The sequence below is a fragment of the Nicotiana tabacum genome, chromosome 8 (genome assembly GCF_000715075.1).
Source record: "Nicotiana tabacum cultivar K326 chromosome 8, ASM71507v2, whole genome shotgun sequence".
In the NCBI taxonomy this organism is placed as follows: Eukaryota; Viridiplantae; Streptophyta; class Magnoliopsida; order Solanales; family Solanaceae; genus Nicotiana; species Nicotiana tabacum.
In genome coordinates, this window is record NC_134087.1 from 141,962,839 (window position 1) to 142,034,927 (window position 72,089).

General features: G+C 38.5%; 1 protein-coding gene across 2 annotated transcripts; it reads right to left on the reverse strand.

The window, feature by feature from the left end:
• Positions 1-18,778: 18,778 nt before the first annotated feature.
• On the reverse strand, positions 18,779-47,298 carry LOC107803736 (uncharacterized). Of its 2 annotated transcripts, none has more exons than XM_016627503.2 (9): positions 46,895-47,298; positions 44,536-44,604; positions 44,358-44,453; positions 35,617-35,664; positions 35,108-35,179; positions 32,163-32,221; positions 31,536-31,623; positions 31,281-31,439; positions 18,779-19,161 (listed from the first exon to the last, which is right to left on the reverse strand). In XM_016627503.2, exons 1-8 carry the CDS (start codon positions 47,222-47,224, stop codon positions 31,284-31,286), a joined length of 918 nt encoding a protein of 305 aa, XP_016482989.2. In that variant the 5' UTR covers positions 47,225-47,298; the 3' UTR covers positions 18,779-19,161; positions 31,281-31,283. The 2 variants fall into 2 exon arrangements, with proteins under 2 accessions (XP_016482989.2, XP_016482995.2); XM_016627509.2 differs by lacking the exon at positions 18,779-19,161 and adding an exon at positions 22,858-23,194.
• Between the last annotated feature and the right edge of the window lie 24,791 nt (positions 47,299-72,089).

The window sequence follows — 72,089 nt, forward strand, 5'->3', positions numbered from 1 at the left end:
GTAATGCAGGAAATGCAGATGGAGACAGTGCTTAGTCTCGGAAGGCAAAATGGTAGCCTTATGCAATGCAGGAAATGCAGATGGAGACAGTGCTTGGTCTCGGAAGGCATAATGGTAGCCTTATGCAATGCAAGAAATGCAGATGGAGATAGTGCTTGGTCTCGGAAGGCAGAATGGTAGCCTTATGCAATGCAGGAAATGCAGATGGAGACAGTGCTTAGTCTCGGAAGGCAGAATGGTAGCTTTATGCAATGCAGAAATAAAAATAAAAGGGCAAATGGTAATAGAGTTTCTTAGCTGATAGCAGGTTGCGACATTGTGATTGTTGGGGACGTTGCGACATAGGGAATATTGCCGACGTGCGTGGATAGCAAATGCTGGTAAACGTGAACAATTCTGAGAGTTGTATTCCTGAACACCGTTTATCTCATGAATGTATAGCATGTCGGATTCTTTCGCAATCCAAATGTCTGCATCCAACGAAAAAATCGTGAGTTTTGTAGAGGGGAGGTTAGTTCATATCCCTGTTGCCTTTGCTTGACCTCCTCAACTTTGATCTGGTGATATTGTACATATCATTGGGGTAGCATTGATAAACAGAGCAATTTTGGTAACAAACAGGCATGATTTAGTAAAAAATATAACATAAATACATAATAAAGAATAGTTTTCTTTAGATGAACCGACGATTGCGACATGGTTCAAGATATTGCGACCTTTCTTGTTACGGAATTTTGAGGGTCCTCCTCAAAATTTTGCCCCAGTTTACTAGGTTGATGCTTCTGACGGTTGCTTGCGATGAGTAGCTGAAATTGCTTCGGAATTTTGAGGGTCCTCCTCAAAATTCTGCCCCAGTTTCCAATTACGGGGGGAAATAAAATTTTTATTGAATTGTGACCAAACCCATAGGGCTGCCTACGTATCTCCTCTTAAACGGGAATCAGGTCAGGCGTAGTTCAAATTACATCATATGAGGAAAGCATAAAGATTACACATAGTAACGCTTGACTGCATCTGAATTGATCGGCTTCGGCCAGACTTCTTCGTCCATTTCTGCGAGTATGAGGGCTCCTCCTGTCAGAACCCGGTGAACCATGTACGTACCCTGCCAGTTGCCTTTGCTTCATCTTGATGCGGAAAAATTTTCTTTAACACTAGCTGCCTCGGTGTGAACTGTCTCGGCTTGACTCTTTTGTTGAAGGCTCTGGACATTCTGTTCTGATAAAGTTGACCATGGAAAAACTGCATTCATTCTCTTTCCATCGATAAGAGCCAGCTGCTCGTAACGACTCTTCACCCACTCTGCATTGTCGAACCCAACTTCTTGTATGATCCTTAGGGAGGGAATTTCTACCTCAGCGGGAATGACGACCTTTGTACCGTAAACTAGCATATAGGGGGTTGCCCCAATTGATGTGCAAACTGTGGTGTGATATCCCAATAAAGCAAATGATAGCTTCTCATGCCACTGCTTATGCTTCTCTATCATTTTCCTTAGTATCTTCTTGATATTCTTAATAGCGGCTTCTACGACTCCGTTCATCTGAGGTCTGTAGGCTGTAGAATTCTTGTGTTTGATCTTGAAGGTTCCACACATGGCTTTCATCAGGTAACTGTTGAGATTGGAACCATTATCAGTGATGATTGGCTCCGGAATCCCGAACCAACAAAACGATACGGTCGCGGACGAAGTCTGCCATGACTTTCTTAGTCACTGCTCTGTAAGATGCTGCCTCGACCTATTTGGTGAAATAGTCGATTGCTACTAGGATAAACTTGTGCCCGTTGGAGGCGGCAGGCTCGATTGGTCCAATAACATCCATTCCCTAGGCAGCGAACGACCACGATGAGCTTGTTGCAGTAAGCTCATTTGGGGGTACCTTGATCATGTTTGCATGTATCTGGTAGCGGTGGCATTTTCGGACATACTGGATGCAGTCTGTCTCCATAGTCATCCAAAAGTAACCAGCCCGGAGTATCTTCTTGGCTAAGACAAAATCGTTCATATGTGGACCGTAGGTCCCAGAATGGATTTCTTCTAGTAGTTTAGATTCTTCCTTCACGCTGACACACCTTAGTAATCCCAATTCGGAGTCCTCCTATACAAGATTCCTCTGCTGTGAAAGAAATTGTTAGACAACCTTCAAAGTATGCACTTCTGAGTAGTGTTCGCAAGTTCTGGGTATTCTCCTTTTGCCAAATACTCCTTGATATCATGAAACCAAGGCTTTCCATCTGCTTCTTCTTCGACATGAGCACAGTAAGCTGGCTGATCATAGATCTTTACCGGAATGGGATCAATGAAGTTCTTGTCTCGATGTTGTATCATGGATGATAGGGTAACCAATGCATCGGCAACCTCATTCTGGACTCTGGGAACATGCTGGAACTTTGTCTTTGTGAACCTCTTTCTCAACTCCTGTACATGATGTAGATAAGGAAGTATCTTGGAGTTCTTGGTCACCCATTCTTCTCGGACCTAATGTATAAGCAAGTCTGAATCCCCAATTACTAGCAGCTCTTGAATGTTCATGTCAATGGACATCTTGAGCCCTAAGATGTAGGCTTCGTACTTGGCCATGTTGTTGGTGCAAGGAAACCTGAGTTTGGCAGACACCGGATAATGCTGGCCGGTTTCTGATACTAGGACTACTCCTATGCCGACTCCTTTGAAATTTGCTGCTCTATTGAAAAACATTCTCCAACCTTCATAGGATTCTGTAATATCTTCTCCTATGAATGATACCTTTTCGTCAGGAAAATACATTTTTAGGGGTTCGTATTCTCTGTCCACGGGATTCTCGGCAAGGTGATCTGCTAGTGCTTATCCTTTGATCGCTTTCTGAGTTACGTAGACAATGTCAAATTCACTCAACAGGATTTTCCACTTGGCTAGCTTGTCGGTAGGCATGGGCTTCTGAAAGATGTACTTTAAAGGATCCATCCTTGATATGAGATATATAGTGTAGGCACAGAAGTAGTGCCTCAACTTCTAAGCTACCCAAGTTAAAGCATAACAGGTGCGCTCTAACAGAGAATACTAGGCCTCGTATGGGGTGAACTTCTTACTGAGGTAATAGATGGCCTGCTCCTTCCTCCCCGTTTCATCATGTTTCCCCAAAACACAACCGAACGCTCCATCCAATACTGCGAGGTAGAGTAATAGAGGTCTACCTGGCTCGGGCGGGACCAAAACTAGTGGTGTTGACAGGTACTCTTTGATTCTGTCGAAGGCCTTTTGGCAGTCATCAGTCTATTTGGTAGCGGCATCCTTCTTCAACATCTTAAAGATTGGCTCACAGATAATTGTAGATTGTGCTATGAACCGGTTGATATAGTTAAGTCTCCCTAAGAAACTCATTACGTCCTTCTTGTTCTTTGGTGGTGGCAACTCTTGAATAGCTTTGACCTTTGATGGATCTAGTTCTATTCCTCGGCGACTTACAATGAACCCAAGTAGTTTTCCAGCAGGAACCCCAAATGCGCACTTCGCTGGATTCAGTTTTAGGTTGTACCTTCTCAGTCTATTGAAAAACTTCCTCAAATCTTCCATGTGATCAGTGGCTTTCTTGGACTTGATGATAATATCGTCTACATATACTTCGATCTCCTTGTGTATCATATCGTGGAAAATGGTGGTCATGGCCCTCATGTAGGTGACCCCAACATTCTTTAATCGAACGACATCATCTTGTAACAGTACATTCCCTACGGCATAATGAAAGCCATTTTCTAAGCATCTTCTTCATCCATCCAGATCTGATGATACCCCGCAAAACAATCTACAAATGACTGCAACTCATGCTTGGCGCAATTGTCGATCAGGATGTGTATGTTCGGCAAGGGGAAGTCATCTTTTGGACTGGCCCGATTGAGATCCCGGTAGTCGACAGAGACTCTAACCTTCCCGTCCTTCTTTGGTACCGACACAATGTTGGCTAACCACGTCGGATATTCTACTACCCTGAGAACCTTGGCTTTGACCTGCTTAGTGACTTCTTCTTTGATTTTCAAACTCATATCAGGCTTGAACTTTCTGAGTTTTTGCTTTACCGGCAGACATGTCGGATCAGTTGGCAGTTTGTGTGCCACAATAGATGTACTCAGACCAGTCATGTCATCATACGACCAGGCAAATATGTCCTCATATTCCCTTAGAAATTCTATGTACTCTTCCTTTTCTGATGGTGACAAATGAACACTGATTCATGTTTTTTTGACGTTCTCTGCATCTCCCAGGTTAACAATCTCAGTCTCGACCAGGTTGGACTTAGGTCTGTTCTCAAAATTCTCGACTTCTTTAACAATATCTTCCGGTATGTCATCTTCCTCTGAATCTATGTCCGTTTGTTGCATTGTCTCGTTGCATGTCACATTCATTGGTTCATCAAGATAAGTAATAGTAATGCTGTATCAGTAAAGTAATGAGAGAAAATAATAAGAGTAAGATTTATAGGGAAAATCGAAATGCTTTGATAAATTCCATAACTATTTTGAACATTGAAGATCTTATTGCGGGAACTAAAATGCGGAATGAAAATCATTTAGCAAATAAAAATAGTGCTTGTTTAGCCTTGCTACCCCGAGGCTCGTCGGGCTCTGATTGTCCTGATGGTCCAGTTATTGAGGCGTGCCCCTTTGCTTATAGCCTATATGGAAGGGCCTTTGGATCTTGTGAAATAAGATGATGATGCCAGAGTACACGAACTAACCTTTGGGGAGGGGAATAATAAAAGAAAACAAAATAAAAACAAAAGGTAATCAAGTCAGTGAGGATTATAAGAAAATGTTGCGATATTTAAACACATAGTGCAAGAATGTAAATCGTGTCCTATTTGGGAACCTCTTTGTGCCCGAGGTAGGCCTAGCGACAAGTTGATTTGGAGAACTTAGAATGCTAAATGCCTCATTTTATTGATAAAAAGTAGACAAATCCCAAATCAACACTAAATAACAGGAAATAAAGTCACTAATGGCCATTGGCCTTATTACATTCATAAAGCGAAAAAGTAAATTCCTATCTATTTGATCCCAAAAGGACCTTCCTCAGGTTGAATGCTCTCGTTGATCAGATCCTCCAGTTCACGTAGGTTCTCCAGTAAAAATGCCTTTGCCAGGTGTTCTTCTTCGTTTCCCTCAGCGTTCTGGCAGTCGGTGACTCTTTTCCTCACTTTTCCTTCCAATTCTAGTAGACTGTATTCCAGATATTCCAACTTTTCGCTAGCTTTGGCGGCCCTTTCTTTCCACTCATTGATTTGGTCATTTGATGGAAGACTCCTCCACCAGTCTAGAAAGACTGAGGGTATGCTAACCATACCGAAGTTAGGGACCTCATTCTTCATTTTCTACAAAACAAAGGGTTAAGACCCTACCCCCACCAGACTCGACTTTTTAACATCAACAATTAGCATGAAGCATTTAGTTCTCCAAATAAATTCACAGAACGTGGTAGTGTCTATTTGGGTTTTGGGGAAACCTAGTAACTTTGGACAAGGCTATCTTAAAGAGTCATTATGCGGCAACATAACTGACTCGGCTAGGTTTGACCATGATGCATGCACAATTAAACAGAGTAAGGTTTCTATGGGGTTTTAGAATGGTACCCTTGAGCGGACAACTCAAGAGGGAAAGGCGCGGAACCGTCGACTACACCGTTGATCGACTGGTTTTACCACAAATATGTCTTTGCTGAATTTAGGGGGTGATAATATCGGAAGAGCGCAACCACTCATTATAAGCGTTGCTATGGTATTTTGTTAGGCACGAGTGGAATATGATGCTGAAAACATGTTTTATGCAATAACTAAAGCAGGTTGTCACATATTTGCACGTTGAGAAAGCAGTAAATACAACAGTTCATCATAATTTAAAGCAGTAAAAGAAATAAAGGAAAGAAACAAAAAGACAAGTCAGTTTTGTAGTTGAAAAGGGGAATTGAATGCTTAAAGGTATTAAACAAATAAATGCATATAAAGAAAATGTCAAGCCACAATAATAGTCTGAAATGGTAAAAGCCTAAAAGCTCCCCAGCAGAGTCGCCATGCTGTTGCACCCCTTTTTTCTCGTGAAATCGGGTTTATGACATTTGGGAGGACAACTCATTCCCTTTTTGGAAATTTGGGTTTGAATTGAAGAGTCGACACCTAATGATTAAGGTGCATTAGCACACCAAGAAGGTTTGATTTGAGTAACTAGATATTGGGTAAGGGCTAGAAATTATCCCAAGGGGAAGGTGTTAGGCACCCCTCAGGACACTAGTGCGGTTCCCGGCCAGACTATTATTGTGAATTTAGGTGCAAATAACATGTAGGCAAATAAAACTTCAAATAAGAGGGGATTTTCACATAATGGTTACAAACAAAATTGGAAAGAATTAAAAGGAAGCTGATTTTCTTAAAAGAAATAGTTTGAAATCTTTAGAAGAAACAAAGAAACAAAGGGAAAAGGGGGGTCCTAGGTTTATTAATAATATGGATCACCCCACACAACATCCGGTAATCACTCCTCAGTGAGGGGCTACACGCGACGTTATCACGTGGTCATCATATACATATCTACCCTTTCCCACCCCGTTAAGGTATTAAAGCGTGGAACGGTCTCGTTTACTTATTACATACTATTACCCGTCCCAATCCTATCAGTCCCAGAGGCATTTAGGACTACTAATCCTAAGGGGGAGGGATATTAGGCTTATTTGTAGTTTCAAAGGGAAAATTCTAAGGCGGCATATAAAAACATGTATAGCAAGTTGGGGGAAAGAACATAACAAGTAAAAGGCTCAGATATACCTCCTTGAACAAAGAAAGCACATAATTAGCATGACTTTCACATACTGTTTATGGTCTATTTAAGAACTTAAAGGTTGAGGCAGACTGATTTATTACATAATTCAGATAAGAAGCCCGAATCAGGTCTGCTTGCTGGTTGTAGTTAATAGCACAGATTTAGTTTATAACTTCGCCCGAAGGCTTGCCTAAGTGTTGGACAAGGATCCTATAGGCATGGTATCTACTGAATTCAGAAAGCAATAATAATAAACTGAGTACGTATTGATTAAAAAGGTTGTCCGATTATTAAAGAAAGCAAGTTTTTACGAAGGTCATGAGTTCTGCAAATGATGATCCTTATTATTACTGGTTTAGCTCTAGACGAGAATGAAGCGATTCAGATTCGATTAATAATTCCTATAGACATGCTTTCTACGCGTAGTTGGTCAGAAACCTTATAAACATGGTAAAAGTGCAGAAACCTTATAGGCATGATATCTAGGTGCTGAAGACGGGTTTTAACCTCTAAACATGGTATCTAACTGGCAGAATTTATTTTAAGACATGCACATGATATCTATATGCAGTTGATTGTTTAAGACCTATGAACATGATTTCTAGATGAAAATGGATATACAAGATTCAGAAGGACCTATAGGCATATTTTCTATATGCATATGTAGAATTTAGATTTCCATACTTATGGACATGATTCCTATAAGCATGATTTCTATATGTATGCAGATTTCAGAATGACTTATAGGCATGATTTCGATATGAGAGTTGCAGAATTTAGAATGACTTATAGGCATGGTATCTACCCTTTGCATACATAATTACCCGCCCTTTTCACTAGCCATCCCCAAGAGTTTATTACAAATTATTACAGCCCAGAATAAAGTAAAATACATAAAAAAATGTAAATAAAAGTAGAACCAAAGGAGAGCCTGATTCAGACTTCATGTCTGAAATATGAGGTAAACCAACTCTATAAGATTAAGATCCAAAGCCTTTCTCCCATTCGAGTGTGTCAAAGTTCCCTAAGAGCCTCAAAAAGGACTCCGGGCAATGCTCACACCCAAAATGTATTATCAGATTAGGACAAGTACAGTGTGGAAGGGTCAGCCCTCAAGTGTCCAAGTTCAGAGGGAGCTCAAAGAGTCCCAAGGCAAGGCTCACAAGAGAGGGGCAGAACTTAAAGACTAAGAGAGTGTGCAAGTGCAGAAATAGAATTCTAAAAGGGGGAAAGGAGATGAAAAGAGCTACAAATAAGTACACATAAGGGGTTAGGGGGGAATAGGGAAATTGAAAGAGGCAATGGCAGGCTGTGGGTATGCCCAGCAATGGAGAATGCCAGCATACCCATAAGCCTGTTAGAACACACTATTTAGAGGCTAGGATCCCAAGGGATCAAATTTAATTCATGGACAATAATTTGCATATTGCCATGCCTTAAACCATAGCTCAACACATAGGGGGCAGGGGTTTGGGGATTCAAAATAGAACAAGCAGAAAGAAATCAACATGCTAAAGTAAGTGTTGAACTATACAGAAACAGTGAGTAGACATAGATACGAAAGCAGTAAATAAACACTTTGTTGTGGTGCTAAAGCTTAAATCAAGACATACCAGTTTCAAAGAAACAAATAGAGAAAGCAGTAGGTCTTGTAAACATGCCACAGTGCAGACAATAAGAGAGAATACTATTGTATGTAAGTGTAAGTTCAGAAAGACTATGAGTGATGGGTGTACTAATGAAAGAGTCGTGTATTTATAGTGTGAAAAACAGGCAGAAATAAGGTAAGAAAACAATTAAGGAACTGGATGTCAATTAAGAATCAATCAACACAAGACTTCCTTTAATTAAGGTTTCAGACTCAAAAGGTAAAACTTTTTAAGAAAAAAATCAAATAAATATCTTGTACAAAGTAGGCAATTCAGGGTAAATACATAGAAGTTTATTTTAGGGGCAGAGCTTTGAAATACACGGTTGCATAAATAAGGTAAGAGAAATCAACTAGTAGCCAGTAAATCAAGGATCAGAGATTTTGTAATCACTGGTCCATGAATGAACCAAGTCAGAAAAGAAGAGAAAAGTTTTTAACTTAAGTTGAGTAACAGGGCAGTCAGCAAACAAGGAAAGAAATTAATATAACTTATACAAAAGGAAGTCTGAAATTAATCAAAAATTGAAAGCCCTTTTAGAGGGAAGTTCGACACATATAAAGAGCACACAAGTATCAGGCATGCGAAAATGGGTCAAGTAAAAGGTCTTATAGAGTTTAGCAAAAGTCAGAATCATATGAAGAAACAAAATTGAAACAATGATTTTGAAACTTAATGAAGCAGTAGTGAAACAACTCCAAGAACTCAAATAGGTCTCAAAGATAAGGGTTTTTGAAATCAGGCAAGTTCAGCGATGAAGCATAAGCAAATCACATAGCCAATGGTCTCAAAACTCAGATGAACCCCCAAATTCTAGGGTTTTTACCATCAATCGAGTGCAGAGGTGAGAGGACAAGCAATCAAGGAAAAGATACTAATCGAAACAAGTTCAGAGGTCTCAGAAAGGAACTGAGACCCTTAGCATGCTCTTCAGTAGTAGAAACTCATGAGAAGCATAGTAAAAGAACAACATGTGAGACACAGTAAAAGAAACATAGTAGAAGAAGCTAATGAGAAACATAGTAGAAGAAACTGATTAAGAACTCGGTAGCAGAAACTTAATGATAACACAGTAAAAGAAACGTAGTAGAAGAAACACAAAGAACACAGTAGAAGAAACATAGTAGAAGAAGCACACAAAAGAAAAAGAAAAATCAGAGAAACATCTAAAACCCCTAGATCGGAAAATAAAGGCTTTGAAAGCATAACTTTTGAAAGAAATATCAGAAAATCGTTTAAAAGCTTAGGAAAAATATGGATCTGGAACAAATCTATAGAGATCATAAAAACCTCAAAAGCTAGGGTTTTAGAGAAACCCAAACAGTGAGAAAGGCTTGGATCTAAGCAGGAGGAGTCGAGGCCAGGCTCGAAACAGACATGGCTTGCCGGAGCAAGGCCGGAGATGGCCGTGAAACTTGAATCAACAAGGGTCTAGACCCAGCTCTTTGTGGTCAAGTCATGAAACTTCAGTAACCAAGCTTGAGGAGCCATAGAAGGCTGGTGGGTGGTGAAACCACCATGGATTCAGGCCAGGAGGTGACCGTGAAAGATGGATGGAACTCATCGGAGAGAAGGGGAAGGGGAAAGTTCTAGAGAGAACCAGAGATAGAAAGATAGAGAGAGTCGGTTGAGTGAAGAATGAGAGGGGTCTTGGGGGTTCGTTTGGTTTAATTTGGTAAGGGTGGATCTGGACCGTTGATCAAAAATGATCAACGGCCAGGATTTAGTCCGGGTTGGGTCGGGTAGATTTAGGATTGGTCTTGGGTCTTGGGTTGGTTTAATTTGGGTTGGGTATTAGGGTTAATCAGGCCAAATTAAAAGGCCAAATGTGGCTATAAGTTAAATAGCCCTTTTTTCCCCATTTAATTTATAAAAAAAAATAATAAACAAATTTCTGAAAATAAATTAAAAGCACTAAAATGACTTATAACGTATAATTATTAATTTAAAAATACAGAATCTCATTTTATAAATGTGAGACAGATTTAAACATAAAAATGGCTAATATTGCAATTATGCAATTTTATCCTTAAAAAACAAATAAATTTGTAAAAAAAATGTGTGAAAAATTGTCTTAGCTATATTTTAATATAAACATGAGCATCCAATAAATAAATCACCAAAATAATAATTTGGGGATAATTATTGGGTTTTTCTTGATAAAATAAGGCAATAAATTGATTTAAAAAACTTTTAAAAATTAAAAAATAAATAATGTAACCTTGAGATATACTTATATATGCATATACATGCTATTTTAAAAGGTGTTTTGCATATATAAAATACAGGAAAAAATTGGGTATCAACACCTATTACGGCAGAGCAGTTACACATACTAAGCCTTATAGGGTCGAACAACTATTTTACTTACTATATTAAGAGAGATGAGTCAGTATCAGCAGGTAAGCATATTTTCAAATTATATTTGACTCCCAAGTACTTTCAGTTATTATATTATCAGTTCAGTTTCAGCTTTCAGTTATTCTGTTGCCTTACATACTCGGTATATTATTTTGTGTTGACGTCCCTTTTGCTGGGGACGTTGCATTTCATGCCTGCAGGTCCTGATTGATAGTTGGACAGACCTTCCCAGCAGACACAGTCAGACATCAACCTGATTGGTAAGCTCCACTTCCTCGGAGTTACCAGGTCTAGACCTTGGAGTCCATTTTATATATACAGGTTTGATGGGTATGTCGAGGCCATATTCCGACTATGGTACAGTTCAGCTATCTTTAAAGGCTTCTAGACGAGTCCTATATATTTTGTATATTAGTAGATGTTCATGGCGACCCTCATCAGCCTGCATATATATATATATATATATATATATATATATATATATATATATCAGTTTTTGGGTATGTTTACCCCCAGATGAGAGAGTGACGTTATTTTCAGACGATTCAGAATATGGCCTTATCGGCTTAAGTTGAGGGTTACCCTCCAGAGCTCACAGCTACAGAGTGGTAAGCTCGGGCTGAGTATGGCACCAGGTGCCAGCCCCGCCTCTTCAGGTTTGGGGCGTGACATACAGGTTCGAGGTCTGGATTTGGAGGGGAATCTTGTGGATGCGAGCTTTATGCCGTATAAGCAAGCTCGGAGATGCGAGCCTTTTAGTCGCAAATGCAAAATCCCCGGAAGCATGCTATATTTCAAGATTTAGCTCTGGAGCATGGGAAGAGGAGATTTTAAAGGGGATTTCCATTACTAATTTGAGGGTAAGTGATTTCTACTTGATTTTGATTATATATATTGTTTCCCCATGGATTTACACTTAAATTATGGAATTTGGAAGAGAAATTAGGGTTTTTTCAACAACTTAAGAGAATGTAATTTGGGTATTTGAGGGTCGATTTGAACTCAGTTTTGAAAACTAATCAGATATTTGGACTCGTGAGATCATGAGTAGTCGGTATCTACCCCTTTACTCATCTTTTGACCATGTGGGCCAAGTTGATTTTTGTTGATTTTTGGGGATTTGATTAAAGATTGAAGCTTTATTGTTTGAAATTAATTTCTATAACATTGTATGATATGTGTGAGTTGTATTTGACTACATTTGAGTTGTTTGAAGGTTTATTTTAGAGGAAAAGCTATTTTTGAAGGTTGAAGTTGCTACCAGATGGAGGTAAGTCTCTTGTCTATCTTTGTAAGAGGTTCCACATAAGCGATTTATTTGCTACTTAATTTGGGTGCTTCATATATGCAAGGTGACGAGCGCATATGCGTGGCTAGGTTATGACTATAATCAGTTAGAATTAGGCTTATATCATGCCTTGTTGAAACTTTATGAATTATTATCCATGTTTCATTGATTTTATGACTACGTAATGAATTTGATCATGATTAGAGACCATGCTAAAATTATGACTTGTTGATTTGAACATGATGGACTTCTTTTGTCGTACTGGGCTTCCTCCTTTAGACATATTCATGCAATTGCCTTACTTGACTTGTAATTTAGTGATTATTGGCTCTTACTGCTCATGTTTGATATCATGATCGGACTTACAAATATTAAAAAATCATATTGAACTATTATAGAAAGTTGAATTACATGATTTGCCATAACCATCTCTTATTCATGTTCATTTTCATCTGTATTTTATTATCATATCTTGGCATCTTTATTACATCATCTCATATGCATATACATGAGCTGGAGAGTTGGATATTGAGGAAAGTAGAGGATTTTGGCCCTAAGGACATTATGAGCAGATATTGATTATAAATTTTAGTATTATTAGTAGATCGAGTTGCACGCTGCAACAATGCTTGAACATGGATCCGTCCCTCCGAAGTCAGGTGATTACCTATGTTACTTTAGGCCATGTGTGTGCAGTCACCCAAATTGGTACTAGTCTGGATACCTGGCCAGTGTCGAGCATATGGATTGGTATTGTGAGGCATTGAGGTTGGACCATGAGCATGTATATGCATTCTAGATTCATACAGTAGCTCTCATATGTACATATTGATTGGTTTATATTTTGGAAGTACTTGAGATATTTGACTTTGTATTGTGTTTCCTTTGTCTGAAAAGCATGTCTAAATATCATATCTTACTGTGCCTTTTCCTTTGTACCTATTTGATGATATCATGCCTTAGCTACTATTCTATTTTATTCTTTTACTTGCTTATTAAACTGTTAGTAAGTGTTAGTGTCGACTCCTCATCATTACTTATTCAAGACTAAACTTGATACTTACTGAGTATCGTGGTTTAGCACTCATACTATACTTCTGCATATTTTGTGCAAATTCTGAGGCAGGTACGAGTCGTACCCATCCAACTTCTTTGGAGCTTGCATTGGAGACTTCGTGATGAGCTGTCCTATTTGTTTGATCCACGGCACATGAAGTCCTCTTCCCTTATTTATTTATTTTTTGTCTATTTACCTATTTCCAGACAGATGTTATTAGCGAGACTATTTACTCATGTTAGATACTCGTGATATTGTGACATTGTTTTGCATGTATTGTAAGACAGTTGCGATCGCATTTAGATCATGTCTTGGTTTATGTATTTATGATGCTATTTTGAGATTTATTCCGCTTCATATTTTATGTCAAAACCATAGGATTGACTTAATAATTGGGTTTTTGTTATTATTATTGAGTGTTGGCTTGCCTAGCAAGCATGTTATACGTCATCACAAACTTTAGTGGGATTTTGGGTCATGATAGTTTCTCTCATGAAAGGAGTAATATGGTTTGGGAGGATAGGGAAATTTAGTCCAAGGTACATTAGGCCTTATAGAATCTTGAAAATAATAAGCCAAGTAGCCTATGAGCTTGAATTAACTCTAGAGTTGTCCTTCGTGCATCTCGTATTTCATGTGTATATGTTGAAGCAAGTAACAGGGGACCCGTCACTCATCAACACACGAAGAGTATTGAGATTAATGAAGGCTTCACTTCTGAAGAAGTTCATGTTGCCATACTTAATAGGCAAGTCCGAAAATAGAGAACAAGAGAGGTCGCCACCGTTAAAGTGCTATGGCGAAACCAACATCTTGAAGAAGCAGCTTGGGAGGCGGAAAAAGATACAAAGAGAAGATATTTCTCACTTATTTGTTAGAAGAAGATGATAATATATAAAAGACTATTAGAAGCCCTTTTTCTTTCATGTACTATGTTTTATGTTATGTAAATGATCATTTATGGTATTATTTCAAGAATCTACATGGATTGCTAATATCTAAAACATGGAATTTTAAGAAGAAATTTGGGGGTTTTGCCTACAACTTAAGAGAGTAAAAATTAATATTTTGAGCTATAATTTGGATTTGGATTTGGAAACTAAACGCATATTTGAACTCATGGGGTTATGGGTTAGGATCTACCCCTAAACTCGAATTTTGGCCATGTCATCCCGCAATTGATTTTGTTGACTTTTTGGGAATTGATTAAAGATTGAACCTTAATTGTTTGGAATTGATTCATACGATATTGTTTAACATTATTAAGTATTATTTGGCTATCTTCGAGCCGGTTGGAGGTAATTTCTAAAGAAAAGGCGATTTTGGAAAGTTGGTTTGGCTTGTTAAGGTAAGTATCTTGCCTAATTTTATTGTGAGGGAATAACCCTTAGAATTTTACCTTATTTGTCTTGAATATGTGGAAAGCGACATGTATGCAAGATAACGAGCGTATATACAGGTGCAATGTAGGATTTATGATCGGTTAGGTTTCTATTATGCCTTGTTTGGATTGTGTGCATTTTATGATTTATGTTTTAATTAATTATATGACTACATAAGCTATTCCTTTCATGCTAGTATCCATGTTTAGGATTACTATTTTGTAATTGGCCAAGATGGGCTATTTGTGTATTGTTGCTATATTTGATTTAATCGTAGTCATGCTTTACATCTTGAGCATACATCCGCACCTTATATATTATATCCTTGTGCACGTTATTGATTACTTGTGAGCATGTCTCTTTGATGATGAAATTTTATTTCTGAGTGTTATATTTATGGCACAATTGGACATATTGAGCAGATTTATTTAGAAGTGGGACGAGGTTTTTGTCGTGCGGTTATTATTAATATTGTGACGTGAAGTCTTTGTCTTGCAATTATGATGATATTGTAATTGTTTTTGCACGAGTATTATATTGTACAACGTGTGGATTTGAATCCATCCCCTAGGGTCGTCATCTTATGTTTCTCTCTTGATGACATACACACGAATTGTGTAAATTGATAGATGTTGGTTGATTCTGATATAAAATTTGATGGTGTTTGAGCATAAAGGTGGAAGCTTTGACCATGCAAGTGAATCCTTTATGCATTCTATATGTTTCTGGGTTGAATTCTAACATGTTATGTGATGCCTCTATTATATGTTGATGACTTATTCATCAAGATTTAATTATCCATATTGAGTTTATATCTCTTGATATGATATTTGATGATGCTGCATCTTTTATTAAATTCTCGTTGCGAATTAATATAAACTGCACAGGTTTTATTTGATTAATGAGTATCACATGACTTGAACCTCGTCACTGCTTCACCAAGGTTAGTCTTGATATTTATTGAGTATATGTTGTCCCGTGCTCATACTAAATTTCTGCATATTTTGTACAAATTTGGGTGTTGGCAGTAGCAAACTTCAGGAGTGAGTCGTGTAGGTGATGGAGAGAATTCAAGGTAGTGCTACATGATCGCCGCAGACCCTTGGAGTCCGCTTCCCCTACCTTTCATATTGTTTTCTATACTTTAGACAGTATTATATTATGGAGTGATTTCTTCGTACTCTATTTTAGAGCTCATATTTCGTATTACCAGATCTTGAGGGATTTGATGATGTAGTATCAACATATTATCGGTTGTTGGAGATTTATTCCACTATTTATATTATTTCAATTATGTTATATCTCGTTTTGATTATTTTTTATTTTTGTTATATGTTGGTTTACCTAGTCTTAGAGTTTAGGTGTCATCACGGCCGTTGGTGGGATTTTGGATCGTGACAGGCTCCTTCATTTTCGGTGCTGTCTTTGATATTTCAGACTATGGTATTCTCTTTTTTGGGTATAGACGGAGCCTCGTCACTACTCTTTCATTTATTTTCTTTGCACGCTTGTCATAGATCTCCATAGATATTTGTGAGTTGGATTATATATTTATTAATTTCTACTTAAGTCTCATGTCATGTATAACAATTACTTTATTATTTAATATTCTCAAACTAATAGGAGGCAGATATTTTCAAAGAATGGATGTGCATATTAAATTATGCATGGGTTATGGATGGGAAGTTGAGGGAATGTTGGCTTGCTCAACCATGTCTCGGTGTTGAGCGCTTTGTCTCGCTCCCCAAGGTTGGAATGCGACACGGTTTAGCCAATGTGATATCCAAAATCATCTCCAAGCTTATGAACAACAGCTTAGCTGAACCCCTACCAAGATTGGTATCCCCTAATGAATCCGAATTCATTAAAGGGATGGCAATCACAGTCAATATAATGATGACACAAGAGCTTGCACGCAATATGAATAGAGACAACAAGGGAGACAACGTGAATATCAAATTGTATATGCCTAAGCTTACAATAGGGTTTCATGGGCTTTCCTGTGTCAAATGCTGAGGAGAATGGGATTCAATAAAATTTGGATAAATATAATATTCAGGGTTATTTCTAACATATGGTACTCCATTGCTATCAATGGGATAAGGAAAGGGTTTTTCAAATCCAAGGAGATCACATCTCTCATCTTTATTTGTCCTAGCTTCTAAAATACTTATAAGATGTTGAATGGGACTGCTCAATGCCATGATTTCATACCATATAAAATAAAATAAAATAAAAAGGGTCCCTGTATCACTCATCTTACATATGGAGATGACACAATTCCCTTTTGTTCAACTGATCAGACTTATACAGATCATTAAACAATGCCTAGATGACTAAGACATAATAAGGATCAATGAAATCAAGGATCTGACAAGGTTTGCTAATAGCTCCTCCTCTTCACATACCTGGGAGCTCCCATATACCTAGGAAGGAAAAAAGTAATCTACTTTAGTGATATTACAGTTAAAATAGGTAGGAAAGTGCAGGGTAGGAAAGCTATCATTATTAAGGCAATTCTACATTCCTTTCCCATGCATATTATATCTACTGTTGTAACCCTCCCAAATTTGTCCTTCAACACATAGAGAAACAATATTAGTAACTTTTTTGGGGGGAACAATTAGGAGAACAAGATCCATTAGTTCAAATGCTTTTGAAGCTAAAGCCTGGTGGAACCTAAGGAGCAAGCAATCACTTTGGAAGAATTTTATTGAAGCCAAATACTGTTGTAACACTCATCCTATTGCAGCTAATTGGAAGATTGGAAATTTACAAATCTAGAAGAGATTAAAGGATATCAAGGACAATATTGAGCCATATATTAAGTGGAACCTAGAGGAAGGCAAGATGTCATTCTGGTGGGATGATTGAACTAGACTAGGTTCCCTTGCAAAACTAGTGGCTAATCAGACTCCAAAGGAAGAGAAAGTATCCTTGACTTTGTTCTGGATGGCAACTGGAGCGTTCATGTTGCATATCACCTAAGGCTGAGACCAATAATTATATTTTTCTAGATAGTGACGGAGTTGGTCCTTCTTTGCTGGCTGTTGGGTATTGGTACCAAATATCAAGCTTACACTCTTGAAATGGTGGCTACTCAAACCTACGAATGAAGTACATGCATTTATTTTGCAATCACTCCCAAACATCATTTGTTAGGAAATTTGGAAAAGAAGGTGTGCTCAAAGATATATGGAGGTAAAGAGATACCAATTGCAAAGGCTCAAATACCAAAACGAAACAACTATGCTTACCCAGGTAAGTATACTTTTCACTAAGCTTTCTATCACTAATGAGTGAAATTATCTTTGTACACTGGTGGACAAAATCAAAAGCAGACTCAACATCATCCATGTGAAATAGTTATTAGAACAAATTACCACTTTCAGAATAAGAACCAGAAGGAAACCATTTGATGTATACTTTTTGCTTATAGGATATACTTTGAAACCTCCGTTTTGTCCAATAATCTTTCATACATATCCTAGGGCATTCCAGTATATAAAGATATGACCCTCTCATACTTTTGCCCAAGAAGTGGACATACAGGTTGAGGTCTAGCCTAGCCTCTCACCGCAAAGTTGACATTTCAGCCCCCCCAAAAAAAAAAGAGCTAGACTAGAAATAATTTCCATAAAGTTGTAACTTTGAGTTAGTTTTCAACTTGGTTTTGTCGGGTTAAACCATCTTAATGGCATAATTTTATGAGGTGCGTGGATCTAATGTCGTAAAATTCTCCCCGACAAAGTTAAGAAAAAACGTGCTGCTTTTTAAAACGGTAATTCTTATCATAAACATGAATTTGCCCCCAAAAAAAGAGTTTTTTCACTCTTAGCCCGTACCAGTAACTATTTACTTTGGTAACCGGAAAAATGTATAAAATTTGTATAATTTTTGTATATAACATACAAAATGTATATATATACAATAAATATATATATTTCGGCTATTATTTTGAGAGTAATATACAATGTCATTTTTCTAAAAAAACAAATTCTCAGCCACAGAATCATAAACGATTCAGGGGATGATTCTGATTTTCGAAATTTTCATATTAAAATAGGCAAAAACAAATTTGCTAAGACCTCTCCCAAAATGATGTTATCCTGAATTGAGACCTCCCCAAAAGTACAATGGTATTTTTCTTTTGTCAGTTCTCGTAACATCAAAAAAGAAAGAATAAAGAAACGAGGTAAGTTTGGCAGGAACTTAGAAAATCACAAAGACAACGTTAAAAGCATGAAAAGAGAGAATGTTCAAGTGGAAAACTTTAAAATAAATAGTACAAACTACTGAAATCAAGGATATAGACCTATGTTTTACATCTGCCATCATCTTAGGAAAGTATCCTTCAACGACACTCAAAGATGGGTACAAATGTAACGAGCAAAACCTACAAATATCTTCCATAAGAGAGGAAGAAAATGTATACTAACCCTCAATCATGTCAATCAAAAATAACTGATGACTCAAAATGCCCCTACTCCCCTCAAATCATTGCAGAGGTTAATTGTTCACCCCACAAAAGCATATCTAAGGATAGTGCAATGGATATTTCAATCAGAACCAACGGGCCTGATTCCGCAGTACTACCATCTTGAACATCGAAAATCCAAAATCCAGGGGATCTGCAAGTTGCTGGAATCAAAGCACAAAGAATCAAACAACATAGATGTTTTCCGTTAGAAGTTGCCGATTGCAAAGATATTTTTTTATTGATAAGTAAAAGCAAAAGCAGCAGTAAGATTGTGCTGAAAATTACAACTGGATCCTTATGGAAGTATAGAATTCCACTAGGAACCTTGCAGAAATTAAACAGGTCCTATCAGTAGTAATCTGCGAGGGAGCTAAAATCCAAAAAACTAGTATCACATGCACTCTTGCCAACTCCTACAAGCACTCAAGAGTAGGGCTGCTCGGTGGGCCGGGCCTGAACCGGACCGGGCCCGCGGTCCTAACGGGCCTGGTGGGCCGGTCCTGGTGGTCCTCCTAAGCCCGTCACGGGCCGGTCTTCATGTTTGAGCCCACGAGCCCGGGACCGTCAGAAGGCCTGGCGGGCCCAACGGCTATTTTTAAAAAAAAAAAAAAAAAAAATTTAAAATTCTCCAACGGCCATATTTAAAATCTAGCCGTTTGGGCTGAAAATATGACCGTTTTTAAGTTTAAAAAATGGCCATTTGGCCCCCAAACTTTATATAATTACACTTTTTCCCATTTCTCAACTATAAATACCCCCTCATTCTTTCATTTTTATTCGCCAATTCATCAATATCTCTCAATCTCTCTCAATCTCTCTACTACAATTACTTAATTTATTGTTGAAATTTCGTGAAAAATTGTGAAGTTGTTGAATTGAAGTTTTCAAGTGTTCAACGATTTTCAATTTTCAAGAAGTTGTTCGGCAATCCGGTAAACTCGTTTCAACTCTTACGTTTTTAGAATATATTTTTGTGTGGTTTAGTTTGCATAATTATAATTATAATGAATATAGAAACCCAATTAATGCAACGTTTAATTCTCGGGTAGGTGGTGAGGATGATGATGAAATGCTTACCACTCAAGATTGGACTAATGTTAAAATTCTTTTAGATTTTTTAGAACATTTTCAAATTGCTACAAATGCATTTTCTGGGCAATATTATCCTACTATTTCAAACTGTTTAGTTTATATTGCAGCACTATCTGATTTGTTTGTTGAATTTAGTGAGGGTGGGGATATTTATGAACTTGCTATAAATGAAATGAAACAAAAGTTTAAAAAATATTTTTTTCCTATCCCTCCTATTTATGGTCTTGCTGCAATGCTAAATCCTACAATGAAATTGGGAGGTCCTCATTTTTGGTATTCAAATATTTATAAGGCTTTAGATCTTTCAAATGAGGAAATTGCGACACTTGCAGATGCAAAAGCTTCAATTAAGATTAATGCTCAAACAGTTTATAATGCTTATCAACTTGCCTTAGAGCATGCTAGGCCAACTATTCCAACCCCTACTTCGTCTAGCTCACAATCGTCTAAAAGAGTTGCGGGCTTAAAAGCTCTTAAATCTTGGATGGAGTTCAGGGGGTCTCAAGGTGAAAATTATGATGAAACTTCACATCTAAATGAGCTTCAAGTTTATTTGTCTCAGGGACTTGAAAAGGAGAATCCAGACGGCTCTTTTGATCTTTTGGAATGGTGGAAGGCAAGGGAAAAACATTTTCCTGTTCTTGCAAGGATGGCTCGGGATATTTTATCAATTCAAGCTTCAACTGTTGCATCAGAGAGCGCTTTCAGTCAAGCAAGACTGCAAATAGGTGATCATAGAGCGTCTATGAGGGATAGCTTGGAAAAATCAGTATTGTTTAGAGATTGGATCCGCTCGAAAAGAAGAAATTTTGGAATTGCAGAAGCACAACCGGCGATAGATGAAGCTTATGAAGAAATGATAGCGGAACTTGCGGAGGATTCGGCTTCGCCCGGAAGTGGTGATGAACAAGCTTCTTTTCCACCACCACCACCAACGCAACCTCCTCCGAACCTTGAAGGATTTATGAGATTTGTTAGAGATAATACTTAGAATAATATGTAACTTGTATTTTGGCACATCTTCCTTAGTTTTTTTTCCTTCTAATGGTGGTATTAGTACCTTGTTGTGCTCATTCCATTGGGGGAAGGATGACTAAGAAAGATATGCCATTTTTGGTAATAAAATTTATTGCTTCTACCCATGAGCTTCTTTTCGCAATATTTCTTTGTCTATACTTAGAATTATTTATAAGCTACAATATATACATAATATACAATATATATACTACAAGAAAATATATAAGAGAATATATATACATAAGATACAATATAATATACTACAAGAAAATATATTATGCGAAAATATATACATAATATACAATATATATACTACAAGAAAATATAAAAGAGAATATATATACATAAGATACAATATAATATACTACAAGACAATATATTATGCGAATATATATACATAATATACAATATATATACTACAAGACAATATATTATGCGAATATATATACATAAGATACAATATATATACATAAGATACAATATATATACATAAGATACAATATATATACTACAAGAAAATATATAAGAGAATATATATACATAAGATACAATATAATATACTACAAGAAAATATATTATGCGAAAATATATACATAATATACAATATATATACTACAAGAAAATATATTATGCGAACATATATACATAAGATACAATATATATACATAAGATACAATATATTATGCGAATATATATACATAAGATACAATATATATACTACAAGAAAATATATAAGAGAATATATATACATAAGATACAATATAATATACTACAAGAAAATATATTATGCATGACAATTTAGTGTTTTACTATTGTTTTGTTATTTTCTTTTTCGTCAAGCACTTTAATAATTAGATATACATATATACTACATATATATTTTTAATATAGCCATGATACTACAAGAAATTGCCTTTAAAAAAAAAAGCCCGTTAGGCCCGCGAAGCCCACGAGCCCGGCCCGTTAAGCACAGGACCATGTGGGCTTAGGCCCGTCACGGGCCGGTTCCACCCATTGAGCCCACGAAGACCGAGACCGCCAGAGCCCAGGATCACGGGACCGCGAGGCCCGGCCCGTTAGGCCCACTAAGGCCCGGGCCCGGGCCAGAATACAGCATTACTCAAGAGGAGGAAGGACAAAGAAATAGAAGGGAGAGCCCAAAAGTGCTTTAAATTATCGAACCCTCAAAAAGCTGGAGTATGTAAGGCGCCGTTTGTCTAAATTTATGTGATGCACTTTCCTTTTATTCTGTCACGAAAAGAACTGATACGTTTCTATATGGAAAAATAATTTAACTTTAAACTTCCGAATTTACCCTTAATGAGATGATTTATCGCCACAGAAAATATCTATGGCTTGTTTATAGACCACAAGTTTCAAAAGACTTTCCTTCTTTCTTAAACCCTGTACCCAGCCAAAGTGCATCGCAGAAAATGATACGTAGGGAGTACGACAGTTTCTGTAATAGGAGTCAATTGCAAAAAAAGTTGTTCCACAGAAAATGTAATAGGAGTCAATTGCCAAAAAAGTTGTTCCACAAAAAATGTAACACTCCACCAGCCATATAAAACGTATACATTTTAATTTTCGTCCAGCCAAAAAGCCAATGAGTTACGTCGGCTTCGTAATGCGCAAAGCATTTATTCTCTTAACTCTCACAAAAGAGCCAGTTCCAGTAATTAAAAGTCTCAGAGTGCAGAAAATTTTTATTGGCCAGGATGTACACAAGAAAAATTCTACTAGATATCTGAAATTCAATGCACGACTATAGAGTCTTTCTTTATTGTTATTTTGTGATCGGTGTGATGAGTTTTTATTATTTATCAATCAAAAACATTAGTAAATAATATTAGAGATTCTCTAAATCTCACACATACCCCACACTGGCATTGCAGTCTTAAAACAGAATAAATGGAATCCTAACCAACATAGAAACCAAGTTTTAATCCTAATTAGTTGGTATTGTCTAAATGGATCCTTGGTTTCCATTTTGTTCTGTCCTTGGCGAAATCCACAATGCCTCCAAATTTCCAAGAGATCATAGGTCTTTGGAAACAGCCTCTCTATATGCAATTTGAGATCCACCTATAAGATAAAAACATTTTAAACAAAATAAAGAGCAAAAGGCATTAAAATTTATCTACTTCGTTTCATTTGCTATGCAAAATTTTGGCAGAACCTAGAAGAGAAAACGGAAACATAGTAGTCATCAACTTCTTAAATATGTGGAACCAATCCTAAACCCACTCTCCTCCAAGAGGTCATAGGTGTGGAATGAAGGTAGGTTTGAAAAGATTTGTCCTCTATATCTTAAGTGGATGGTGCTTGCACAAGGGTAGGTTGTCTACATCATACCCCTTAAGGTACCGGCCTTTCTCAAAACCCAGCGTGAAAGCGGGATGCCTTATGCATCGGGCTGCCCTTTTATCTTAAGCGGATAATGTTTAAGATAATATAAATGGGTTTTGGAGCGGGCAGGATGACCCTGGCGGACACCTGGAGAAAATATTTTTAAGCTAGAGTGGGGAGACCGAAATCCATCTTGTTTGTTTCTGATAAAGCACAGATTGTGGTGTTAGATAGTTTTTTCTTTTTTTTGAAACTGGTAACTTTTCTATGTTTCATATGTAGCAAAAACATTACTTAGGTAGTACTGAAACCATACATACAAGAGACTCTATCTATCACTAACACTTTCTATATTGAGTCTAAAACATCAATAATGGTATTAGTATCATTTGTGTACATCTGATTACACCAAAAACTTAACAGCAAAATAAAGTTTAACTTGATCTTTTGCACTCCATTCTCCACATTCTCAAAACATTTGGAGTTTCTCTCTTTCCAAATTGTCCGCCAAACACAAGCTGGTATAATTCTCCATCTAGTCCTGTCCTTTGCATGTAGTCTTGCTTCCTCCCAACTTTTAAGAGCATCTATAACTTTCCCAGACATGGTCCAGGAGATGCCTTTGAGGTTAAGAATAATTCTCCATAGGTGAGAAGTTATCTTACAATGGAGGAAGAGATGGTTAACTGTTTCTGTTGTTTCCCCACACACAAAATCTAGAACATAAGATGAGGCCTCTTTTCATCAAATTATCTTGTGTAAGGACAGCTTCCTTAGCCAATAGCCACACAAAGCAAACAACTTTATGAGGAATTTTTGTTTTCCAGATGGGTTTCCGTGGCCAATCAGCTATCTGCTGGTTGGAATGATTCATCCTTTTGTAAGCTGTGTTGACCTTGAATATACCCTTACTGCTGCCTTGCCACCATAGAACATCTGCATCTTCTTGTAATCCACTTAACTGTTCTAGAACACAGAATAAATCCACCACTCTTGGTGCTTCCCAATCATTGATATGTCTTCTAAAAATGATGTTCCATCCTTGAGGTGTCCACATCTCTGCTATAGTCCTTTGCTGATGTAGAGCCAAATTGAAGACTTCTGGAAAAGCCACATCCAATCTGCCAACTCCATGCCAATTGTCCTTCCAAAAGCTAGTCTTATTTCCATCAAATACTTTGATCTTGGTGTCATCCCTCAATTCACTCCACAATGATCTAATGGATCTCCATAGACTAACCTCATATGGTGTAGTGACCTCCTTAGTCATCCATTTGTCTTTCTGTCCATATTTTGCTTTAATAATGTTTCCCCAAAGGAGCTGATCCTCTTTGTTGAGCCTCCACAACCATTTCATTCTAAGAGCTTTGCTCTGAATCTTCAAGTTCCTGATCCCTAAGCCTCCAAATTTCTTGCCAACAGTAAGTGCTTTCCATTTCACCAAGTGGTAACCCTTCCTTTCTTTGTTCCCATCCCATAAAAGGTTCCTCCTGATGCTATCCAATCTATTGATGACCCCTGTTGGAATGGGGAACAAAGACATCATATATGTTGGAAGTGCATCAAGAACTGAGTTAATAAGAGTTAGATAACCCCTGTTGGAATCTATTGATGACCCCTGTGGTGTTAGATAGTTATGTAAATAACATTAATTAGTCCTAGTTCCACATAGAATAGGAGTAAGATTGTATTGTATAAATAGGGTTTATTGTATCACAACTGGATAGAATATAATGTTAAGTAGTTAGTCATGTATAGTGTCCCACATCAAAAAGTAGATACCAATTATTATATATCACTGTATATAAATAGGGCATTATACAATACATTAGATAATTAATATAAAACTTTTCCGTGCTATACTTCTCACATGGTATCAAAGCGTTGGTGAGAAACATCCGGAAAAGAAAACTCGGCCAGACAATCGCCGTGTACCAATTTCCGACGACTTCAAGGGCTGTTATTGCATCACCTATGTTTCCCTCAGTGTTGTGCTAAAACCAACACCACCACAGGGTCCTACACTCTCCGGCAACCAAAATCCAAAAAAACCCAGTTGTATCCCAACATGCGCCCACACGTGCCGATCAAAGGGAAGAAAATTCCGACAAATCTCCTCACGCACCGACGCGTGAGCTGCTTTCTGGTCAGTTTCTGACAAAAGTTCTTTTGGACAGCTTGCTCGCGAGGCTATTATGAGCCTATCCATTCAAGTTACATCAAATTCCGACGACTTTTCTATTTTCCAACGACCGTTCAAATTCTGGCGAGATACAAATACAATGTTTTTTCCTTCACTGTTCCTGTGAGCTTTTTAGTGTTCTTGATTGTCTGTGCTATTTGGTCCAACAATGTCTTTGGGGCCTGATATTTTTGGTTCTAAACACGGGTTCTGGAAATTCAAGTTTGATGATTACTTCGGAACCCTTAATGGGAAGTTCAAACTACTTAGCCTGGGTTTCTTCTGTTGAGTTGTGGTGCAAGGGTCAAGATGTTCAAGATCACCTAGCCAAGAAGACAAGTGATGGAGATGAAAAGGCCAAAGCACTCTAGAGAAAATTGATACTCAACTATGTAGTTTGTTGTGGCGATCGATGGATTCCTGGTTAATGCCTTTGTTTCGTCCATTCCAGGCATGTTATTCAGTTTGGGAGAAGGCTCGTACTTTATACACTAATGACATATCTCGTTTTTATAATGTGATATCTCGGATGACAAGCTTAAAGAAACAGGAATTGGATATGTCTACTTACTTTGGACAAGTGCAGGCGGTTATGGAGGAATTTGAAAAGTTGATGCTAGTCACTGCTAGTATTGAACAACAAGAGCAATGACAGAAGATGTTTCTAGTTCTTACACTTGCTGGACTGCCAAATGACCTTGACTCAGTGAGAGACCAAATTTTGGCTAGTCCTTTGGTTCCTCCAATTGATGAATTATTCTCTCGATTGTTTCGTATTGCTGCGCCACCAAGTCACACATTGGTCTCATCACCAATTGTTGACTCCTCTATTCTCGCATCTCAGACAATGGAAAATCGGACATCTTAGGCCATGGAGAATTGACGAGGAGGTCGTTTTGGAAGATCTCGACCCAAGTGTTCTTATTGTTATAAACTTGGACACACTCGTGAAGTATGCTATTCTTTTCATGGTTGACCACCCAGAAACGTTCATGTTGCTCAGACCGAGACTACAGGTAATCGGGGATTTTCTTTATCTGAAGGGGAATATAATGAGTTCCTTCAATATCGAGCAAGTAAGCATACATTTCCACAAGTAGCCTCGGTTGCTCAGATTGATACGTCTGTTGCTGGTAATTCTTTTGCTTGTGTTTCTCAGTCTAGTACTCTTGGACCGTGGGTCATGGACTCAGGAGTTTCTGATCATATCTCTGGTAATAAATCACTTTTGTCGAACATTGTATATTCGCAGTCTCTTCCTATTATTACTTTAGCTAATGGGTTCCAAACTAAAGCAAAAATAGTTAGACAAGTTAATACCTCGTCTTGTTCCTCTTCCTTCAACTAAGTCTATTGTTGGTTGTCGTTGGGTTTATGCAATCAAAGCCAGCCCGGATGGCCAGGTTGATCGGCTTAAGGCTCGTCTTGTTGCAAAAAAATACACTCAAATTTTTGGGCTTGATTATAGTGACATTTTCTCTCCCGTGACTAAAGCAGCATTTGTTCGCCTCTTTTTGTCCATGGCTGTTGTACGCCATTAGCCTCTTTATCAGTTAGACATTAAGAATGTTTTTTCCACGGTGATCTTGAGGAAGGAGTTTATATGGAGCAACCACCAGGTTTTGTTGCTCAGGGGGAGTCTAATTGTCTTGTATGCTGATTGTGCACGTCATTATATGGTTTGAAACAGTCCCCTCGAGTTTTGGTTTGGTAAGTTCAGAACAGTTATTCAGAAGTTCGGCATGACTCGTAGTGAAGCTGATCACTCTATGTTTTATCGACATTCTACTCCTAATCTGTGTATTTATCTAGTGGTTATGCTGATGATATTGTTATTACTGGCAATGATCAAGATGGTATTACTAATCTGAAGCAGCATCTCTTTCACCACTTCCAGACTAAGGATCTGGAATGATGCGCTGCAGACCTTTTGACACTCTTATGGATCTGAATGCTAAGCTTCTGTCAGGATAGGGCGAGCCTCTTAAAGATCCTACGAGATATAGGAGGTTGGTTGGCAAATTGAACTACCTCACAATGACTAGACCTGACATTTCTTTTCCTTTTTGTGTTGTAAGTCAGTTTACAGATTCTCCTTGTGATAGTCGCTGGGATGCAGTTGTTCGTATTCTTCGGCATATGAAGTCAACTCCAGGCAAAGGATTACTATTCGAGGATCGAGACCACGAGCAGCACAAATGTTAATTGGGGAAGATCACCTTCTGATAGCCTTTCTACGTTTGGATATTGTGTTCTAGTAGGAGGTAATTTGGTCTCTTGGAAGAGCAAGAAACAGAATGTAGTTGCTCGATCTAGCACCGAAGTAGAATATCGAGCCATGGCTATGGCAACGTGTGAGCTAGTTTGGGTCAAGCAGTTGCTCTAAGGAGTTAAAATTCGGAGAAATCAGCAAGATGGAACTGGTGTGTGATAATCAAGCTGCTCTTCATATTGCGTCAAATCCAGTGTTCCATGAGAGGACTAAACACATTGAGATCGACTGTCACTTTGTTAGAGAAAAGATACTCTCAGGAGATATTGTTACAAAGTTTGTGAAGCCGAATGATCAGCTTGCAGATATTTTCACTAAGTCTCTTACTAGTTCTCGTATTAGTTACATATGTAACAAGTTTGGTACATATGATTTATATGCACCAGCTTGAGGGGGAGTATTAAGTAGCTAGTCATGTATAGTATCCCACATCGGGAAGTAGATACATATTATTATGCAATCATTGTATATAAATAGGGCATTGTACAATACTTCAGATAATTAAACAAAACTTTTTTATGCTATACTTCTCACAATAAATAATAGATTTTTCTCCCGTGCATTCTCACATTGTATCAGAGCAATAGTGAAAAAATACTCGTTGTGCAATCTGCCAGCGATTCCAGGAAGAAACAGTTTGTTGTGCAACTTTTCTGGTGGTTGTTTGCATCAAAGTCACTATTTATCAGTGTTGTGCACAAACCAACACCACCACAAGGTGCGCCGCAATCCTGCGACCAATCCTCACCGGAAAAGTGTGCCCCGCGCGCCCTCACATACCGGACAGACAGATTTTTCTCCGGCGAGATTTGTGCATGCGTCGGGTGTCTGGGCCATCTTCCAGCCAGATTTTGATGGAGCTCCTTGAGGACAGCTGAATCGCACAGTAATTCGAGCCTACCTATCCAATTTAAACCAAATTCCGACAACTTATATTTTTTTCCGGCGTAAACAATGCACTTTTTCCGGCATGAACAGTGATTCTGGCCTGAACTGTACTTTTTCTTGTTGTGAACAATGTTTTCTGAGATATTTCTTTAGTTTTTCACTATTTCAAATGAAGAACTTGGTTTCCGAAGGTCTTCCTTTCCTTTCCAACTCCGTCTAACTAAGAAAAAAAAAAGGAAGTCTTCAGCTTAATGTGTTCTGATTTGACATTCTACGGTTAATCATACAAGTGTTAGTCAAGAATTTGAGAAATTGATTGTAGCAAAATGGGATACAATACTATGAAAAGTTGGATGATTTTTCTACCAGATTATATTGAGACTTGTGTCTCTTTCGTTTTCCATAGTGCCAGGGCTATGTATTATCTATAGATTTCGCTTTGCATTTACATTCCCATTTTCATGATGATATTTTTCTTATAGTTTCTATTGATGGTACTAGTATTGTCTTTTTTTGTCTTCTTGAGCCGAAGGTCTTTCGGAAATAGCCTCTCTACTCCCTCGAGGTAGGAGTAAGGTCTGCGTACACATTACCCTCCCCAGACCCCACTTGTAGAATTTTATTGGGTCGTTGTCGTCGTTGTTGTGTCTCCCAATCTTCATCATACGATTCTTGGGTCATTGATTTAGGTGCATCTGATCACATTTCTGGTAACAAATCTCTTTTCACTACTATGTCATATTCTCAATTTCTTCCAACAGTCACAATGGCGAACGTGTCTCAAGCCATGACAACTGGTATAGGTTAGATAGTTATGTAAATAACGTTAATTAGTCCTAGTCCCACATAGAATAGGAGTAGGATATGTATTATATAAATAAAGCTCATTGTATCATTATTTAATAGAATATAGATAATAGATTTTTTTCCTGTGCATTCTCACATGTGGAATCTCAACATTGCCAAGAGGCCTTGGATTGGGTGTGCAACAAAGGAAGGTTTGAGAAGATTTCTCCTTTTATTTGGGTGATGTGTAAAAAAGACAAAAGGGCTTTCGGACATGTGCATTTGGTAGCAATCACATGCATTTCTAGAGACAACAACAAAAACAACAACCCAGTAAAATCCCACACGTGGGGGTCTGGGAAGGATAGTGTATACGCAGACCTTACCCCTACCCCGATGGAGTAGAGAGGTTGTTTCCGATAGACCCTCAGCTCAACATGGTTTATGCCAGAAGGGCAGGAATATTAATCCAAAAAGAGGAAAAGAAGAATGCTAGAATAGCAGTAATCACCATACTCCATTCCCTCTCTTTATTTCTAATAAAAGCACCAATTGTAGAATCTAAATGATCAACTCCTACCAAGAACTTCTGGATACAGCTTATGATAAATGAATTTAAGAAAATTTCTCTTCTTGTGCCCCTAATGTGTAAGAAAAGATTAAAGGTATTTTGGCCCGGTGGAGAATCCTGAGTGGCAGATCATATGCATCTGGAGAGGGAAAATGTTATAAAGTTAAATTTGGTTTTATGCTAGAGTGGGAGGAATCAACAAGGCACTCCACCCCTCTTTGTTTCCAACAAAGCACCACTTGTAGAATGCAAAAGCTTAGCTTTACATCCTACAAGAAGATAAATCAAAGGAAGTTTGAGAAGATTTCTCCTCTTACCTTAGGTGGGTGATATAGAAGAAGAGACAAAGGGGTTTTCGAACGGGTGAAGAGTCATTAGTGGCAGATCATATTCATCTGCAGAGAAAAAAAGTCATCTTTGAATTTAAACTTGGTTTATGCTAGAGTAATGCAACCAACCACGCTCCACTTTGTCCTACATTTCTCAAAGAACACCATTTGTGGAGAGCAAACATCAACCCTTTTCTCGTAAGGGTCTTCATCAAAAAACCCTTTCCTTGTTAACAAAAAACAAAAAGATCCAAAAAACAATGGAAGAAGTGATGACCACACAAATTTCCATAAAATATAACCCCCAAAACAGATACTATATCAGTAGAAGCGACCTATAAAGGTATATGCTATACTAATCCAGAGAGATCGAAGAAAGAGAAATGGAAGCATCAAACACAATTAAGGTATATGGTGCTGTCTTGTACAAGTGGAATGTGAAAGTGCACATTTCAACCATAAAAGTTGGTTAACATTTCAGATAGGCCATCACATATTTCTTTGTGCATAACACGTGTGCATGTCCATTTCAAATTAAAATTCTGTTTTGGGAACTCTAAACTTATTGAGACAGCTAATCACTACATTAACAAAGACACTACAGGAAATCTCAAACAATTGAAAATAAAATTAAAAAGTACTTCATGATATTTGCTGTAATTTAATATACTCGGAACCACATATACATTATTTGTAGACACCTAAGAAGGGCTAATACAATTTATACCATGGATGTATAAATAGATAATGAAGATAAATCACAAATGTACTCAAACTAACTTCAACTTACTCACCTATCATCTTCTTCGTACCACAGTACTTTGTGCACGTTGAGCTCCAATAGCCTGTTGTCCTTGGGCCCCTGCTTGTCCGCTAGTCTGTTCTTCGGCCATGTTCATCGCTTGTGTCATAGCATTCATAACAATGAGTCCGAGAGGGATCAAATACATCCACTGAAATAAAGATCATAAAAAAATTGTAATATGAGAATGAGGGTGTGCAATTATTAGGTTTACAAGAAACTAAACAAGTAACTGATTCAAACTCACATATTTAGCCCAGAAAGATCTCTCTGGAGGCTGAATTTCTTCACCCTCTCCATTCTCCCCAACAACAGCTTCTGAAAATATAGGTGTTCTGTTCCAACAACTTTTTTTAGTATCGTGGAAATAAGCAACATAAGTTCATGGAAACATGCACAAATTTCTTCGGCTTCACTTTATCTTCCTTTTCTGCTCCATAGAAGCTCAAAAACAAAAATATCTGTAATGCTCGTACTAAAAGTAGGGACAATGTCATCTGACAGACTGTTCCCTAGCCATTTCTTTAAGTTTCTCAGAAGGAACATGAGAAGATTCCCCTAATCTCCACCCCTCCTGACTAGGTTGACACATTTTGCTTTTGAATAGTCAAATTAATCAATTTCAAAACAAAGGCAGTGCCGGAGCCATATTTACAATTTAAAAAGCCACATCAAATTATCCTTTGGCAAACAGCTAGGTACTTGAAGCTTCTCTCAAGGAGATTATTAGCTTATATAAACTCCCTGATAACAAGCATAGCGTCATGATATGATCTTTTTACCCAAGTTGATTAGTTACCACCCGTCACTTGCTTTATGCAAAAGGAGAATACAATGTCAGGAACAAGGAAAATAAAAAATTACAGTGACTTGCCTGGGTGCCTGTTCAGTAGGCTTTAGGACTGTGTGCGAGTTAAAGGACCATTTTGCAGGCTGAAATAGAAGCACAAAACTTAGCATCAGTCATAGGATTAGCATCTTATTTACATGAAATCCTTTTCCTTCTCCAGTACCATGAAAATTTGCTATTACATTTCACTTACTAAACTAGCTAATGTCAAGTCCTATTAATAAGCTAGAAAGAGCATAATATACAAAGAAAAGAAAAGGCAGCATGTGAATCCATAACGGAACCAGCAGAAATGATTTGGAAACGGTTTACTTCCACACGAAAAAAACATTGCCTAATGCATGACATTGCTAATAGTCCCCAGATTTTTATAAATAGAAAAATGTAACTGACATAGAGGACATGAATATCTCATACACTATGATTCAAAAGCATCACCAGCAATACTAATTGATCCATCCTGGAAACAAATCTAATAGTGAGTCTCTCAAGAACCTAAAGCTAATTGTAGGAAACCATAACCTGTATCCACCTTACACTAAATCACATTGCATGAAGTAATTCTCATTTTGCTACTTATCAGTACTTGATGGTTATAAAATTCTCAATAGCCTGATATGAATTGTCGGTTAGTTACTATCTTGATTCTTTGACTGAAATATTTCAGGTGAGAATTCAAGACTTTCTATTTTTGAACTTCAACTTGAGTATAAAAGGTCTTTGGGTTGTTGCAGATTTTTCAGATACCGAAATAGCAGCATTATTCCTTACCAGATTTTAGATAATTCTAAAGATTAGTAGTACAGACTGAATCAACTTAGCTGTTCCAGTTTGCGCATTTCAGTTGTAAGAACATGGTCCAGACAGAGTTCCACAACTAGAATATTCCGTAGCATATCATGAATTTTGTTCTATTGTTCCAAATAGCAATCCAGATTATTTCTCTAATGTTTTAGCTTTTAGTAATAATTTGTCTTTCAAACCAAAATCATATTAACAGAAGTGTGAACTCAAATAATCTTTTCTGTTTTTCAGATGCCCAAATAATCTTTTCTTAGTCATTAAACTATATACGCCTGTCAAGTTTTCTCTAACTTGAGAAAGAATTACTCTGTCTAAGCAAGATTTCTGCACGTATATTGATGTATGACCAAAAGACCTGCCTTTGCCATCTGAAGACCTGCCTTTACCATCTGAGTCTCGGTTATGTAGTGAATGCTAATCCATCCCAATTACATGAACCCAATGATCTATGTTTTAGGTAATAGTCAAGAACTTAAGTTTCATTGAATCGCCCTGGGTCTAGTGGTAAGAGCATAGCACGTGATATATGAATAAGGGGCATGTCATAAGGTCGAATCCCGCCGCAAGCAAAAGCCAGATATTAGGGCAGAGAAGGGTGGGGGGCATTATCTACCATGTTTTGTACCGTGCACCAGCTGGCCCTAGGGAATTTCTGGGTTATCAGAAAAAAGAAGTCTCACTGCACCTGGACATTACAGAACTCACATTTGGATTTTGAAGTTCAATGAAATTGAAACTTGTTTCTTCTCCAGCTGAGTATAAGTTAAAGTTTTCACTCTGGATGTGGAGAATTATGCCTCTGAAGATCTGATTTAGCCACTTTTGGCATCTCCAGAACCAGAAGAGGCTGCTATGAGGAAAGAGGATGAATGTTTTGGGACCTGCACTTCAGAAAGGCTTTACAAGACAGAGAAAGGAAGAACTAAGCAATTAGAGAGTGACTTGAATTTAGACAAAATAAGAGGACGACGCCTCTTGGCTATGGAAGGGACATATGACAAGACAATTTAAAGTCAAATCCTAATTTGCTGAAAAACCCAACCAGATACTTCTCCACATTCAGTAGCTTGCAAAGTAGAGCTCCCCAGGAGGTCGATACTTTTATGTAACTGCTTGGAACGCTATACTTACGGCTAATAATATAAGGCAGAGAAGAATACACATTTGGAGATTCTTATGGTAAAGAAACAGCAGATGTTGACCACCCACTTATAAGTTCCAAGTATGTGACAAGACTGGAATAATTTTTTTTTCCTGATAAATGGGTGGACGACCACCCATTTATCAGTTCCAAGGGTGACAAGACTGGAAATTTTCCGGTACTAACTGGGTTATGCCTAACAGTGCAAAAATCTACTTTGGAGCTGAAGGTCCAAAGCCAGCTCCATTGGAAGAAGAGGAACTTGAGATATCATCTGTCAAGCTATCGTGTGACTAGTTGGGAGGAGAAATACAAGAGCTTCTGATGGGAAAAATGCTTCCACTATCCATAGATTTTGCTGTTTTTTTGGGGTATATCTTGGCACGCAGCTGCATATAAGATATTCTAGGCCCATTATCCATCAAGTTTCGAGCTGTGCGCCACTAGCCCTTGGGGATTTCTCAGTTATAAAGAAAAGAATATTCTGGGTGGCGATGTCAAAATCACTGGCTGGTATCTCTATTGTATACCTCTTCTGTATGAGATAGATTCTTTTTTCACAATAGAACACTTCAATTGTAAAAAGTATCACAAAAGGTGCGAGTGAAAAGTCATTTTCCCTCGGTCATTGGTCTAAACCTAAAAATCAAAAGTCCAGCAAATATAGAGGTTCCTTGAAAAATGAGGTTGTAATTCCCTTAGGAAATCTAAATACATCATGTAATCTTCCAAAAGGTATCTTTTGGTAAAAGATCTTCAGATACTAATAGATGCTTTCAGAGCAAAGCACCCAAATTTGGAATGATTGGTGAGATATTGGTAATTACATTTAAGTTATTTCCCGTTCCAACAGCTTAAAGCTTTCAAACAGAGTAGTATCATTCTATTGCCCTATCAAAATTCTCAAGCTCAAATCCGAGAACTACTGATTAGACATACATGATATGCTTCATATAAGTTGGGCAGAAAGGACGGGGAGGTTAGCTGGTGAGTAGGGGTCTAAAACTTAGGGATCAATACTTACAAGCTTCAATTGACGAGGGTATTGGCATGCACCAGGGGAACCATAATTAACAGCCAAAATATTCACACCGTCCTGCAATGAACACATCAAAGTCAAATTCCTAACAGATAAAAATGAAAGATTTGCACAAATAAAGAGTAGACTGTGCCAACTTGATTAGTTCGCATAATAACAAAAACTCTGACCTGATATGTCTTAATTGAAATTCAAGAGAAATACTTAAACTAGCCAAGGAAACCACCTATTTCCCTTAGAAGAAAATACAAAATGCGAAACACGCTAATATGATATATAAAGGAAATACGTCATGTTGAAATATCTTAATTTAACTTTATTTTCTTTACTTTCCACAGTAGCCGAAGTACTTAACAAATCCTGTTAGACAAGACAGAATTATATTCTTAACCACCTACATCCAACAAAAAAGGAAAACAGAAAAGGAACATATCATGCTGGAACCTAAATAGACAACTAAGGTATAAGGTAACAAATATTAAGTTGAATATTACCATATGTATGACAAAGTGCTCCTCCAAACCATCCCGAGGAAGACACCTCTGAGGCAAAAACAGTAATAGCAATTAGATGATGAGCATGTCATTTGAAGCTTGCAGTATTCCAGGAAAATACCAGAATAATTAGCCAAATCACAAAGGAAATTCTAATGTCTGAAATGGAAATATAAAAATAGACAAGAGAAATGACCTACATTAAGGTAAAGAAACTTTGAACAAAATGCTCCCAGGCACCTTTCCCGAGACACTTCTCTCTCCTACTTTCTAGGACTGTCGAATAACCTTTTCCGGTGTGATTCTCCACCGGAATTCACCCCCTCACCTACTGTGATTATTGTTTAAACCTCAATCGTGTTATTCTGTTAATATGGACAGTGACAGGATTTATTATCATGCTGGTTTTAAATCCTTTCACATTAAAAAAAATTGTTCTAGGTCTGAAGTTTGGTTCGAATGGGTTGAACGTAGCAGGAACCTGATGAGAAAAGCAACTGTAAGCCTCAAAGTTATGAAGTGGGTCGTAGAGGTATTTAATGTGGCCTCAAAGGAGCATGGCAGGGCGATAAGGAGGTGGAATATGAACGATCACTATGCAGATTTTTATTGCACTCTTAAATACAATGAACATGGAAGGTACATCAGTTTCGTCGCTGTACAGGGCCGCGCAGGTATGTCATTATTACACCAGAAGTTACATTTAAGGCAGGGTGGGGAATCATAGCTCAAAAAATACAAAGGTTCATAAATGTCCCAGAAGAAGAGAAGAATGTCCCTATTGTCAGAAACCCACAGCGGGAGTCATCCTCTAACGAAGTAATCAGAACCAGTAGATGGCCATCAGAAGGGACTAAATCTTCTCCAATCAAATCCAACAATTCCAAAGTCATCATTCCTGGGGTTCAGAATTATCGGACAAAGATGTGCTAAGAAGGTGCATAGTTGGAAAAGTTCGGACTCCTATGAAGGAGACTCCAACTTTACATGATATCCAGAGATGGGCCTGTATCACATGGAAATCTACCTTTGGTGTGAATGTGTACAAGATGAACGATTACCAGTTCTTGTTTGAACTTCAACGAAGGATGCTGAACATGTTCTTAAGGGTGACTGGCATTGGAAGAAGACCAAAGTGATCCTTGAATGGTGGAAACCTACTACTGGCTACTTGCCTGAAGAGGTGGAGCGTAATTGGGTTTGGATTAGGCTTCTGGGACTTCCTATTAACCTTGGGTCACAGAAAGTTTTCAAAGCAATAGGTGATCACCTGTGATGGTTGGATTGAAATGGAGGAGACAACACTAAAAAACCATTTACACTGGGCTAGAATCAAAGTGAAGGGAGACGGGAGTAACATGCCGAAAGATATACATGTAGACAGTTGTGAACCCGATAGGTTGTTTTGGGTACTAGCCGTTATTTCTGTGTTTCGAGACCCCCCATAGCTTCATTTGATGTTTATCGATTTGCGTGAGTGATCCTGTCGTTTTCCGGACGTAAAATTTTGATGAAAATGTGATTTTTGACTTAAAATGAAGCTAGAGTTGACCATGGTCAACATTTTGGGTAAACAACCTCGGATTGGTGTTTTGACGATTTCGGTAGGTTCATATGATGCTTTTCGGCTTGTATGCATGTTTGGTTGGGATTTGGGGTTACCCGAGTGCATTTCGGCGTTTTATGTGAAAAATTGTGAAAGTTGAGTTTTCAAGTTGAAATCTTGAGTTTTGAGATCGATTCTTGTTATTTCATGTTATTTTGATGATTTGAGGTAGCGAGCAAGTTTGTATTATGTTAATATACTTGTGTGCATGTTTGATTTGGAGCCCGAGAGGCTCAGGTGAGTTCTGGAGGTGTTGCAGATTGATTCAGAATAGCTGGTGCATTTCAATTGCTGATTGTCAGTTGAGATCTCGCATTGCGAGCCTCGTTTTGCGATCAAGTGATCGCATGTGCAAGCAATGGGCTGAGGAGCTGGGTCTTCGCATTTGCGAAGAATGAGTCGCATGTGCTAAGGGGGTGTCCTTCGCAAATGCGAAGATTTTGTCGCATTTGTGAACAAGTGTTCGCAAATGCAATGCTGGGCCGGGGTAAAAGATGGAAAAATCGAGACTTATCATTTTACAGTATTTTCAACCTTAAACACTATAGACACGATTTTCTTGAGAGCTTTCTTCCCAAAATCATTGGTAAGTAATCTTAACTAGTTTTCAATCAATTCCCATTACTTTTCATGAATTTTTAACATCAAATCTAGGAATTTCACGGTAGAAATTAGGAATTTTGGATAGAATTTAAGGATTTTGTAAAATTGAGATTTAGACCTCGAATTGAGATCGAATTTCAAAACAAATCACATAACCGGGGTCGGGGGTGAATTATCTGGTTTTGGCCTGAATCTCGGGCTTTGACCAAGCGGGCCCGGGGTTGACTTTTTCAATTTAACTAAAGATTGAATCTTTTTCACACGTGGGCAGTTTCCAAAGCTTATTTTGACTTGCTTGAACGATATTTTGCTAGATAGGTTGGTTTGGAGGCTTGTTCCAAAGAAAAAGTCATGGTTGAGTATTGATTTGGTTGCGGAAAGAGGTAAGTGTCGTGTTTAACTTTGACTTGAGAGAATGAGGACTTGTTTGGTCCATTTGCTACATGAACCTATGTGTGGGAAAGGCGTATATTGGAGGTGACGAGTGCATATACGTTGCCATAGGTTCAAGCATGCGAATTGGGCGATTTACCTTTATATCTTTATTTACTCTATGCTATATTTCATTACATGCTATGATTTGTCACATGTCATTGTTTGTTATTCATGCTTTACTTATTATTCATGCCTTGTTAACTTTCAGTTAGTTGTTACATGTTTCGGTTCATTTATCTTTCAATCAATACCTGCTTACCTGACATATGTGCCAACCTGTATTAATTGTATACCTTCATTGATTCATATCTTTACTTGCCTTTATTGTCTTTATCTTACTTGTTGTACTTTATTACATTGTGTCCAATTGTGCGAGTTCTTTAGCTATTCTTGTGTTAATGAATTATTGAGGTTTCTGGGTACGAGGTATTGGTTATTCTCTGTTGTACTAGTAGATCCTTGGTGTTTTGTACGCTTTAGTACCTTTTTGTGTTAGGATTACGTTACTGGTTGTGTTGAGTTGTTCATGTTAATGAGTTTATATTGGAAATGGATTGCCCGTCGCAACAGTATTGAAACGAACTGATAATGGGATCGGGTTGCACGCCGCTACAGATATTGTGATATTGTTGGCACCGAGTTGTGCGTTGCAGCAAAGTATGATGTGTGGTAGTGATTGTAGCTGTGATGTTCTATTTCGAAACTGTGATATGAGGATTTCGAGATGATGTTATTTTGGGGCCCTCCGTTAGTTGACCCTCGGGTCTCGTTCTTATGAGTTGACGTGTGTTCCGTATAATTTCGTCGAGGTTAGGCTCGACACTTACAGAGTACATGGAGTCGGTTGTACTCATACTGCACTTATGCACTTCTTGTGCAGTGTTGGTCCCAGCGGCGTGTAGTGAAGATTGCTCATATCCGACTTTCATAGGAGACTCGAGGTATTGTTGCATGTCGTTCGCTATCCTTGAAGCCATCTTCTACCTTGTTTTTACTGTTTATCTAGTTTCGGACAGTTGTACCTCATTTCAGACCATACTTGTAGTCTTCTAGTCTCTCATGTACTTGTGACTCCGGATTTCTGGGTAGACTGTGTTACTTTTGTATCTATTCCATGTATTTCAGAATTTATTACTCGTTAATCATCATTATCCTGCTTTTAAATTGTTAAAATTGGTTAATACTTTAGCTAACATTGGCTTGCCTAGCAAGTAGAAGTTAGGCGCCATCACGACCCCATGGTTGGGATTTCTAGTCGTGACAACAGCGATGGGTATTTGTACAAAATCCCGTATGGTGTGAAGTTCCGACGACGTTGATGGCTGCTCTGATTGCCGGTGTGGATGGGAGAGAATATCTGATGGTTAATAGGGGTAGCCTGGAAGATGGGACTTATTTGGCACAACAGTACCTAGGTCACGTGTGCACATTGAAGGGAGAATTTCAAAAAATTTACACGTGCCTGAGTCACGTGAGGTTGATGCTGAACTCTTTAAACAAAAGGGAGTTCTGAGCCACAGTTAATTAATTCGTGTGGGCCCAATTTTGACAGATCCATCAGCTAATTCTTGGTGCAAAGGCCCAACCCTAAAAGCCCAAGTTGAGGAATTAATTAGTGTGAGTCCTAATTCTTTTGACCCTTTATTGTAGAATCAGATCCAAGAATTTGAGGGACCACATGTGGCTATCCCTAAAGGCCCAACTAATGAACATTCTAATGGCCCAACTACCAAAGACTTTAATGGGCCGATTATTAATAACCAAATGGACATCAAGCAAATTTCTGGATCTCAACTGCCATGTTTGGAAGTGTCGATGTTTATGTCTTCGAAGGAGCAGACAAAAGAGATGAAGGAAGACCATTTTGATCCTATACTTTTGGAACTCAATTCTTCTTCACTTTCTACTAACTCTACTCTAGGCATCGAAGAGGACTTGGTACAGGTTCCTCTAATCTTGCCCTCGGTCCAGGGAACTCAACTCATCAGAGAAGGGGAGTCATTGCATGTGGACGAGGGTAGCAAACAGTTGGTTATTTTTGGGGATCCATTTGCATGTATTGATGAAGAAGCTATTCCAATTGACATGCAAATTCAAAGGGCAGAAGAAGAAGCTTCATTGTGGGTGCATATGAATGTTCTCAAACCAAGTAAGCAATTTGGGGTTGATTTTGAAGAGTGCGAAGAGGATGCCATGTCTTTATTCATGAAGATTGACAGTAGAAGGCACAAGAAGATGGAAGATACCACAATCCAAAGCAACACTGCAATCAAACCAAAAGGTCAGAAGCAATTAAAGAGGTTAAAATCAGGCATCAAATATAAAGATGGGAAGTCTAGGGTCAAGGGGAAGAGGCACCCTCAAAGTTGATTAATGAAGATCGATATACTGTCATGGAATCCTAGATGGGAAGTCTAGGGTCACGCTATTTAAGAGACCATGTGCCAAGCGCGAAGCGAGCACTTTTCACAACACTGATGTGGGGATTGTATGATGGGGAGAAAAGGGGACTTATTAAATTACTCTTAATGAATGGAGGTGTGAAGTAGTGGTTCTTCAAGAAACAAAGATAGAAGGTGATAACTCTTGTTGCCACACACTTACGGGGGAGTAGATGGGTGGATTTTGTCAATCTTGAAGCTATTGGTACTAGCGGGGAAATTCTTATCATGTGAGATAAAAGAATATTAGAAGGGGAGTTGATTACTTCTAATAGTCAGAGTATCTCTTGTAGATTGACTGCAATAGGCCAAGATTTCTCATGGTTCATCACAGGGATATATGCCTCAAATTCCAGAATTTAGAGGCAAGACTTATGGTGGGAGTTGGCAGCCTCAAGAGGGCTTTGTAATGGGACATGGGTGGTATGTGGGGATTTCAACACAACCATACACTCAAATGAAAGAAGCAACAACCCCCATCTAACCAGAGCTATAAGAGATTTCTCCGACACAATCAATGATCTAAACCTAGTAGATCCTGCACCTTCCAATTCTAGCTGGCATTTTGGGTTGTGAAGTAGGAAATTTACCAACTAAGTATTTGGGATTATCATTAGGTACCAAGAACAAAGTTGCATATATATATGTGAAGGGGCACTTGATATATGTGAAAAGAGACTTACAAGGTGGAAAGCACAATACTTATCCCTAGGGGGAAGGGTCATTTTGGTGAGATCTGTCCTGGACTCCTGACCCCCTTACATCATGTCCTTATTTCCTATCCCAGCCAAAGTAAGGAGAAGAATTGACCAACTGAGAAGGAACTTTATTTGGGAAGGCAACAGAGAGTCCAAAGGTTCCCATCTCCATCTTGTCAGCTAGAACACTCTCATCTCCAGCAAGAGAATTGGCAGTCTAGGCATTAGAAACTTAAGTTTGCATAACAAAAGTCTCTTACTGAAATGGTCGTGGAGATTCAACACTGAGAAGCAAGCCTTATGGAGACAAGTTGTCACATGCAGGTATGAGCAATCAGGATATTGGAGCACCAAACCAATGAAAACTCCTTATGGAGCTGGCAATTGGAAAGCTATCAGGAATCTATGGGAGAAGTTTACAACAAACACAGGTTTTAGGATAGGAAATGGGAGGAAGATATCATTTTGGCATGATGATTGGATTGGTCATGGAGCATTGAAAGACCTTTTTCCTGATCTATTCAATCTCACCACTTCACCTAATGCCACAGTAGAAGAATCTTGGAGCTCCCAGGGCTGGAACTTAATTTTTAAAAGGTTTCTCAATGAAGCTAATTTTTAGAAGGCTTCTCAATGACTGGGAAGTCAATAGAGCTATTGAGATTCTTAAAATGCTAGCGGAGGACTCTCTTACATGGAAAGGAGTAGGGGTGTTCATAAAAATCCGAAAAACAGAACCAAACCAAACCGACCAAAAAAACCGATATTTTTTGGTTTGGTTTGGTTTGGTTTTGGTTTTGAAATTTAAAAACCGATCAAATTTGGTTTGGTTTTGGTTTTAATCAAAAAAAAAACGAACAAAACCGAATATAGGAGTAGCTATTTTAAATTCATTATTACACCTATATATATGTATACTTTTATACAAAATTTCAAAAAATTTATAGTAAATGTTAATCGTTTGCACTTTTAGAACAGTTCTTTACCTTTACATTCTAGTTTGATTGGTAGTTTTCTTTTGTTAAGTGTAAGAATCTATTCATGTTAAAAATAATATATTTTTAATTGAGTTCTTAAATTATTCATCACTATTTGATTCAATTATCATCAATATATCTTGTTAAATAATAGATTTCTCAAAGGGCAATTGATTTGATAGTGCTACGTTGAAAATGTGGTCGTTGAAATATGTGTTTGGTAGTGTATGTCTTATATTTAAGAAAAAACCGACAAATAACAGAAAAAATCGAAAACCGACTTAATTGGTTTGGTTTGGTTCTAATATTTGAAAAACCGACTTACTTGGTTTGGTTTCTTTTTAGGGAAAAACCGATCCAAACCGAACCATTAACACCCCTAGAAAGGAGGCAGTAGCTCTAAATTTCCAGTCAAGGCAGCATACAAATATCTATCATCTAGAGGACATCCCAACAATCCTTGGCCTTGATAAAAGATTTGGAAGATCAAAGTACCATACAAAGTTATTTTCTTTCATGGTTAGTTGTAAGAAAAGCCTGCCTCACTCTAGAAACTCTTCAAAGAAGAGGTATTCAGACCAGCTCTACATGCTTTCTATGTCAGCGGGAAGATGAAGCCAATGAGCATCTTTTCTTACATTATGTTATTACTAGACAACTTTGGCAGCTCTTTATAGCACTAGCTGGTATTGTTTGGGTGATGTTCAAAGATATCATTGGCCTGATATGCAGCTGGAACAGTATTAGGGGAAGAACATGTCACAAGGAATAGTGGAAGATTGTTCCAGCTTGCATATGGTGGACAGTTTGTAACAAGAGAAATGCAAGATGTTTTGAAGGCAAGAGCCGTTCAACATAGAAAATCAAGAGTTCTTGCATTTCTCTTTTTCTTTTTTGGTGTAAAGAAGAGTTGATAGGTGATGTAGAATTACTACTAGACCTTTTTGATTCTCTGTAAGATTTTCAGGGGTTGTACTTGAAAACATTAGATACCAACCCTGTTTTTTTGGGTGCTGAAGAATATAATTGTTACCTTTTTCAAAAAAAATAGAGTATAAAGGATCGTGTGTGACAAAGGAGAGCACCTAAGTTGAAAAGAATTCATAGTTTGTACTACAAAGGTTAAGATTGGATAATCAATTTAAACAACTGACAAATCCACGGTACAAAATAAAAATCAATATAGCGAAACTACAAACTATAGGCAGATCAGCCAGCGAGCTGTAGGCTTTCACAGAATAAAACTATGATTAAGTATCATTGAGCAAGTAAGGGCCCTCTTGGGAACTTTTTCTCAATGCTGTTTACATCTAACAAAACAGAGGAATAAAATTGTAAAGGGGGACAAACTAGCTCATTCAACTTTTTATGCACCACTTTTTCTTTTTCTTGAGGGGGAGAAATATCTAACTTGGGTAAGCAATTGTTAATTAGCACTCTGGATGGCTTCTCAATGATTTAAATCTTCCTAGGGCGATATAAATTTTAACTCAAACAAGAGCAAGGCTAAATGCACATATGCAGATCCAGAAGCACCAGAAAGAAGTTAACAAGTTTCAATATTTCTATTAAGATTCCATAAGAGATACAGTATTAAAGTCGCAAATATATGAAACTTCTTGTTCTGACAAACAAATTTTACCGGCTAAAATGCCCTCGCTAGATAAAAGAAAACTTGCCCTTTAGAAAGTACATGTTAAATTACATGAAAGTTTCTTCCCAGAAAGAAGTTTTACAGACAAAATGCCCTTGCTTGATAAAAGAAAACTCGTGCTGTCATTCACCACAATATTTAACTTTCCTAATCCTAAGATTTCAATGTCACAAGGATAAAAAGGCATGGCATACATCTGTACAGTGTACACAAAGGCAAAGTATTGACACCAGTTCAAACTATTCCTTCCTTATGAATGTTTAAATGTATAGACACTACACATGTACAAAATGCTGATACTTCCAGCCACAATAGTTCCAAACTTACTGCTTTCACCGAGGAAACAACATATTCTCTGCCAGGAAGGTTCAATACTTTGGACGGTACTCTTATTCTGTAAAAGTCATCACCTTTCAAAAGTTTCTGCATCACATAATATTCACAAGAAAAGTTACAAATAAAACAAAAAGGGTGCCATGATTGTACGAACAGAAAATAGAATTACTTTGAAATCCTCCTTCTCTGTTTCAGTAAAAGCATTTCTGGAGAAGCGAAGCTTTGTCAGCGTTTGCGTCTGCGACAAGAAGTGCAAAAAATCTATTACTGGATGGTAAAAAGTCAAACATCAACGACAGTAAAAGTCAGCCAAGAATTATTGAAAGTGAAAAGCGCAAAATGTGACCAGATCCATCGGAGTTGAAGTGAAAAGTGAGTTCTTTGAAGTGAAGCGCACAATGTACGGGAATTCAAGAAATTAAAAAAAGTATCAACCACTATGAATTTATAGTACATTAAAAATTAAACTGCAATTAAAATAACTAATTTCAGCATCCAATATACAATCATTCTTAATCCAACTCAAATATGATGTTCAAAAAACAGCGACACAGAAATCAAGTTGATATTGAGGTGACGCGTGCGCCAGGCTATTTGGGCTGAGTTATGATGATCGTCGACTTTTGATCCGATCAGCGCTTGGGCTAGGATCCGCCCCTCCGGAGTCGAGTGATAACCCATGCTACTTTGGGCCTTGTGGGTGCAGGCACTTGGTATGTGCTGAGTGAGGGACTTTATGCCAGGCACCCGTACAGTGCTGAGATTGTGCTTATTTGATGATTTCATCGTGAATTCGTTGATTTTGGCATTGTTACTTTTCATGCAGGCATAGAGACGTATCTTCCTCATGCTAATTGATACTCTATATCATGAAATTGATGCTTTAACTAATTTGTTTGGAAAGCATGCCTATTTCCCTGTTAATGTGTGATTAAGTTGAACTTGTTATTCTTGAGCTGTTTTTCCCTTTTGTTACTATCATTGTGTTGTTACTGTTATTGTTGGATGTTGAAAGTGAGTAACGGACCTAGCCAATCTCGTCGCTATCTTTAATCCGAGATTAGGCGAGCTACTTACAGAGTACATAGGATCGGTTGTATTCATATTAAACTATCCACTTCATGTACAGATCCAGATATTTGCTGATAGAGCTGATTGCTAGAGAGTTGCACCGGTACCATTGGTGATTTCAAGGTAGCACTGTTGTTTTCATTTGCATGCCTTGAAGTCCCCTTTCCTTACTTTGTTACTACTATTTATGTACTTCAAACAGTATTGCATCGTTATTCAGACCGTTGTACTTATTTATTCTATAGAGCTCATGTACTTGTTGACACCAGGTTCTGAGATGGTATTTCAGTTGTAGCACTGTTTGGCTATAATTATTTATCCTATTCCACTTTTGAGGCTATTCCTTATTGTTATTGAAGTTTATTTCTGTATATTGAATGTTGGCTTGCCTGGCAAGCAGTGTAAGGCGCCGTCACGGCTTTGGTTTGGGGTTGTGACATGAAAAATACTCATATTCCTTTCACACCAAACACTATATATACAGCAAGCCAAAGCCATTCTATATATAATTGCCCCTGAAGACCTCCCTGTGTGCATGGTCAACAGCCCATGCCAACCCATAGCTTTGCCTATTAACCCCTTTCCAATGTAATGTCTTCTCCATATTGCAGCTAAATATTGACATATGACGAACAAATGCTCAAAGGATTCATTGTCTAAGTTGCATAATGGACACTTTATAGAAGTTGTGCCATTTATACATTGTCTACCTTAATATAGGGTAAAAGCCAGATAGACAAGCCTAGCATGATCCTTTTTGAGTAAAGGAAAATTCTAGCATGATCTAGTTCTCACTAGATACTTCTACCTTCTACTTTTTCCTTATCAAAATAGTTCTCGCTAGATACTTCTTGTAGAATTACAAGTATAAGGTCATTCCCACTCTAACAAAATGTCCATCTATAGCCATTTTTCTTTAACAACCACTATGATAGACTTAGATATTATTGCAAGACACTCAATAGTTGTGAATATAAACAAGTGCTAGTACCCCACCCATGAATATCTCAACAACCTCATTCCACAACCAAAGGGCTAAGTTTTCCTAGTCCCTCTGTCCAAATAACATTCTTCCAAGTCACATCTAGTCAAAGTCATCCAGAGTTATGCTTCACACGAGCAGCAGATACATGTAGTTACAGTAAATATTCTTAATCTTACGGATAAGAGCATTGATTGTATTTCGGAGTCATTACTTTGTACATTGTCTTTTAAAGTTGTTTGGTCGCATTACTTTTTTTAAATCAGATTGCAAGTCCATGAAATTAACAAACTATCTTTATTATTAAGTAAACTGATATCAACCTGTGTTCTAAGATCTTAATATTACCCAACAATGTCTATAATTACGATTAAGGAGATAGTTTTCAACAAATAATAATTCAATTACGTTGATAACTATATAAAAGTTTTAAAAAAGTTTCAATCGTTAAAATAAAGAATAATTAGGGGAAGACCTGGGAACCATGAGAAGGAGATTTGATGCGAGCAGTGAAGGTGCCGGCGGGGGAGAAATCTAAGTCACCGAAGGCATGTTCTAGAGTGAACTGGATCTTCGAATCTGAATCGGAACCCGACCCGGCAGACCTCTTCCGGGTCGACTGAACAGGAGAAGAAGGTGCTGAACCTACTTTGACGTCGTTGGGATCAGCTGCACGGGATCGGATTCCACCTTCGAGGCCGAATTCTTCATCGTCGACGAGAAGCTCGTCGGACTGGAACCCATGTGACGTCGTAAGGATCAACAGCAGGAAGAAACCCGCCCCAGTTACAGATTTGGTTCTCATTCTTGAAAGGAGTTTTGAGTCTTAGAAGAGTGAAGCAAACACCTTTTGATGTTTTTGGAGTGAGGACAGCAGGGCATGACTTTAGTATTAGTAGTAGTATAGTGTTATTTGGTTTTATTATCTTTTAAAAAACAATTCTTTAGAATAATAATAATAATAGGTTATAAAATAAAGATTATAAAGTAAATAAATCAAAGACAAGTATAGAGACACAGAGATTGATTGATGTATTATTCAATTTCAAATTCATGTACATAATAAATTGAAATCTACTCTATTTATAGAAGAAAAGAAGCAACTGCGAGGCTTTTCAACAACTGCTTGTAAGTTGTATGCATGAGTTGCTTGCAACCTGCCTATTTAATAAGAAGCTGCTGCAAATCATTTCATTGAGTTACTTGCAACCTCTCTGCATCAGCTGCTTGTAGATAAAATTCAACAGTATTAAATGAATAATCTTCTTTAGGAAAATTATCTATAGCAGGAGTAATAAATGGACATCCACAATATAATAGTTTCATAACACTCCCCCTTGGATGTTCATTAAAAGATAATGTGCCTCGTTAAAATCTTACTAGGAAAAATTCGGTGGAAAAAATCTTAGTGAAGAAAAAAGAGTGCACATATTTAGTAATACGTATTTCTAGCTGCCTCATTAAAAACCTTACAAGAAAAATCCCATGGGAAAAACCTTAGTAAGGGAAAAAGAGTACAGCGTGTATTTGACTCCCCTTGATGAAAACCTTATTTCAAATATTTGAGTCTCCGCATTTCAATCTTGTATACCATCTTTTCAAAAGTTGAAGTTGGCAAAGATTTAGTGAACAAATCTGTCGGATTGTCACTTGAACGAATTTGTTGCACATCAATATCATCATTTTTCTGAAGATCATGTGTGTAGAATAATTTTGGTGAAATGTGCTTCATTCTATCTCCTTTTATAAATCCTCCCTTCAATTGGTCTATGCATGCAGTATTGTCTTCGTATAAAATTGTGGATCTTTTATTACATTTTAAACCATATTTTTCTCGAATAAAATTAATCATTGATCTCAACCATAAGCATTCCCTACTTGCTTCATGAATAGTTATCATCTCAGCATGATTTGAAGAAGTAGCAATAATAGATTGTTTTATGGAGCGTCATGATATGATAGTACCTCCACATGTAAACACGTACCCGATTTGAGATCGAGCTTTATGGGGATCAGATAAATAACTTGTATTTGCATTACTAACAAGATCTACACTACCTTTGTTAGCATAAAATAAACCCATATTAAGAGTTCTCTTTAAATATTGCAATATATGTTTAATCTCATTCCAATGTCTTCGTGTAGGAGAAGAGATATATCTTGCTAGTAAATTAACAGAAAATGCTATGTCAGGCCTTGTAGCATTAGCATGATACATATGTGCGACAATTGCACTGAAATAGGGTGCTTCGGGACCAAAGAGTTCCTCATCCTCTTTTGGATGTCGGAACGGGTCCTTATTCGCTTCAAGTGATCGAACAATCATTGGTGTACTTAGTGGGTGCGCTTTGTCCATGTAAAAACGTTTTAAGACCCTTTCTGTATAGGCAGATTGATGAATAAAGATTCTGCCTGCTAAATATTGAATTTGCAAACCAAGACAAAGTTTTGCCTTTCCAAGATCTTTCATCTCAAATTCTTTCTTAAGATATTCAATTGCTTTTTGGAGCTCTTTTGGAGTTCCAACAAGATTTATGTCATCAATATAAACAACAAGTATAACCTTCTTTCAGCAAATATTCACTAAGGCGATTATACCACATGCGTCCAGATTGCTTTAAACCGTACAAAGACCTTTTTAATATAATCGAGTACATTTCTCGAGACTTTGAACTATATGCTTCAGGCATTTTAAATCCTTCAGGGATCTTCATATAGAATTAATCAAACGATTCATATAGGTTATGACTTACATTTATATGACATGACATCTTCAGGTATCTAGACTACATGTCTGATTCTCACAATCTTTTACAATATTGTGCACTATATTGTATCAAGTATATCGTCGACGATCATTTCGCATCGGTTTGCAAGCGACATAACTTGTTGATATCTCATCACCTTTTTTATTTTCAAGTACCTGAACTTCTTCTAGAGTTTCATGAAATGTTATGTCGTGGGCTCTTCTACAACTTACTTCCTCCTTGTTATGATCATTTTGATCATTTGCTCCTATCATTTTCAAGGATTATTACCTTTGAAACTGATTGGTCTACCACGCTTCATGCATACAGTAAACTCTATCCTTCGGGGACTTTAATTTTAATAGGTTTGCAGCTGAAATATAATATTTTATTTTAGATCAACAAACGCTTCTGCATTTGACTTGAATTATCTTCTGAATGAGGATCACACTAATGATAATTCGATTTATATAGCTATGAGCACGTGATTTTTGCCCTATATGAATTACTCTCATAAATTCAAAACAAAATAATTTTCCCACTATTTACAAATTCGTGGATTTTTGGGGCATTTTCTGTCAATTGTTTGCATTTGTTTGTGCATGTTTTTTTTATTTAAATTAATGAAAAATAAAAAAATATAGGTTGCATTTGCATTTAGGATTTAATCCCACATTTTAGGATTAATTAATTAATTAGTTGTTTTAGAAATGGAAAAATCACAAAAATAATTTATTTTCGCACTTTTAATTTTAGTTTTGAATTTTGGTAGTTTTCCTTTAATTTGGTTTTTAATTAATTGTGGTAATTATGAGTTAATTAATTCAATTTGATAGGTTAATTTGATTTTCAATTTTAATTTAAGTTTTATTTTGAAAAAAAAAGAAGAAAAAAAAGAAAAAAAAGAAAAGAGAAGTGAATAAAAGAAAATTGAAGTGAAATAGAAAGGAGTCTTAATTGGGCCATATCTATTTAAATTCCTCAGGCCCAATTGATTTTGCCCTCAAACCCGCCCCAATTCCAGCCCATTCCGCCCCCGACCCGGTCTGTTTCCCACATACAAACCAAAACGACCCCGTTTAGGCCAGGTCTGATCCAAGCCGTCGATGTTTTGATCCAGCAGACCTCAACTCGCCCACTCCCCGTATATAACTGTCCGAACGGACCCTACCCCCTCAGACCCCCCTCCCATATCATCGTCTCATACCCACAGAGACCCCAACCAAAAGCCACCGTGAACCACCATCCGCTGCATGCCGGAAATCACTCACGGCGGCGGCCGACAGCCAATCACCCCCATTTTTACACCACTGCTTCTCCTCCACCTCCTCATCCCAAATCCACACTCCACTCCTCTCAAATCCCATCAGAAAGCCTCAAATTTTAGAAAACCTAGCGCCGCCATGATGTTCTCCAGTGGCGGCGCCACCCCAAACCGCCCTAAACTAACACCCTGAAACCCCCATGACCCCCTCTTTCCAAATCCCTAACTCATATCCCTCGAATCCCTCTCAATCCCTTCGAATCTCGAATCAAAGTTCGAATCCCTAAGAGCCAAATCGATCTGCCTTTGATTTTGTGGCTTGCATGACCACAGGCGTCCGAAGTCTCAAGATTTTCGAGTCTAATTTGGCATAAGCAGTGTCGGTCGTTTGTTCTTAACAAAGAACAAGCGACTAACACTGATTGTGTTAAATTAGGGAGTCCAGCTTTGGGGTCGAATTGTAGTCGGTAAGCTTTCCTTATCCTTTCCTTTTGTCCGCTTCTGATTCATGTCCTACTCCTCTTCTTTTTCGTTTCCCTCATCTTTCTTGAAGTAGACTGATTCGAACAAGGTTCCGAATGGCGTTAAATTTTATGTTCATTTTTGTCGCTCAATTTTCTTGTCAAGGTTCAAAGGTCCATTTGCTGATTTTTTAACAACGTGCTTGAACCTTTGATTTTGCTTTTGATTTAGTCTCATAAGTTAATATAGTTTGGTCGTCTTACTTTAATAATCTAATTCACTCTTTGCTTGTTTTTGCATTTAGTTAGTCGCGTAGTTCAAGTCTAGTTTTCAAATAATTATTTATTTTCTGCTCTTGGTAAAATCGGAATTTAACTGGATCAATTGTTGTTTGGGCCCTGAGTTCAATTTCGACACATGTTCAAAAGAACGACCCATTCATCTTGGGGTTGAAGTAAATGGGGATTTGACCTGTTTGGATACTTGAAAGTAAAAAGCAGGGATTTAAGGGGGGTATTCTGGGTAATTGGCTAGGAGAATCTCTGAATAACTGCATTAGGAAGCTTTTAGGAAGCTGGGGGTTGGGGTTATTCTGAAGTTTTGAATTTTATACTAAGGGTACCTAAGCTAAAATGAAAATATCAAAAAGATTAAGGTGCAATACTAGTTGCATTTCTGCAGCCCTAATGCCTTGCCTATAAAGGCACCATGACTTGGGATTCAAGAGAGGATTTTTTTTTTTGGGGGGGGGGGGGAAGAGATAAAACCTGAAAGCTGAGATGGCTGAAATTTTTTAAAAAGGTTCTGAAATTTCGGCATTCCATGGTGGAAGAACTATCAAATTTTACTCATTTGGATTTCTGATCCCTCTTGTGCTAGTTAAAATTCTCCAAAATTTCATAGTTATAATCTGATTTGAGAAAGGAATTGAGGATGGTTTGAAGATTAAGTTCTGGTTTACTGCTTTCTACTGTTCTATTGGTTGTTTTCTGTGTTTAGTGTTGCTGGTTGTCTTCCTATTGCTGGGCTCTATTATGTTGTTGGGCCCTCGTTTAATTAATATTTTTATCCTTAGAAATTGAGGCGTGCCGTTTAACGAATTTTCCATGGCCTTCGCAAAGTTGCAAATGCGTAGTTGCTTTAGGCGCTATATTTTAATAATTTACCTTCCTAAGCTCGGGTGTGCATTTCATGTGACCCAAATCTAAATCTTAACAACGTTAAATAAAATGTGTCTCGTACTGCGAGTGCATTTCATGTGGTGTGATCCAAAGACGTGTTTAGATGGCGTTGAAATCTTCCTTAAAATAATTAAAAGTGATTTTAAAGTTAAAATGCAATAGGTTTAAAACATGTAATTAAATCAGATAATTGAGCCAATAATAATAGTTGAGCGACCGTGCTAGAACCATGGAACCTGGGAATGCCTAACATCTTCTCCCGGGTTAACAGAATTCCTTACTCGGATTTCTGTGTTCGCGGACTGTAAAACAGAGTCAATCTTTCCTCGAATCGGGATTTTAAACCGGTGACTTGGGACACCATAAATTATCCCAAGTGGCGACTCTGAATGAATAATATAAATATATCCCATTTCGATTGTCACTTAAATTAGAAAAAACTCCCTTATACTCCCTTACGGGGGTGTAGTAAAAAAGGAGGTGTGACAGCTCTGGCGACTCTACTGGGGATCGAACCCAGAATCTCTGGTTCAGGGTTCAGAATTCGAGCTTAGATGAATTTTTATATTTGACTTTATTAATTATCTGATTCTGTTACATGTTTGGGCCTAATGTACTACGTGTTGCTTTTACCGCTTTGATATTCTGTGAACTGTATATAAACTGCTACGAAACCCTTCTTCTCTTTGAGTCTTCTAAATCATGGAGGAGTGTGCACTTCGTGTGACTTCTCTTCTGTTAGAGTCATATCCCAAATTTTAGAACGAGGTTCGGACAAGTTGCAAAGACGGTGAAGCTTCTGTATTCCCGGTACGCTGCCCCCCCCCCGGCTCGAGTTGTCCGCTCGGGTAAGCCTTGTCTAGAACTAAACGCAGGTTTTAAACCTAGTATAACAAGACCTCATGACGGATCCCAAGTAGGAACGTTTGCTTGCATCACGTGCATTTGACTTTAGAGACTCAACACAAGGGTTGGGTCTGTCTAGGACATGTGCACCAAAATTGAAAAGACCATCCTGATGCATCTTACCTGCTACTTGTGCATTTATTTGATTTAGATTTGCATGCTGACCGACTTTTGCATAATGGGAGAAGTTAAAAAAAAAGAATAACAATATGAGGGTTAAGTGAGTTAAATCACCTGTCTTGGAAAAACCAATGTCCAAATGGTACGAAACTCTGCCGAATTTTTGAGAAAAATGAAAGAAAAAAAAGGTTTTGTTTTGAAAAAGAGTTGGTTTTATTTTATTTGCCCGAACTATGCCAGTTTGATTCTCACAAGGTGTGAGATATATAGGCAACCCCCATCGGGTCCAACTTCCTTTTGCAAAAATAGCCCAAAAAGAACAAAAATTTTTATGTTTATTGCAAATAAGTAAGGTGATGCCATTCTTGTTAAAAATAGCCGAATGTCCCTCAAAAGGGCGCCGGAAGGCTGGTTTTGCAAGAACAACCATCTTTAGTCATTTTAAAAGGTTTTGGTTGGTTAGCCGACACAGCCTTAAAATCTTCGTTTTCGAAGTGCTGAAAGGCCGTATTGGCAAAACCAGATATTTTTTGTGAGAATTTTGAAAAAAAAATGGTCATTTTTCTTGAGTCGAAATGAGTCACAGTTTTCTTTTAATTAAAATCACCTTAATAAATGTGCAGGATGAAATGAACCTTTATCAGTCCGTGAAGAGATCCCTTTGGAGCTATATATGTGGTGGCATGATTTGGGGGACAATAGCAGAAAAGTTGTGACAAAAGCATTGGGTGGTCTTGTCGGGCTCTTGAAGGTTAAGCCGAGAAAGGACATAGTTGAGGCCTTGATACCATTTTGGGACCCAGCACATAATGTATTCCACTTTGCTGATTTCGAGTTAACTCCTACTCTGGAAGAGATAGCAGGCTACGCCAGTTTCGAGGGGAATCTTAGAAATCAATACCCGGTAGCACCAAGAACAGTAACCCCTCACAAATTTTTAGACCTGTTAAGCATCAGTCGGGACATCCGAGACGAAAATTTGGCCAAAGAATTCTGTACCTTTTACTTTTTGTACCGACGTTACGGGAATCCCCGTGGCTTCGAGACGCCAGATACCGGTCTTACTCACGCGGGAAACCAAGACAAGTGGGAAGCTCGAAGAGGATTAGCTTTTATAAGGGCGTTCCTAGGTACTTTGATTTGCCCCAGAAAAGATGGGAACATAGAGTTGGGACTCGTGGGGATAGCCGACTTTATGATGAAAATGGCAAATGGGACCATAGTGCCGCTGATCTTGGCAGAAATTTACCGAGCTCTGACCCTCTGTCGAGAAGGGGGAAAGTTCTTTGAAGGGTGCAATATGCTGTTACAATTATGGATGGAGGAACACCTTTGCCACCGTCCTGGATACTTGAATTGTGATATGACTGGCCTCGAATGCATTGAAAAACAAGAAAAGCGGGTAGAGGGTTATGAGTTCCTGGATGGTACGGAAGCTTGGCATGCTCATTTGAGATCTTTGACTGCAAATAAGATCAAATGGATATTCGGGTGGCTCTCGGTCAGTGAGGTAATCTATATGTCGGCTGAGGTATGCTTTCTGCTGTTAATGGGTCTGCGGAGTATCCAGACTTATGCCCCGCACCAAGTTCTACATCAGTTAGGCCGATACCAGACCATCCCACACGATGAGGATTTGAGTCGGCAGGTTATTGAGTTGGAACCAAAAGCCGCTTTTCCATAAGAAAGAGTGCGTCGGATTTGGCATCAGTGCAGATTCTTAGAGCCTAGAACTCAAGTACGAGATCTATCTAGAGGCGAGGTGGAGCCTGGTTACACTGCGTGGTATGGTAAAAGATCTCGAGTTCATCAGGAGCCCGAAAGGCCCGCAAAGAAACCCCATGTTCAATAATTTACCGACGAAGCACAGGTGCAATGGGACTGGTTGACCAAAGAAAATGAGTACCGAGCCACTATAGGCAGGCTGAAAAAGCAAGTCATGGACCTTCAGTTTGAGAATGGGTTGCAAGCCGCCGAAAATGAAGGCGAGAAGAAGAAGCTAACCCAGGAAAATGAAGCCCTCAAAGCTCAAATCCGGAAGATGAAAATAGCTGCTAGAAACCCGGAAAGAAGCCGAGCGGATGAAAGACTTATAAGCAGTCTAAAAAAGAAAGCCCTTGAGTATCAAGATGACCTAGAAAAGTCTGAGGCCAGTCTAGCGAAAGTCCGGGCTCAATTGGCGGAAAACGCAAAAGTTCGGACACAGTTTGTGCAACAAATGAAAAGAAAGTATGAAGGGACAATCACTAGCCTGAAAAGAAAAATAGTTATTCTCGAGAATGAGGCAGCCAAGCAGGCCAAGGACTTTAAAGCTGATAAGGAACACTGTTATGATTTCATGGCTCGGATGGAGGAAGAAATGCAATAGTTGAAAAATCAACATCTCCGTGATACTCAGGTGTTAGAAGCCCGGAATCAACAGGTCGGGCGTTTGCTTCAGGAAAAAGGTAGAATCCGAGAGCGGGTCAGAGCCATTGCCGACTACATTGTTGTGAAATGCCAAGCATGCGAGGATATGACCCGTACCACTTTCTTCGCGGCAATGATGACGTTTGTCCTACAGATAATGAGTGATTTGGAGAGGCTTCAAAGGGATCTTTCACATAGGCCCGTGGCGAGACCGAATGATGTCCCGCGGGCCTCATGAGCATTTGAGGCATTAATGTATTCATGATTTTCATTAGAGTCTGTTAGTCTATTTGCGAGTCTATATTTTCTTTTATTGGAGTATGTTAGTTGGTTTTCGAGTCTGTTATTTTCACCTTTTTGTCAGAGTCTGTTGGTTTTGTTTTGAGTCAGGGTCGGTTAATTTCCCTTATCGAGTCCGTTAGTTTTAGGATGAATTGTTGTAATCAAAACTGTTTTATATTATGGAAAATTTTGAAAATCCCAAAATGTTTTGTTATTTATATTATGCACTTATCTTCCAGAACTACGCTCAATCTGATTCATGCGGGGTCATAATACGTAGGCAATCTCCATAGGATTCGACCATAACTTTGGAGAGGAAATAAGAAATAGTGAGAAGGAAACAATGTCAAAGCAATAAGAGTCATGAGAGAATAAAAACAGAGAGAGACCAAGCAAGAAAAGGCAAGAATGAAAAGGAAAAAAAAGAGGGAGAAAAGAGAAGTTGCAAACAGAAATAAGGAAAAGCCGAGATGACGCAATAGGAACGGTTAACCAGGAACGGGATGACACAAGCCGATTAAATGCATAATAGAAAGGTTAACTACTTAGGTGCATTCACTCCTCAAATGTGCGGTTGCTTATCTGTTAAAGCCCTAATCACTAACGAGTTTGTTATTGATGAAATTATAGTTCAGGCAGGTGGTTAGTTTGATTAGCATTCTGACAACTCACTCCTACAACACCCGGTCCAAAAACAAACTGAACATGGCCAACCAGGAACTTGAGGCAAGTATTGTCGATCCATCAAAAGAGGTGGAAAAATCGGAGGTTAATCTGAAAGATGAGTTGTATAAGCTGAAGCAGCAGATGGCTGAAATGTACCAAGCCTGGGCAAAAGGGCACCCACCACCAGTTTACCCCACCAACCCTGCTTTTATCTCGCCATTGGCTCAAACCCAGGAACCTCCCATTGTGAACTCATCTCCAGCCTTTCCCCTCTACCAACAATGCTATGGCACCACTTCTCATACATCACAAGCTCCACCACCCAAACAAGTCCTGTACCCTCCTCCACTAGTCACTCATGTTTTTGTAGCACCTCCACCTTCTGCATTACACCAATCCTCCAGTGAGCCTCTATTCTAGACTCACGACAACCAGTATTACCCCCTGGAGCCCACTTTCAAGGTTCCCGAACCCTATTCCTACACTCCTCATTTTGACCACCCTACGGAAACCGAAAAACCATCTAAAAATCCTGAATAGGAGGAGATGTTCAGGAAAGTTAAAAGCCTGGAACAATCATTCAGAGACAAGCGAGGGTTGGGAGGTCAAGTAAGTGTGGCCTACAAAGACCTATGTCTGTTTTCAGATGTGCAATTGTCGGCAGGGTTTAAGATGCCCAAGTTCGATTTGTATGATGGGCACGGTGATCCAGTGGCGTATTTGAGAGGGTTTTGTAGCAAAATGAGGGGAGCTGGCGGGAAAGACGAGCTGCTAATGGCGTATTTCAGTCAGAGTCTGAGTGGATCAGCGCTAGAATGGTATACTCGGTAGGATCACAGAAGATGGTACACATGGGATGATCTAGCCCAAGCATTTGCTTGTCACTTCCAGTACAACCTCGAGATTGTTACGGATCGTCTGTCTTTGACGAAACTTGAGAAAAATCACAATGAGAATTTCAGGGAGTATGGTTTTAGGTCAAGAGAACAGGCAGCAAAGGTTGACCCTCCAATGAAAGAAAGTAAAATGGTGGATTATTTTCTGCAGGCCTTAGAACCTACTTATTACGGTCATCTGGTATCAATTATAGGCAAGTCCTTCAATGAAGTGGTAAAGATGGGCAGTATGGTAGAAGAAGGGCTCAAGACAAACAAAATCATGAGTTATTCGGCTATTAAGGCAACCACCCAAGCCATTCAAAGCGGAACTGGGAGAGTAATTGGAAAGAAGAAGAAAGAGGATGTAGCAACAATTGATTTAGGAGCTTGGTTTGGACCTAGGGGTCCATCACATTACTATAACCAGCCTCGACCCCACCACAAAACCTACCTTCATACCCCATATAGCCCACCACAACACTACTACCCACTACCAGACCCCCATTTTTCTGTCCACCATGCCCAAACATACATCCAACCTCCGGCCCACGCACAATGGCGTGCGTCAGTCCCACAAAATACATACCCAGCTCCACAAAATGCCTATCCACCCCTAAGAGCCTACCGGAACCCTCCTGGATCAGGTTTCCGGCCCAACCAAGAATTTAAGAACGAGAGGTTGCAAAAGAAGAAAATCTTCACTCCATTGGGAGAATCCTATACTAGTTTGTTCCATAGTTGCGACAATTGGGTATGCTGAGTCCGATTGAGCCAAAACTGCCAAATCCTCCCCCGAGGAACCTTGATCACTCTGTGAGTTGCGAATATTGTTCTGGTGCTCTAGGGCCCGATATAAAGAAGTGCTGGCAATTGAAAACAGCTATTCAAGATCTTATTGATACTAATCGGATTGAGGTCCAAGCTCTGGAGGCACCCAATATCAACCAGAATCCGTTGTCAGCCCATCCTGAGACAAATATGATCGAGATAGTGCATAGGGGAGGGGAGCCCAAGAAGCCTTCATAGACCGTCATGATGATTTGGTCCAGTGAAGTCAGGCCGGTTGAAAAGCCAACAAGTGAGAAATCAATGATTCGATTGAGTGGGGCAAACAGTGAACCATCTGCTTAGTCAAAAAGGGGACCCCAAGTGATGTGGCAATAAAACAAGAAGTAGCCAAAGTGGTTGTGCCAGGAGTGGCGAACAAGCCTGTTGTAATTGTGGAGGGTGCCTGCATAGACCCTGTCATTATCAAACGGTAACTCAATTACTGATAGTCAACAGCAAGGCGGTCTCGTGGAATTATGAACGAGTGACAGTGACTTACAAGGGGAAAGAGGTTAAAGAAGAAGTTTGTGAGACCCATGGTTTGACTTGATCGGGGAGATGCTTTGCCCCCGAAGAGTTGAGAAAATCTAAGAGCTCCAAAGACAACCCGGTGCTAGTGAAGAATGTTGTGACCGATGAAGAAGCAGAGGAATTCTTGAGAAAGATGAAAGTGCAGGACTATTCCATAGTGGAGCAGTTGAGGAAGACGCCAGCTCAAATTTCACTATTGTCATTATTGATCCATTCAGACGAGCACCGTCAGGCTTTAATGAAGATCTTGAATGAGGCCCACGTCCCTGACAAAATCTCAGTAAACCACTTGGAAAAGATAGCTAACAAGATATTTGAGGTAAACAGAGTCACTTTTTCTGATGATGAGTTGCCCGTGGAGGGTACTGAGCACAATAGAGCCCTCTATTTCACGGTGAAATGCAAAGATTCTATGGTTACCCGGGTACTGGTCGATAATGGTTCCAGTGCGAACATCTTCCCTCTCTCCACTCTGAACAAGTTGAAGGTGGATGATGAAAGAATTCATAAGAACAGTATCTGCGTTCGAGGATTCGACGATGGAGGGAAAGATTCAGTCGGGGACATAGTGCTTGAGCTTACAATAGGGCTAGTTGAATTTACCATGGAGTTCCAGGTGCTTGATATGGTTGTTTCTTACAATCTGTTGTTAGGTCGACCCTGGATTCATACTGCAAAAGCAGCCCCGTCTACTCTGCATCAAATGGTCAAATTTGAATGGGATAGATAAGAAATTATTGTGCACGGCGAGGATAATTTTGTGTGCCCACAGTGATGCCATTGTTCCGTTCATAGAGTTTGAAGACGACAAGGGGCCATGGGTTTATCAGGTTTTTGACATGGTATCGGTAGAGAAAATTCCAGTAAGGAAGTGCGTTCCAACTCCGAGGGTAGCTGCCACATCAGTCATGGTAGCTGTTGAAATGTTGAAAAATGGTTTTGTACCAGACAAGGGTTTGGGTGCATCTCTGCAAGGTATTGTACAGCCGGTGTCTCTCCCCAAAAACTTGGATACATTTAGTTTGGGGTTCAAGCCCACAATTGCGGACATAAAAAGAGCCAGAAAGTTGAAACAAAGGGCATGGGTCCTCCCAAAGCCCATCCCACGTCTCTCCAGATCATTTGTTAGGCCCAACACCAAGAAACGCCCAATAACAACAGTTCCCAGTTCTGTGGTTGGTCCTGATAAGGAGTTGCTTGAAAGGTTTGAGAAATTATTCGACGAGGTGAACATGGTGGAAGCTGGAGAGGGTTCTAGCAAGGCGGATGTGCAATTTGTTGGGCCCGGTGCAAAGATTAACAATTGGGAAGCTACTCCTCTCCCCACCAGGAAGGAGTTTTGGTAGTTTGCTTTGATTTTCTTTCAGTTTATCTGGATTATTCCAGGGTTGTAATTCAGATTCTATGTTCCGTCCGTTTGGATGTATAAACCTTGTTATCTTTCAATTTCAATGAAATGCAATTTCACTTTTTCCTCATTCCTAACAGTTTTATTTTTGTTTTCTTTTCTTCCTTGTACAACTCTTTTTATGCTGGTTTCAATAACATGACATGCATGAGGAATCTTCGGCCCAGTCTTAAAAGCCAATCTAATTCTGAAATAGTAATTCAAGAAATAGAGTGTGATGATGAATCAGAATACGATGAGGATGGGGCCTTTGAAGAGATTAGTAAAGAACTAAGCCATTTTGAAGAAAAAACCCAAGCCTAACCTGAGTGATACAGAAGCAATCAATTTAAGGGATCCAGATAACATCAGAGAAACTAAGATAAGTCCATCTTGAACCTCAACTTAGGGAGAAGATAATTAAAACATTGTTTGAGTACAAGGACGTCTTTTCATGGTCATATAATGACATGCCGGGTTTAAGCACTGACTTGGTGGTTCATAAATTGCCCACTGACCCGGCATTCCCTCCTATCAAGCAGAAGCTGAGAAAATTTAAGACTGATATGAGTGTAAAGATCAAAGAAGAGGTCACTAAGCAGTTTGATGCAAAAGTCATTCGGGTCAGTCGGTATCCCACTTGGTTAGCCAATGTAGTACCTGTGCCAAAGAAGGATGGCAAGACCAGGGTGTGTGTTGATTACCGTGATCTCAACAAGGCGAGCCCCAAGGACAACTTTCCACTACCAAATAACCACATTCTGATTGACAATTGCGCTAAACATGAGATTGGGTCTTTTGTGGACCGTTATGTGAGTTATCATCAGATCTTAATGGATGAGGAAGATGCGGAGAAGACGGCATTCATCACACCATGGGGAACAAACTACTACAGGGTCATGCCTTTCGGGTTGAAAAATGCTGGAGCAACTTACATGAGGGCAATGACAACCATATTCCACTACATGATACACAAGGAGATCGAGGTTTATGTGGATGCTGTAATCATAAAGTCTAGAAAGTAGTCTGATCACGTCAGAGATTTGAGAAAATTCTTCCAAAGGCTTCGCAGGTACAATCTTAAGCTCAATCCTGCAAAATGCGCATTCGGTGTGCCAACTGGAAAATTTTTGGGATTCATAGTCAGCCGCCGAGGTATTGAATTGGACCCATCAAAGATTAAAGCTATCCAAGAATTGCCACCTCCAAGGAACAAGATTGAGGTGATGAGTTTATTAGGGAGGTTGAATTACATCAGCAGGTTTATTGCTCAGCTTACGACAACTTGTGAGCCTATCTTCAAACTGTTGAAGAAAGATGATGCGGTCAAGTGGACAAATGAGTGTCAAGAAGCATTTGATAAGATAAAAGGGTATTTGTCAAACCCACCTGTGTTGGTACCACTAGAACCAGGGAGACCTTTGATTCTGTATTTGACGGTTTTGGACAATTCGTTTGGTTGTGTGTTGGGTCAGCATGACATCACCGGTAGGAAAGAACAGACCATCTATTATCTCAGTAAGAAGTTCACATCTTACGAGGTTACGTACACTTACCTTGAGAGGACATGTTGCGCCCTAACTTGGGTGGCATAGAAGTTGAAGCACTATTTGTCATCTTACATTACTTACCTCATCTCTCGTTTGGATCCATTAAAATATATCTTTCAGAAGCCTATGCCCATAGGAGGCTTGCAAAGTGGCAGATCTTGCTCACAGAATTTGACATCGTCTATGTGACAAGGACCGTGATGAAAGCCCAGGCTTTGGCTGATCATTTGGCTGAGAACCCAGTGGATGAAGAATATGAGCCTTTGAAGACTTACTTCCCTGATGAAGAGGTAATGCATATTGATGAGTTGGAACAAGTTGGAAAGATAGGATGGAAACTTTTCTTTGATGGAGCTACTAACATAAAAGGCGTTGGGATAGGAGCTGTATTGATTTCTGGAACAGGACATCACTACCCTGTTACGTCTCAGCTTTGTTTCTACTATACTAACAACATGGTTGAATACGAGGCATGAATTTTGGGTTTGAGGTTAGCTGCAGACATGGGTGTCCAGGAAGTTTTGGTCTTAGGGGACTCGGACCTTCTGGTGCACCAGATTCAAGGGGAATGGGAAACACGAGATTTGAAACTCATACTGTACCGACAATGTTTGCATGATCTTTGTCAACATTTTCGATCAGTAGAGTTTAGGCATATTCCAAGGATCCATAACGAAGTTGTTGATGCTTTAGCTACCTTGGCGTCAATGCTTCATCATCCGGATAAAGCTTATGTTGGCCCGTTGCATATTCAGGTCCATGATCAGCATGCTTACTATAATGTGGTAGAAGAAGAACTTGATGGTGAGCCATGGTTTCATGATATCAAGGAATATATCAGGATGGGGGTGTATCCGGTACAAGCCACAAGTGATCAAAAGAGAGCAATTCGGCGGTTAGCGAGCAGATTTTTCTTCAGCGGAGGGTTTTTGTACAAAAGGACTCCGGATCTTGGATTGTTGAGATGTGTAGATGCTAGACAAGCCACAACTATCATGACCGAAGTACATTCTGGAATCTGTGGACCACACATGAGTGGGTACGTGCTGGCAAAGAAGATTCTCCGAGCAGGTTATTATTGGCTCACTATGGAGCGAGATTGTATCAGTTTTGTGTGCAAGCATCATCAATGTCAGGTGCACGGAGATTTGATTCATTCTCCACCATCTGAATTACACACAATGTCTGCACCATGTTCTTTTATGGCATGGGGCATGGACGTCATTGGACCAATCGAGCCAGCAGCATCCAATGGGCACAGGTTCATTCTGGTGGCCATTGATTATTTCACCAAGTGGGTTGAAGCTAAAACTTTCAAGTCTGTGACCCAGAAAGCGGTGGTCGATTTTGTGCACTCAAATATCATCTGTTGGTTCGGGATCCCGAAGGTAATCATCACATATAATGGTGCTAATCTCAATAGTCATCTAATGAAAGAGGTATGTCAGCAGTCTAAGATTACACATCGCAATTCCACCCTATACCGCCCCAAGGCGAATGGAGCAGTCGAGGTAGCTAACAAGAACATAAAGAAGATACTTCAGAAAATGGTGGAGGGTTCTAGACAGTGGCATGAAAAGTTGCCTTTTGCATTACTGGGTTATCGCACTACTATTCGTACTTTAGTAGGGGTAACTCCTTATTTGTTGGTATATAGCACTGAGGCGGTGATACCTGCGGAAGTTGAAATCTCATCCCTTCGGATTGTTGCTGAGGTCGAAATGGATGACAATGAATGGGTCAAAGCTCGCTTGGAATAGTTGATTTTAATTAATGAGAAAAGATTAGCAGCAGTGTATCATGGCCAGTTGTATCAACAGAGAATGGCAAGAGCATACAACAAGAAGGTGTGTCCATGAAAGTTTGAAGTGGGTTAGTTAGTATTGAAGCGTATCCTTCCTCATCAGGCTGAAGCAAAAGGCAAGTTCGCCCCAAATTGGCAGGGATCGTTCATCGTAACGAGAGTGTTGTCCAATGGTGTTGTGTATTTAACAAACATAGAAGGCAAATGTGTAGAAATGACCATCAATTCTGATGCGGTCAAGAGATATTATGTATGATTTCTTGATTTAAATTGTATTTGTTTGTACTTGGCATATTTTGAAGATTGAAATGACGAAGACATTTTGTTCTGCTATCTAGACACTTTATCCTTTGTTCTCCCTTTGAGCCTTATTTATTTCCTTTCATACCCCTCTTTTGGAATCAGTAGCAAAGATCAGAAACGCAAGCATGAAAGACAAATAAAGGAAAAGAGAGAAAGGAAAAGAATGAAAAGAGAAAGAAAAAGAAGAAAAGAAAAGAGAAAAACAAAAAGAAAAGAAGATAACAAAACATCAAGAAGAGAAAAAGAAAGCAAAAAGAGAAAGAAAAGAAAGAGAAAATCACAACAGCAAAGCAGTTTCTATGACATGAACTACGTTCGACCTGATTCTTTTTAAGGATACGTTGGCAGCCTCACGATTTGGTCCCATCAAAATAAAATCCCAAAAGTCCCCAAGTAAAGAAACTGGGGCAGAAGTTGTAGTTGTTGCAAGAAATCTGATTCCAAAAGTTGTAATTTTGAACCCATTTGAATTGTTTTGAGCCTTTGACACCCTTTCTTTCTAACCCTATCCAAAAGCTCACATTACGGTCCAAAGAAAGACCTTTCGATCAGTCTTCGAGAGATGCCAAGTCGAGCAAGTAAAGGTAATTCATATCAGGAGCAACACTCTGGTTTAAGCAGAAAAGTGAAAAATGAGAGAGTCTTATTGGTGAAAACCCTTGCAGGCACCATAAGGCGACGGAAGCTGAGAGAAATAAAAAATGAGAGAGTCTTATTGGTGAAAACCCTCACGGGCACCATAAGGCGAAAGTGAGCTGAGAGATGAACAAGTGAGAGAGGCTTGTTGGTGAAAACCCTTCAGGGCACCGCAGGCCGAACAAGGTCAAGGTTTTGGCAAAGAAGTCAGGTTATGAAAACTCCGGGGCAACAAAGTATGACAATTGAAAGTTGATTGGTTGGACAGATTGGGCCGATTAATCCGAAATGCATGTCATGATCATTGGTATCAGCTGCTCCACTCAGATAAGTCTCTTTTCTTTTTCCCCTTCAGATAGTCTTCCAGTTTTGGATTTTTCTTATCCTTAGCTCTGAAAGTCAGTACATTTCATCTCTTTTAGGTTTATTTCTCTAAGATGTTCCCAATGTCAATTTTGTTTAAGCAAATAAGAAGGAATCTCAAAGCTTACTACCAACTTCCAAAGTTGCACAAGGCACGAGGCGTTCAAGGCATGGCTAAAGATAGTATGATGTGAAGTGGGATAAAAGGTCGGTAAAAGTTCCATCGGCGAAATGGTTTGGTGATGTCGTGGGAAATGTAGAGGTTCAAAAGATGGATCAGAGATGTAATACATCGGTTTGGGTATAGAACACTCGGGTCATCCAAAGTCATGGGGGTTTGAAAGTCAGTCGGAAAGTCAAGCGGTTCTTGGACAGTTCAGGGGAAGACAGTCAAAACAAAGCACGGCAGCGGGGAGGCCACTTTCAGCAAGAATGCCACAAACTAATCACCATATTTAAAACTGACAAGATTTTTCTTTGATTGGAACAGGGTCAAGAAGTTTTCGATTGTTCGGGGAAACTCTTCGTAAGGAAAAGCAAGCATCAGACAGGTTTGATTTTTGATTTTTAGGACCCGCCTGGATAATGGAATTTAATTTGAAGTTCTTAGGACCCTCCTGGAAAATGGGACCTAGTTTAAAATTCAAAACAATCATGAGTAGCATAATCTAGCATAAATGTACCACAAAGGAATATAAGTTGGTTTCAAAGTTTGGAAGTTTGGGATAGGATTCAATTTGAAATTGTTAGGACCCTCCTGAATAATGGGACCTAGCTTTAAAATTTCCACTGGATAACAAAATTTAGCGTAAGTTCTGGTGTAGGGTAATATAATTTAGCCGTAAAATAGTCACTCTTAAGATAGAACTTGACTTTTGATTTTCAGGACCCTCCTGGATAATTGGATGTAGTTTTAAGACCTTCTTAGATAACAAGATTAGTGGAAGTCACACCTTTAGAGGATATAATTTTTATTTTAAAACCATTATTTAACTAAGAGTTTTTAGGACCCTCCTAGATAATGGGATGTAGTTTTAAAATTTGCTTGGATAACCAGACTTAGCATAAGACATACCTCCAAAAGACATAATTTAGCTTCAAAATTGTCATTTAAATAGGAGTTGTCAGGACCCCCTGGATAATGAAACCTGTATTTCAAATTCTTAGTAATATTTGGTAATATGATTCAGTTTAACACTCACATATGTGCCCAGCTACCAAACTGGGGCAGAAATTTTCTTTGTTTTATCTATTTTTGTTGAAATTAGGCGTCCACCTGGAGAGCACAGAAATACAGTTCAAGTTCAGCAATCAGGCTCCCACTTGGAGAGCATGGGAATATAATTCAAGTTCAATAGTCAGGCGCCCACCTGGAGAACACGGGAATACAATTCAAGTTCAACAATCAGGTGCCCACCTGAAGAGCACGGGAATCCAATTCAAGTTCAGCAATTAGGCGCCCACCTGGAGAGCAAGGGAATACAATTTAAGTTCAGCAGTCAGGCACCCACCTGGAGAGCACGGGAATATAGTTCAAGTTCAGCAGTCAGGTGCCCACCTGGAGAGCACATGAATACAATTCAAGTTTAGCAGTCAGGAGCCCACCTAGAGAGCACGAGAATACAATTTAAGTTCAGTAATCAGGCGCCTACCTGGAGAGCACGAGAATACAGTTCAAGTTTTGGCAATCAGGCGTCCACCTGGAGAAAATGAAATCATTTCAGATTATAATTTGAATTCAGCAATCAGACGTCCACCTGAAGAAAAAAGAGAGTGTCTCAGATCACAACTCAACAAAGAGACTTCTACGGGAGAATACAAGTCAACAAGGCAACAAGAATCACAAGATCAAGTTTGAAGATACAAATAGGATTTTTGTAATGTATAGATCACTTTAGTCTAGCGTCTTTTATTTCGTCATGGTGTAATAAGGAGGTCAGTAAGTAGTAGCAGCAGCAGCAACAGTGAAATCACAACTTCATGGTAGTCCCAGCTACCAAAACTTTCCGAAGTACACTGACCTGATTCCTTTATAGCCAAGGATATGTAGGCAACCTCGGAAGCAGGGTGCGGTCAAATCTTTACAAAATGCTTCTCACGGAGTGTTCAAACGGGCAAAAATCGCTCGTATATGCTCACTTTATCTTTGCACGAAAACTCTTCGTGTTTCCGAGCAAAGAGGGGAAGCTGTGAGCACGTGATTTTTGCCCAATATGAATTACTCTCATAAATTCAAAACAAAATAATTTTCCCACTATTTACAAATTCGTGGATTTTTGAGGCATTTTCTGTCAATTATTTGCATTTGTTTGTGCGTGTTTATTTTTATTTAAATTAATAAAAAATACAAAAATATAGGTTGCATTTGCATTTAGGATTTAATCCCACATTTTAGGATTAATTAATTAGTTGTTTTAGAAATGGAAAAATCACAAAAATAATTTATTTTTGCACTTTTAATTTTAGTTTTGAATTTTGGTAGTTTTCCTTTAATTTGGTTTTTAATTAATTGTGGTAATTATGAGTTAATTAATCCAATTTGATAGGTTAATTTGATTTTCAATTTTAATTTAGGTTTTATTTTGAAAAAAAAAGAGAAGAAGAAAAAAAAAAGAAAAAGAAAAGAGAAGCGAATAAAAGAAAATTGAAGTGAAATAGAAAGGAGTCTTAATTGGGCCATATCTATTTAAATTCCCCAGGCCCAATTGATTTTGCCCTCAAACCCGCCCCAATTCCAGCCCATTCCGCCCCGACCCGGTCTATTTCCCTCATACAAACCAAAACGACCATGTTTAGGCCAGTCTGATCCAAGCCGTCGATGTTTTGATCCAGCGGACCTCAACTCGCCCACTTCCCGTATATAACTGTCCGAACGGACCCTACCCCCTCAAACCCCTCTCCCATATCATCGTCTCATACCCTCAGAGACCCCAACCAAACGCCATCGTGAACCACCATCCGCCGCACGCAGGAAATCGCTCACGGCGGCGGCTGGCAGCCAATCACCCCCATTTTTACACCGCTGCTTCTCATCCACCTCCTCATCCCAAATACACACTTCATTCATCTCAAATCCTATAAGAAAGCCTCAAATTTTAGAAAACCTAGCGCCGCCATGATGTTCTCCGGTGGCGGCTCCACCCCAAACCACCCCAAACTAACACCCTGAAACCCCATGACCCCGTCTTTCCAAATCCCTAACCTATATCCCTCGAATCCCTCTCAATCCCTTTGAATCTCGAATCAAAGTTCGAAGCCCTAAAAGCCAAATCGCTCTGCCTTTGATTTTGTGGCTTGCATAACCACAGGCGTCTGAAGTCTCAAGATTTTCGAGTCTAATTTGGCATAAGCATTGTCGGTCGTTTGTTCTTAACAAAGAACAAGCAACTAACACTGATTGTGTTAAATCGGGGAGTCCAGCTTTGGGGCCGAATTGTAGTTGGTAAGCTTTCCTTGTCCTTTCCTTTTGTCCGCTTTTGATTCATGTCCTACTCCTCTTCCTTTTCTTTTCCCTCATCTTTCTTGAAGTAGACTGATTTGAACAGGGTTCCGAATGGCGTTAAATTTTATGTTCATTTTTGTCGCTCAGTTTTCTTGTCAAGGTTCAAAGGTCCATTTGCTGATTTTTTGTTAACAACGTGCTTGAACCTTTGATTTTGATTTTGATTTAGTCTCACAAGTTAATATAGTTTGGTCTTCTTACTTTAATAATCTAATTCACTCTTTGCTTGTTTTTGCATTTAGTCAGTCGTGTAGTTCAAGTCTAGTTTTCAAATAAGTATTTATTTTCTGCTCTTGGTAAAATCAGAATTTAGCTGGATCAATTGTTGTTTGGGTCCTGGGTTCAATTTTGACCCATGTTCAAAATAACAGCCCATTCATCTTGGGATTGAAGTAAATGGGGATTTGACCCATTTGGATACTTGAAAGTAAAAAACAGGGACTTAAGGGGGTATTCTGGGTAATTGGTTAGGGGAATCTCTGAATAACTGCATTAGGAAGCTTCTAGGAAGCTGGGGGTTGGGGTTATTCTGAAGTTCTGAATTTTATACTAAGGGTACCTAAGCTAAAATGAAAATATCAAAAGGATTAAGGTGCAATACTAGTTGCATTTTTGCAGCCCTAATGCCTTGCCTATAAAGGCACCATGACTTGGGATTCAAGAGGATTTTTTTTTGGGGGGGGGGGGGAAGAGATAAAACCTGAAAGCTGAGACGGCTGAAATTTTTTAAAAAGGTTCTGAAATTCCAACATTCCATGGTGGAAGAACTATCAAATTTTGCTCATTTGGATTTCTGATCCCTCTTGTGCTAGTTAAAATTCTCCAAAATTCCATAGTTATAATCTGATTTGAGAAAGGAATTGAGGATGGTTTGAAGATTAAGTTCTGGTTTACTGCTTTCTACTGTTCTATTGGTTATTTTCTGGGTTTAGTGTTGCTGGTTGTCTTCCTATTGCTGGGCTCTATTCTGCCGTTGGCTACTGATTCTTCATCTTTTTGTTTTTCTCTTTCGATACCCAGGTACACACTTTTGAGTCTCAATGTTTATGAAGTTGATTTGAAGAATGAAATGACAGACAGAATTTAAAGCATAGCATTCGTTTGTTCTATTGATTCGGTAGTGTTATTTTGATTTTGTTTTCTTGACTTGATGTGTTATATTGGTTAATTGAGTTCTAGCTTGAACAAGTGAGCTTTTACTATTGTGTTAATTTGGAACTGTCATGAAACTGGAAGAATGATTTGTCTGGTTGAAACATGTAGTCTAGATTCTGCATATTAAACCCTGTGATTGCATGGGACATTTTCTACTATGTAATTTCATTCACATTATTGTCAAATATTGCTGGTTTTGGATGCTGCCACACTCATGAAATTGGGGTGGCTGAAGGTTTCTCTTAAAGTGTAGGGCACGCAGAATCCTGTTAGTAGAAAGGGAAATGGTTCAGGTTGTTTAAAAAGGGTAAAAACATGCATTGATTTATTTTGGATGGCATGTTGAATACGTTTAAACTTTGAATTGAATCTCAGAATGCTTGGTTAGACTATTTAGGATTTAATTAGTTTTAAAATGCAAAAGCACATGTCGATCCAGTAGCATGTTTCGTATTTTCTGATTGGGTTTGCATTCTAAGTGGTCGAGTATCATTATTTGGTTTCGAACGTTGGGCCTAGTGTTGGCCTAAGTGTTAAAAGCCTCACTTCAGGCACATATGTCATGCCATGGATGCTTTGGCTTCTATCAAAAGTTGAACTCATTTGAGCCTAAGCCTGAATGTGTTTGTAAATAGATTGTTTTACCCTTTGGATTTGTTTCGTTTCATGCGAATGCAGTTATTTCACTCATTTAGGCTTTGGCATAAGTGCAAATTTCAGGTGATTGATTATTCAATACAGCTCCTCTGTTAATCTCTACGTAGTTGCAAACAATTAATTAGGGTCCCTTCATTTCCTTTTTAATTAACTAGTTTGTCTTAAAATGAATTTGAGGCGAACCATATTAGACGAGTTATAATTTATGCCCTCACGTGCTAATTTAGAAACCTTTGGTTAGAGCAAATCGAGGTGTGCCATGCCGAACAAAAACCTTAAATTGCATGGCCCTCGTTTAATTAATATTTTTATCCTTAAAAATCGAGGCGTGCCGTTTAGCGAATTTTCCATGGCCTTCGCAAAGTTGCAAATGCGTAGGTGCTTTAGGCGCGATATTTTAATAATTTACCTTCCTAAACTCGGGTGTGCATTTCATATGACCCAAATCTAAATCTTAACAATGTTAAATAAAATGTGTCTCGGACTGCGGGTGCATTTCATGTGGCGTGGTCCAAAGACGTGTTTAGATGGCGTTGAAATCTTCCTTAAAATAATTAAAAGCGATATTAAAGTTAAAATGCAATAGGTTTAAAACATGTAATTAAATTAGATAATTGAGCCAATAATAATAGTTAAGCAACCGTGCTAGAATTACGGAACCCGAGAATGCCTAACACCTTCTCCCAGGTTAACAGAATTCCTTACCCGGATTTCTGTGTTCGCGGACTGTAAAACAGAGTCAATCTTTCCTCGAATCGGGATTTTAAACTGGTGACTTGGGACACCATAAATTATCCCAAGTGGCGACTCTGAATGAATAATATAAATATATCCCGTTTCGATTGTCACTTAAATTGGAAAAAAACTCCCTTATACTCCCTTAAGGGAGTGTAGTAAAAAAGGAGGTGTGACAATAACATATTTTTCAACTGCTTATTCTATCCCCCTAATGTTAGAAAAACTAACATATATCCCAAATCTTCTTTGGGAAACCTATCTTTGTGCTTTGTGGTAGAGAAATTAATCATATACCACACATCAAAAGTTATTAGATAGTAAAAATATTTGATTTCTGATCCTAAACCAATTGCGAGGAGAGGACTTATAATATAATTGTTAGTCTGAGGCATACAAGTGTTGCTGTATGCAATTTAGAAAATCTTAGACCAACATATGAAGCTTTGTTCTTATAAGCAGTAATTTATCCATTAATTGAAAGTATTCAACGCTAAACCAGCTTGGATATAAACCAACATTATCAAGATGATCTGTCTTGATTTCATAATTTAAAAACTATGCTCTTAATTGGGAAAAGCAATTTCAAATGTTAAACTGCAGGTTGACAATAAACACACATGTAACCATCTCATATATGCATCTACAATTGGTTCACATGATAGGTGAATGGGCCCATATTCACCTTTTATATATTTCAGAATCAAAGGTCTTAGTCCCAACTTTAGCTGGTATAATCAATTTATTATGAGAACAAGCAACACAAGAGAATTATTGAAGAATTTTCTAGTTCTTCAGAATTCTCAATTAGCTCATCATATTTAAACCATATGGCAATTAAAAACTTCCAATTTATCATAACATGTGCTACCTTTTAGTAAACTTCTGATTTACTATGGCATAAATTGTTGTATCAGTAAACTTCTGATTTAGTGTGGCTACTTTTGTATAAGTAAATTTCTAATTTACTGTAGCTACTTTTGCCTCAGTAAAACTTCTGGTTTACTGTGACTGCTTTTGTATTAGTAAACTTCTAGTTTACTATGATACATGATGTAATACAAATTGAAGAATAAGGTGGGTAACTTCTCACATACATATTATTTTACCCCCTATGATTGTGGAAACATGAAGATTTTTAATCATCCAATCATGTGTAGTCTCAATATGATAGCCATTTGTATTAGTAAACTTCAGGTTTACTACAACACATGTTTTGACCATAATCATATAATATGAGTGACATATTTGTATATAAACTCTTCGAAACCCTTTATTTATTATCCACAATCTAATATTATTCA

Bases quoted from the DNA above. Each gene is read 5' to 3' on its own strand.
- LOC107803736 (XM_016627503.2), bottom strand. From the start codon at position 47,224: ATGAGAACCAAATCTGTAACTGGGGCGGGTTTCTTCCTGCTGTTGATC. The intron at 44,605-46,894 runs GTCTTCCCCTAA...TTCTTGTCGCAG, and splicing joins CTCCTTCTCATGGTTCCCAG to ACGCAAACGCTGACAAAGCT. The intron at 32,222-35,107 runs GTAAGTATTGAT...CTTCTATTTCAG, and splicing joins ACCCTCGTCAATTGAAGCTT to CCTGCAAAATGGTCCTTTAA.